A 72089-nucleotide genomic window follows, 5' to 3' on the forward strand; every position below is an offset into this window, starting at 1 on the left:
ATTCAATTATCTTCCTATTCTTCCTCTAGAAAATGCTATTACAAAATAATATGTAAAGAGTAATCAAAGAGGTTTTAGCCAGAAATAATGAAGGGAAATTATGTAAGACAGAGGGATGTTAGTTAATTAGTAAAATTATTATGGGTTTGTTTTGTTTAGTTTAATTTTGTGTCATGTGTGGTATAGGGGAAGGGGAAAAAAAAAACCTTTTTCCTTCACCCTCCCAGGTTCTGCATCTGAGGCCCTGGGGAATAAACTGACAAAAGACAGATTAACAGGGGAAAATAAGTAGAGTTTATTAACAAAAGTAATGCGCAGACACACAGAAGAAACTAAGTAATGAGTAACTCAAAGGGGTAGTTAGAATGCGGGGCTTATATACTATCTTACTAAAGAATAATAAATTTGTATAGAAATGGCAAGACAAAAGAAAAGGGATTTGGCATTTAGGGACAGCAAACAGGGAAGGTAAATATACGGGGGAAATGAATCGAAGATAAGGGTCGTTTTAGTGGTTTGTTATAAAGATTCCTCCCTATCTCTGGGCTGATAAGCGTCTCTAATGATTAAGAGTCCTTTTGCCCTTCCTGGTGTGATATGATAGTGAGGAAGACAGATCTTTTTTCTTTTTTGGCTGCGTCACATACCACAGGTGATCTTAGTTCCTCCACCTGCAGTGGAAGGGAGGCATCTTAACCACTGGACTGCCACAGAAGTCCTGACAAGAGCTTTTTTGCATCTGCTGTTCCCTACTGTCTTCAGCTTACAACAACAAACCTTATGCCAAAGCAGTATATTTGAAGGGTGGCATATTTTAAAAACTGATGATTTCTTGTAGGTTTTTTTTTCCATTCCAAGTAAGTATTCAGGTTTGTGCCTAATTTTGTATTCATTTATATTTACCAGGCCTTAGGGACTAAAATTCCAAATGGCACAACTCCTGGATACATCCTTAAATCTCAGAACTAAATACAATGCCCTCATAATTAGCCTGGCAAGGCTTGCATGACAGGCCTGCTCTCCTCTCCAACATTCCCCACTACTCGCGTCCTACTCAAACCGATGTCTCCAGGTTGTTTCTGAGTCAGACGCAGAACATTCCCACCACAGGACTTCTGCACTCACGGTTTCCTCTGTCTAAAATGCTCTTCCCCCAGATATCATTATGACATTCTCTTACTTTCCTAAGATCTGTGTTAAAGCATTGCCTTAACAGAACAGACTTCCCTGATTACCTTTGTAAAATAGCACTGCCCTCCAGCACCCATCATTTTCTATCATCTTTCCTTGCCTTATTTTCCTCCTTAACAATTAGCACCATTTAAAGCTCTAAACTGGAGAGGGAAATGACAAACCACTCTAGTATCCTTGCCTGGGGAATCTCATGTGCAGAGGAGCCTGGAGGCTGCAGTCCGTGGGGTCGCAAAGAGTCAGACATGACTGAGCAACTCAACAACGACAAAAACTCTAAATAGGTGGGGATATTTTTTAATCAATTTCCCCAAGTAGAGTGTAAGCCTCAAGGAGGCAGAGACTCCTGTTCTTTGTTGTATCTCCAGCACCTAGAGAAATTTATGGCTCATAATTGGGTCTTTCAAATTATTTGTTAAATGAATGAACAAAAGAATAAATGAGTGAGTAAAATTATGAATACCTGAATTTAAAAGGATTAATAAGTGTAAGACTAAGTTATGTGCGTGTGTGCATGCTAAGTCGCTTCAGTTGCGTCCTCCTCTTTGCGACCCTATGGACTGTAGCCTGCCAGGCTCCTCTGTCCATGGGATTCTCCAGCTAAGAATATTGGAGTGGGTTGCCATTCCCTTCTCCAGGGGATCTTCCCGACTCAGGGATCAAACCCAGGTCTCCTGCATTGCAGATAGATTCTTTACCATCTGAGCCACCACGGAAGCCCACATAGTTGCAAATAAAAGGCCAAAGTAAAGAACTTTTTCAAGTGTTACTAAGGAAAAATAATTAAACTGCATGGACAGAGTTATGACTCTTTCTGAGAAGGTAAACCAGGCAAGCAATATTTTTTCCAAATAGCACCTGTTGGAGGCCCACTCCTACTGATTAATAACATTCCTTTCACAGTATCTTATACAAACTGTCTTTTCAAAATGTTTTTAAAACTGTGACTTATTTCTCATAAAATTAAACATAAGACCTCACATCCTACAAGCTGGAAGAAGTTCAGAGATTACTGGGCCTGGTGGTTCCCAAGCCAGCTGTGTATTAGGATGACCTTGGGAGTATGTTTTAAAAGAGAGAGAGAGATTTCCAAGCCCAAAAGCTAGTATATCAATCTGGCTGTGGAGTGTGCTAAGCTACATTTTTTTAAAACAGGCTCTCCTCCAACTGTTATCCAGACTTCTTGACTCAGTATTTGGAAACTACTGAATTTGTTTGCTCCTCTTGTTTACTGTATCTCACCAAGTGTATGTAAACCTTGAATAGGAAATACAAAAAAAAAAATTCAAAATGTGGTTCTCAATCTGACTAAACAAGTAGAGTCACCCGGAAAGCTTTCATCCCATGGGCTAGGCTCTCCCCAAGGCTTACTGTATCCAGATCTCTGGGTGAGAACTATGGTGTTGCTGTTTTAAAAGCTTCACAGTGAGTCTAATGCGTAGCCAAGGATGAGGAGCCCTAATCTAGAAGAAAATAATTTCAAAAAACAGAGAAACTATTCTTATTTTCTTCTTAGGCACTTTCTACTTCCTGAGTTTGCAAATCATACTGCCAAAAATCAATTTGGAAACATTCCATTCAACTGATGTTTTTATAGTTGAGGATCTTGAAGTCCAGAAACTTGCCCAAAGTCAAATCATTAGTTAGAAGCTGATTTAGAACCTGAATCCAGGTATCTCTTTTGAAAGCTGGTGTCATTTTTACTACAACAAAATTTTCTGGTCCAATGTACTTCATTCTGTAAACAAGCCTACAATGACCTGATGAAATCTTATTCAATCTCCTAGTCTTACTAGGGCTTTATTTCTGCAGTGAATCACAGACAGGAACCAGTTACAGATCAGATTAAATGGCAGGCTAGCTAAGCAGTTCCAAGATATCAATCTCTAACAGTATTTTCCAAACTTGGCTGGTCAAAAAATTCATGTGAGGAAACTGTTAATAATACAACCTCCCAAGGCTCTACACTGAAGAGTGTGACTCAGTAACTCAGCACAAGACATCAGAATATATAAATTTAACAAGGGTTGCAGCTCATTCATATTCTATGCAAGTTTGGAAGACTATGCTAAAATATTATAGGAATAAATGATATTTTTATCTCACTTAATTCTGATTATCTCATATGACTCTTTAAATGAGGAGTCAGAAAACTTTTTCCATAATGGGTCAGTTAGAAATAGTTTAGATTTTGCAAGCCATGTGGTCTTATTTGCAACTATTCAACTTGCTCTTATAATATGAATGCAGCCATAGATGATATAAACGAATGGGAGTGGCTACATTCCAATACAACTAATTACAAAAACATGGTTTTTGTCTTTTTCTCTGGTTCTTTTCTCTATAAGATATGGGGAGCTGGATTTGACCCATACACTATAATTTGGTAACCTTCTGGATTAGATAACTACCAAAACGTAAGTTTATAATTGTATCATTTAGAATTCGTGCCTACGAGGGTTTATCTCATATAACAAATTTTGACCCAAGTGTTTAGTAATATTAGTTTAGCAATTTAATAATATCTTTGAAGTGCCAGCATCTACCTCCAGAAACCTCTAGAAAACATCTCCTTATGTATCACTGGTAGATTTGGATTGCATACCTATATAAGGTCTTTGACTAAACTCACTATCTCTGAAACCAAGGGAATTCTACCTAAAACGTGTGTGTTGGGTGGAAAGAGAGGGTACAGAGACCTATTAACAAGGAATAAAGCTGGCTAAGTAGTGCTTTTTGGTAGTCACTAATAGTGCTCACCACTGTCCACCCCTTTGGCAATCTAATTTCCACATACATATCCTTTTCCCAACACAAACAGTTCATAGAGGTGTATTCACATCCCTATAAGATATTCTTTAATCACTATTTTTAATACCAATAGCTGAGATGGGCATTCAAGAGAAAGTTCTTTTCTAATGTTAGCAACCTCCACATGTTTGTACAAGTTCAGACACCTCAGGATTGCCTTGTAGGTTCAACAATTATATGCAGTTGTTGGTGGGGCTTACTTTATCTTTAACAATAAAGTCCCTCTAAAAAACTTAGTAGATTCAGTCTGCTTACTTCTGGTCAATTCCTTGCCTTAGTAACCACAGCTAAATATTTTTGTCTAGATATAGACTTTAAGGCTAAGAACTCCCGTTTCCCTGCTGCTTGATCCTGTACTCTTTCAAATCTTCCTGCATTTAACACACAGAGTCAGTTCTTTGTGGTAAGAAGCTCCAGTTTTATTAGTCTTAAAGGTGCCACTTTCTCACCTGTTTGTATTAACTGTTTTAACTTGGGGTACAGAAGACACCATCTATAACCCTGCAAGGCTATAGATTATGAGACTCTGTTCAGTTAGATTGGCAATCATAGTCAGAGTACCTTTGTTTGCAAAGTCATTCCTTCTTTGCTCTCTGCTTCAAGATTAGCTATTTAGCTTAAGTTTGCCTCTCCTAATAGGACTTCCTTGCTAACAGAACCCCATCCAGTATCTGAACCCAATTCACCCTCTACATTGTTCCTCATGTATCTCCAGGGAAACTGGAGAGATCCTTGCAGCATAGTTAGAAAAATCATAGATTAAAAACACACAACCATTTACAAGTAAATTACCTGAAATTAGACCCCATGTAATTTACTTATTTTGACTGGCAACTGGGTAGTATGAGGGACAGCTAGGAGGGTTTTGTCAATGTCATCTCAGGTCCAACACTCCTTATCGTTTGCCCAAGTGACATGGAAATAAGAGTGACCAGTACTTGAGAAAACCAATCAATATATTTAGCATAAATTTAAGAAAATCTGCAGTAAAATACTTCAGTTGTTTTTCTTTTTCAAAGCAAGTGAAGATAAATCTGAGAAGAAAAAAATAAGTCCAAACTTTCCCTGATGGCCACATTTACTTTTTTATGCTGTTGAATAATACATGTGTATTTATACATGTGTGTATATTTGCAAATTCTTTTTGGAAAGAGGTGAGAAACAGCGTAGAAAAGGAGGGGTTCTGGTTCATGATGGTGACATAAAGGGTTCTGAATTCAACTCCTCCCACAAACACACCAGATCCACAGATATATACGGAACAGGGTCCTATGGCGGGAGGGGTTGGGGCGGGGGGTGGGAAACCTGAAAGCTGGCTGAACAACTCCTACACGTCAGGCCACTCAGAGAAAGCCCACATTAAAAGGGTAGGAGAGGCTGAGACATAACCCCACACTGGGAACAGCAACCCACATAGCGTGAGAACTCAAACCGGAGCTTCTCCCTGAAGAGCAAGGGGCTGGATCAGCCACAAAGGGCATTTTAAGACCTGCAGCTGAGAGACATGCCTCCCAAATGCCTAGTGTTGAAAATCAACAGGGCTCTGTGCCCAGGAGACCCACGGCTAAGGGGATCTGAGAATGGGCTCCTGCTTGGACTCACCTGCCCAGGGCCCAGCACGGAAGCAGCGGATCCAGGGCCACCCAGAAGGTGTAAAAGAAACTCATTTGCTTTGTGCTTGTCCTAGAGCTTCAGCCTGAGGGGCAGACAGCAGATCTGACACACACCCTGGGGTCCTGCAGCTCACCCTCCAGTTCGGAGACACAGGCGCCATCTTTACGCTCTGCACGCCGCGCTCCATGCCAGGTTCTGTGGGGGAGGGGCGGGAGGAGCTTTTTCACGTGGCAGGTGCACCAATCTCTGCAGCTGCTGCCCAGAGAACAGCCCGCTGATCACCTGTGTCTGGAAGCTGAGGGGGCTGAAGGGGCTGACAGGCTTATGCTTGGGTCTCACAGGACTGTATAGAGTTGCTCACTTTATTTTTTTTTTTAATTTTATTTTATTTTTAAACTTTACAAAATTGTATTAGTTTTGCCAAATATCGAAATGAATCCGCCACAGTTATACATGTGTTCCCCATCCTGAACCCTCCTCCCTCCTCCCTCCCCATACCATCCCTCTGGGTCGTCCCAGTGCACCAGCCCCAAGCATCCAGTATGGTGCATCGAACCTGGACTGGCAACTCGTTTCATACATGATATTATACATGTTTCAATGCCATTCTCCCAAATCTCCCCACCCTCTCCCTCTCCAACAGAGTCCATAAGATGTTCTATACATCAGTGTCTCTCTTGCTGTCTCGTACACAGGGTTATTGTTACCATCTTTCTAAATTCCAAGCTGTTGGCTGAGGAGCCAGCTTCCAGTCAGCCCAAATCTAGAACACTACTCCTTTGGGACATTGTCAGGTCTTGCTCCCCCTCACCCCTCAACTCCGGGGACCGTTAAAAGGAAAATAGGTTGCTTGGGCACTCACAAGTGTTTCAAAGACAACCGAAAGCTGAGGCAGGGTTAAGCGATAAATTTAAATTCCTACACAAAGCCACTCCTTCAAGACTGGGAGAGGTAAGTGACTTTTCCCTCCTGCGTAGAAGCCAATACAGAGAGTCAAGCAAAAATAAAGAAACAGAGAAGGGGGGAGGCAAGACAATGCAATGGCAAGATGGAAAAAGAAAAGCTATGTGTGATAGAACAGATCAAGGTCCAAGGGTCAAAACGGATAGATTCAGCCACTCAGTATCTATTTATTAAATAATAATTTTATTCTGGGCTTTCCTGGTGGCCCAGATGGTAATGAATCTGCCTACAATGCAGAAAAAAGATTCGACCCCTAAGTCAGGAAGATCTCCTGGAGAAGAGAATAGCAACCCACTCCAGTATTCTTGCGGGGAGAATCCCATGGACAGAGGAGCCTTGTGGGCTGTGGTCCAAAAGGTCGCAAAGAGTTGAACATGATGGAAGTGACTTAGCATACCGGCACATACCCTAATCTTGAGTTTACTACTAATCCCTTTAAATTCAGGTATCCATAATTCTACTTGTTGGGACCTCATGCCAGGTGCTAGAAGTACAAAGATGGAAGTGCTGCCCTGGTTGTGCCTACAAGATGATGGAGACTGGGCTGTGGTGTTGCAGAATTTCAGAAAATGCCCTCTCAAGGCATACAGTAAGGTGGTCTTGGGTGGGCACACTAGACTTGAAAAATGAAATAAGTCCTGTATGAGTCAAACTCTGGGAGCAAAAAGGCAGTTATTAAGATGGTCTAGATGAATTAGGGAAAGACTTATATAGAAGGTGATAGCTGAGCTAACTTCAGAAAATGAGTGGAGGATTGCCAGGCAGAGAAAGGAGAAGGGTCTGCCAAGCACTGGATAAGATAAACATGTGTCAGAAATATAACACTTTTCTGACACCTAAAATCTCTGTGTTCCATAGGATACCTGTATTAAAAACAAACAACCTAGTGTGTAAGGAACTTTTAAAGTCACACAGTTCGTGAAAACTCATTTGAATCAAGACTTAAAATGTTCTGCTTTTTTCTTTCTGTAATAAGACCAACCAACTTGGGAGCCCTCTCTGAATTACCTGCCCCTCTCAACATTCAGAAACATCAAATTCTGTATGAAAACACTAGACCTTTTCAGTCCCTCCATTGTACCCAACTTTTCTTCCCTTCTTAACAGTACAAAGAAGGCAGAAGAAGTCACTAGGACAAGTCAACAATTCTGCAGCATTTGATGCAGGTTGTAGTGACTCCACGAGGTAAGAAACATTTAGATAATAATTACTCTGACCTACTCAATGGTAGGACATGAAATGCAGAGCGCTTGTTCTACAAAAAGGTCATCTGGTTTACAAGCAACCTTAGGATCCAGAATTTGCTGTTCTGCCTTCCCTAATAGGAACACTGGACAGAAGAAAAGTCACCTCTTATTTTAACTGCTCAGCATGAAAAGTAATTTGCCTTTAAGACCAAAACAACTGTAAAGACTCAATTTACATTTAAACCTAAGAAGAAAAAAACAAATGGAAGGCTCTAGATTCTGATGTTTTAACCCTTCTTCAGCTATTCAAACAACTGAAAAGGTTGTTTCCAAGGGGCAGCATTTTCTTAACTCCCATGATTTATTATCTGGAACAGATAATAAATAAAATCAGATTTATTATCTGATAAATAAGCCAAATATGCTCAAAACATCCATTTTATCATTTAAATCTCTTTAAATACATTTTAAGAAGTATATGAGATTTCCCATGAGAAATATATCATTGTTGCTAAATCTATGGTCTCTGAAATCAGACCTCCTTCGTTTAACTTCTAGCTTCACCCCACCTCCCAGTATAACTTTGGCAAATCACTCTGTCTCTCTAAACCAAAGTCTACTCAACTGCAGAATGAGGCTAATGAAACAGCAGCTTCATGTAGCTGTTGTGAGGATTAAAGGAAATGATCTGTGCAAACAACCTACCATACCTTACTCAATAAATCCAGTATTTCTCCTCATTTCATTCCTAGTATTTTCCCTTTAAATTGATGATGGAAATAGAGATTTATGAGAATGCTTGGGTTTGTTTTGTTTTGGGGTGTTTTTTGTTTGTTTGTTGGGTTTTGGGTTTTGATTTTTTACTGAGGTATAGTTGACTTGAAATATTATATTAGTTTCAGGTGTATATCATAGTGATCCAAAATTTTTCTAGATTATATTCCACTTAAAATCATTAGAGAGTGCTTGGGTTTTAATGCACTTGCACTCTGGATTTCTTTTGGGCTGCCCATATTAATAGCTAGAATACATCTTCCTTCTTTTACTTCTCATGTTAGAAAGCCTTAAGCAATGAATTGCAGTAGGGACAGCAAGCATAAAGTGAATGTATACAAGAATATTTGAGAGAAGGAATAAAAAAAGGAAATGAAGATCGAAGGGATTTACAAAATCATTTAAAAGTGGCAATTGTATTTAGGACAATCTTTCAGTAGAAGGAAGAATCAGTTGGCCAGTACAGCCCCAGATCTTAGTCTCCTTGCCTCTCCACAGATTTTAAGTACACTGAAATCACAAATTGATGTGTATTGAAGTCCCCTTTATTGAATCAGAATCAGGTCCTGAAGCTTATCATCAGTGACAAGGACCTGAGTTCACTTGGATCTCCACAAGGCCACCTAACTCACCTTGGCAGACAAGATGAGTCTAGGCAGGGAATAGCTGCATTAAGGGTTTTTTGTTGTTATTTTGTTTTGTTTTAAAGGGGAGGTATTAGTTTTGAGGGGAGCGGAGAAGTAAATAGAAATTTAAACTCCTATTTCCAAGCCTCAGTTAATGGTAAACACTTGGCTCCTGCTCACTGTCCTTGATTTCAACTTCTTTTCTTTTCCAGTAAGAAAAGTTTCCCCTGATGCAGAAATGACTTATGACATAGAAAAAAATGCTTGATTAGTAACCAATCTATCTGTCTCCAGCTGTGTAGCAGACTCATCTTAAAAACGTTTGGAAGGTTCTACTTGAAGCTGTGGGTTCATTTCAAAGGAATCCAAAAAGCGGGGGTGGAGGAGTGGGATATAATACAGGAAAATCTCTTCCCTTTGTCTTCTGTACTCTTCTAGAAGGAGAGCACAAAAAGAAAATACGCAAGTAAAGGAGGTTCAAATATAGTAAGAATCAGTTTCTAAACGATAGTGAGAGGTCAGTGATTTGAGAGTCAAGAAACTCATGTCTAATGTTTACTTCAGCTGTGACTCATTATGAAATGTTGGCGAGGGTCACAGAAACCTCCGGCTCTTAGTTTCCCCATCCATAAAATGAAGACTTGAATAACTGGCCAACCCACATTACATCTGATATATTTTCAGAGACTAAGAATGACAGTCATGAGCATGTATTAATACAAAGACAGGAGATCCCCTTCTGAGAAAGACTAGACTAGCAAAACATAAAATTCACATTTGGATGCTAATTGGATGTCCCAGATAAAAGTAATTGAGTAAAAATTAGTGGGAAGAAAAATCTGTGGTTTGGTGATAAAGAGAGAAGATTTCTATAAGAAGAGATAGACAAAATCATAGAGATTCCATGTCTCTCATTTACTTGGAAGAATTAAAATGCTTCCCCTTCATCCTATAAGGGAAATCCTTGAGAAGTTTGTGGACTGTCACCATCTGTTCAGCAAAACATGTATCAACATAATATTTTCCACATGTTACATTGTTTTTTTAAAATTTTGAAAACAGAAATTAATCTTTTCCTAGCCAAATGTTTTACTATAACCATTGTCAAGGAAAATTAAATAGAAGCTCTCTGTTTTGATCCCTGTCTTCTCCCTACCCACACCCACCAGCAAATCAATTCTATGCATTTTCTATGGCAATGTATGGCTTAAAGCTACAAAGAAGCTCATAATTAGACTTGTTTCCAAAACATAACAATTCTATATTTCCTAAGTCTGTAGACTGCTCTGAAGCCTATCTTTCATGTAGCTGTAAAGGCCAAGCTCTCCATTTTCCTTCTCAGAACCCCATAGTGACATCCATCAATGAATTGACCAAGACCAAGTTTACCATCACCACCTGAGTATCCACTCTTGGCTGTACCACAGCAGCCAACCACCCCAGTCCCCTACCACCGCCCCTCCGACTGGTGCACTCAGGACCAGGCCTGGGAGTCAATACAGTCAGCCAGCTGGTGCTGACCAAGGCCCAGCTCCATGCCCAGCACCAGGCAAGGGACAAAAGGACATGGATGAACAATGCTGGACATACTTTCTATCCACAAACTTGTTGGGAAGAAGAGAGAACTAGTAGAAGATAAGACAATAAAAAACATCCTGTGTGACATGGTAAAAATGATGACAACAATGATGATGGTGATGACATAAGGATCGGGCAGGATCTCCAAGTTAACTACTTTTTTCATCTGTGACCTCTCTTCTAAGTTTCTTGACATTGGTTGGCTAGAGGAAAATGAACTTTTAATCTGGTTTAACATCTATTCTGCTCTAGTAAGTTTGGTAGTCCCTTTAGGTAAGATTCAGTTGTGTATGCTCATTTTCCAAAATGTTAAAATCTTAGAAAACATTTGTCCTGTCCATTTAGCTGGTTTTGTGTAGCTCTGAGCAAATCTTGTTCCATCTATGACATTTGATGATATTACTGTCTCCCTAAAAAGTAGATTTATTTCTACCTAGCAGCAATTCCCATAAAGATAATAAACAGTGATGTGCTTATGAAAGACATGTAGAACAGGCATTATTGCTTTTAAACAAGTAAACTGAGACCCAAAAAGTTTAACAATACTTCAGAATAATTGATACGGGCTGAGTGTGTCCCCCCAAAATTCATATGTTAAAGTCCCAACTCCAAGAAGCTCAGAATGTGACTGTATTTGGAGAGTGTCTTTAAAGAGGTGATCAAGATGAGATTATTCAGATGGACTCTCACCACTGTCAATGTGTCCTTCTAAGAAAAGAATATTTGAAGGATATATTGAACATTGACCAGCACAAAGGGAGGACCATGTTAAGACACAGGGATAAGGCAGGCCATTCCACAAGATAAGAACAGAAACCTCAGAAGAAACCGACTGTGGTGACACCTTTATCTCAGATGTCTGATCTCCGAAATTGTGTTTAAGCCACTTAGTCTGTGGCCCTTTGTCATGGCAGCCCTGGCAAACTAATACAATAAGCAGCCTCTAAAAACAGCTCTCTTTGAACAGCACAACAAAAAGATAGTTTTTTCAGTCTGTTTTTCACTGGTATTAGCTCTTTTACATACTTCAATAGTGTCTGGCACAATAGATTTTAAATAACGTTTGTTAGATTGATGAGTGAACATTATCCTTTTAGCTAATTCAAGATGTAATTTTACCAACCAAAATAGAAAATTAAACTGAAAAAGTAACTTCCTAATCTTAAAATTTTCTACATATATATGCTAGGTAATTTCTAATGATTGTTTAAAAAGATTCTTTTAAGGTCAAGATAGTAACAAGCTCAGTTCAGTTCAGTTCAGTCGCTCAGTCGTGTCCAACTCTTTGCGACCCCACGAATCGCATTATTTCCGTAAATGTTAATGAGTTACTTTCTTGGGGTAAAAGCCTCAAATTATGGAGAAGTAACTGATAAAAGTCTTTTATTTGAATTTTCATGTATGTTTCTATAGTCAGAGTCCTCATCAGATTCAATGCCTTGTTACCTTTTCTTTCTATCATCTCACTGATCTCTTCCAAATCCTGGTGAAGTTGTCAGTACAATTTGTAGTGAGAAAGTAAACCGGCAAGCCAAGTCATCAATACTGCACAGCAGGTTTATAGGGAAGGCAGTTAAACCAGATGAAAACAGTGAAACATACGTACTTGGTAGAATAAGAGGAGAGAAGGAAGGGGAAGGAACTGAGGAGGAACACAGTCTTTTCCTCCATCTCCACCCATGAGTTTGATCATGTATATCTGAAAAGCAAGTGACAGTTGCTCAGCCATGTCTGACTCTTCACGACCCCGTGGATTGTAGCCTGCCAGGCTCCTCTGTCCACGGAGTTCTCCAGGCAAGAATACTGGGGTGGGTTGCCATTCCCTTCTCTAGGGGATCTTCTCGACCCAGGGATCCAACCCAGGTCTCTTGTATTGCATGTGCAATTTAGACTCAAAAGGATTTGGTTCCAGAAGTATCTCCAGGATCTAATTGCAAGTCCTTGACCTCTATGCTGGAGAAGGCGATGGCACCCCACTCCAGTACTCTTGCCTGGAAAATCCCATGGATGGAGGAGCCTGGTGGGCTGCAGTCCATGGGGTCGAGAAGAGTCGGACACGACTGAGCAACTTCACTTTCACTTTTCACTTTCACGCATTGGAGCAGGAAATGGCAACCCACTCCAGTGTTCTTGCCTGGAGAATCCCAGGGACGGGGGAGCCTGGTGGGCCACTGTCTATGGGGTCGCACAGAGTCGGACACGACTGAATCGACTTAGCAGCAGCAGCAGCAACGGACCTCTATGCAAGCAGCCCCATTCATTCATTCATTCCGTAACTACTCATTGAACATCTACTATGTGTAAGACACACTATTAGGCTTTCATGTACACTGTCTTGTAGTGAACAAAACACCAAAACATCCCTGCCATCACAGGGCTTACATTCCAGGGGTGAAGACAAAAAAATAAAAATGATAAATATTTGGCAAAACTAATACAATTATGTAAAGTTTAAAAATAAAATTTTAAAAAAATGATAAATAAGTAAAACATGTAACATGCTAGAGAGTATTAGGTGCTAAAGAAAAAAATAAAAGTGGGATGAAGGGTAAAATGTGATGCTGGATTGAAATATTAAGTTAGACAGGATAGGTCTCATGAAGATGTGTTAGGAGACTGACTGCACCAGTAAACACTGAAATACTTTCTTACCTTCTCAAACAGTATCCTGAATTTAGATTCAAACAGCCTGACTTCCACTCACAGCTTTGCTCTCTCTTTATGTATGAAATCTGAGCAAATTTCCCAAGTTTTCTGGATCTCAATTACTTTATCCGTAAAATGAAAATTACCTTACAGAATTGTTGTTGTTTAGTCACTAAGTCATGTCTGACTCCTTGTAACCCCATGGACTGCAACATGCCAGGCTCCTCTGTCCTCCACATCTCCCAGAGTTTGCTCAAATTCATGTCTGTTGAGTTGGTGATGCTATATGTAATTCAACTTGTAGAATTATAAGGAGTTAATGTAATATATATTTCATTAGGTACAAATGTAAATACAGATATAGATTTATACCTTTCAAGTCCTTAAAACAGTGCCTGACATATAAAAACTCAGTGAATAGTAGGTTTTGTAATTGCGTTTTTATTAGTGGTCTTCCTATGACTTGATTTCAACATTGTAAAAACAAGACTAGATACAGACCACCTCACTGAATTGTTGTGGAAATCAGATGAAAGAAGACATAGAAGGAGCTCTCGTAACCTGGATCACATGAGTTTGTGCTCAGTTGGCTTCTGTCATGTCCAGCTCTTTGTGACCCTATGGACTGTAACCCACCAGGCTCCCCTGTCCATGGGATTCTCCAGGCAAGAATACTGGAGTGAGTTTCCGTGCCCTCCTCCGGGGGATCTTCCCAACCCAGGGATTAAACCCACATCTCTGGTATCTCCTGCATTGCAGGTGGATTCTTTACCCACTGAGCCACCTGGGAAGCTTCAATCCGGATCACTACTGCTGCTGCTGCATCGCTTCAGTCATGTCCGACTCTGTGCGACCCCATAGACAGCAGCCAACCAGGCTTCCTGTCCCTGGGATTCTCCAGGCAAGAACACTGGAATGGGTTGCCATTTCCTTCTCCAATGCATGAAAGTGAAAAGTGAAAGTGAAGTCGCTCAGTCGTGTCCGACCCTAGCGACCCCATGAACTGCAGCCCACCAGGCTCCTCCGTCCATGGGATTCTCCAGGCAAAAGTACTGGAGTGGGGTGCCATTGCCTTCTCCGATCTGGATCACAGTGAGTGCTAAATACATTCCTCTTACTCTTGTTATGGTTGTAACCAGGTAAAAGTTTTATTTTTGTAACAATTGCAACAGCTTTTCTCTCAGAAAAATAGCCTTTGGGAATAGAAAGTGAGATCCTAGGGGCATGGATATGTGTCTACAATAATTAAAGCTAAAAAGAAAGGAGAGCTAGTTAAGCTGCTCTGCACTTGAAAACGAGACAGTGGGGGTGAGGAGCAAAAGGGGAGGAAGGAGGGAGGATCCAAGGAGTTGTTCTGAGGCTAGGGATTTTACCAGGTACGGGCACTGGACGTGATCTTTAAGGAGGCAGTGGTGCAGAAACATGTTGCTCATAGGGATGCATGAGATTCAACTAGAAACTGTTCTGTTGCAACATGAACCCTTCTTCAGCCTGTTCATGCCACCAAATCTGTAATAAAACCAATTATACTCACAAGTGCTTTATATGAATAAGTAAGTCTCTTGTACAAATTGGGAAGGGTTTGGTGAGCCAGAAGTGATCATGAAAATATAAGTGCTGCAAGAATTCGGAGTAATCTTAGAGAGAAATTTGCACTTCTATAGGGAATGGATGAGGCCTTTAAGACAATCCTACCTAGTTCTCCGACATCTGGATGATAGTATTAATGATAATGACCATGGCATTAGAATGTGTGGTGGGGGGAGGGGAGGGTGTTGATGGTGGAGGGAAGTGGTCATTATAGGAACCTTACACAATGGTGCGTGCTAAGTTGCTTCACTCATGTCTGACTCTTTGTGACCCTATAGACTGTAGCTCTCCAGGCTCCTCTGTCCATGGCATTCTCCAGGCAAGAATACTAGGGTGGGTTGGATGTCCTCCTCCAGAGGATCTTCCAGACCCAGGGATGGAACCGGTGTCTCTTGTGTCTCTTCCATTGACAGGTGGGTTCTTTACCATTAGTGCCACCTGGGAAGCCCTACACAATGGTGGAAGCTAAACAGTCTCTGTTCGGAGAAGGCAATGGCACCCCACTCCAGTTCTCTTGCCTGGAAAATCCCATGGACAGAGGAGCCTGGTAGGCTGCAGTCCATGGGGTCGCTAAGAGTCGGGCACAACTGAGCAACTTCACTTTCACTTTTCACTTTCCTGCATTGGAGAAGGAAATGGCAACCCACTCCAGTGTTCTTGTCTGGAGAATCCCAGGGACAGAGGAGCCTAGTGGGCTGCCATCTATGGGGTCGCACAGAGTCAGACACGACTGAAACAACTTTGCAGTAGCAGCAGCCAACAGTCTCTGTTAGTCTTTTTTTTTCCTAAGGCTGGAGCTTGAAGTCCATAGGGCAGGTCATCAGAATAAGCAGGTAATATATAATGTTGGGGTAAGCAAGTACAATTTGGGACCCACAGGGCCAGGACAGACTGGAACCATTGTCAGTGATAGCTGTCTCAGACTCTGATGATGTGGACCTTCTGCCTGAAGAATCCAGGGCCCTTTGTCACAGAACTAAAAAAACATGTGTCCCAAGAGACAGAGAACTTTACAGAGGATCTCCAGGAAGGTGGCTGCTGCCTGGTGCCAATCAGGTAAGCCAACAGATAGCAACAATGCCTGCCAATGTGAGTTACCAGAGTGCCTGCTATGACCTTCTGTTTCACTTTCAACCTCCAAACCTATTGCAAACATGTCTTTTGTGGCTCATCCCAAACAAACACATTCAGAGAAGGGATTTCTCAGAAACATAATTCAACCTGCATGCCTACATGCCAAGTTGCTTCAGTTGTATCTGACTCTCTGCAACCCTATGGACTATAACCCACCAGGCTCCTCTGTCCATGGGATTTCTCAGGCAAGAATCCTGGAGTGGGTTGCCATTTCCTTCTCCAGGGGATCTTTCTGACCCAGGGATCGAGCCAGCATCTGTTATGTCTCCGATAATGGCAGGCAGGTTCTTTACCACTAGCACCACGTGGGAAGCCCCAGTTCAACCTACTGACATGTTAATGTATGACAGAGCCGCAACACTAATAATTCTCACTACAATCCATCTCCATTTTCAACTGTGAAAGATGAGGTTTGGGTGAGGGTCCCTGAGTTGCCTGAAGTCACAGAACTAGTAAATGGCAGAGCCAAAATTCCAAATGCCTCTAATTGCTAATTAGACATATTAAGTAATTATGGTCCAAATGGAAATAGTGATTTCATAGGCATCCCAAAAGGAAGTCTCCAGTATTGTACATTTTTATGATAATAATCCCTTATAACTGTAAAGCACTGTACTTTTCAATATGGTCTCTTACAAACTTTTCCTCTGGATCCTCAGAATACCACTGTGAAAAAGGTATATATTTATCACCTACATTATACTGATGAGCAGATTAATTCTTATTTAGACATTCCCTAAACCATACAGCCAGTGGCAGAGCCAACTCTGGAATCCAAGTCTCCTGACTTAACCTATTATTCCAGAGCCCTCATCATGTCAAAGTAGCTGACCAGAGTTGACAAATGACACAAGAAGGAAAGGAAAAGATGATAAAAGACCATAAACAGTAGTAGACCTTGTGGCAATTCTGTTAAAATTTTTTAAAAACTTGGCCACGGAGCTGTTCCTTATCTAGCAAAAAATTTACCCACTTCCTCCTTACCCTCATCTCTGTTCCAGTAATAGTAAGAACCAAACAACTGCCCATGACCTGACGTGGGTTGCAATGTTCCAGCACTAGGTTCTGAGTCTCTCTGGGTTCTCAGGGTAGGAGGTGGGCACACAGTCCATCCAGTTTAGGGAGAATCAATGGTGTCATCTGTGAAAGGAGTAAAACTCCCTTCTGTATATTACTAAAAACAAAACAAAACAAAAACCTGTAGTTCTTTCTTGTCCAGACTTCAAAAGAAGTTCAACTGTGGTTATATGTTGTAGCTAGATTTTATTCATTCCTTCTACAAACATGTGTGGAATTTCTATCATAGGTAAACCAGAAGGTAAGGAACTCCGCATACATAACATGAATCAAACATAGATTCCACCCTGAAGGAACTTACAGGAAATAAATGGGAAGACAGAAAATAAATGGGGAGACATGGGCATGAATCTGTGTACCACTGAAATAATATAAGAAAAACTGTAGATCAACTGCATTGGGAGTTCAGTTAGAGAAACTCCTGGTTGGGGATAAAAAGGGAGACTTTGTGGGGTTTGAACTTGAAGATAGTTTCTGAAGAAAGCAGCTTTAAAAATGTGGAGTCTTTTAGATTGGCATGTGAGGATAAGTGAGAAACACAGTTAGAAGAGAGGGAAATAAAGTTAGAAGGGTAAGTTGGAGCCAGATTGTGGTGGGCCTTGAAAATCTAGATAAGGAATTTGGAAGTTAAGTGTGAGAGTTGAAGTTCTCAAAGAGTTCTGAGAAAACTTGAAACACTTAGGTGAACTCTAGTTTGCAAAGTTTGAGGAAAAGCAAATCTCAACTTATTTACATTCAACCATTTTCTGTTCTACTGAAGGGTCATGGAATAAATAAAGATGATTAATTCTTTTTAATCTAAAGTAATGTATTAACTCTGGCAATGATCCCTTCTGACTAGTCCCTTACCCTCAATGATGAATGTCTGGCTTTGGATAGAGATGTCAGGAGAGGCAAAGGAAGGGGAAATGTCCTGTTGGTGACTATATCCAATCCTCAGTTTAACTTGCTCAAACCCCAGGATAATACTGCTTTGTATTCAATTACTGTTTTCTATAAGCTGATGGCCCTTCACTGGAAGAGGAATCCTTAGTCCATCTGTAAGTTCTAGTACAGGGAAAATAAAAACAGGCAAATTAGTACCTAATTTTCTGATGGAAAGAATCCATTATAAGGATGGTTGCCTCTGGAAGTATCTCAGCAGGAGTCCCATCAAGGCTTTTCATTCCAGTGACTAGGAAAATGAATAAACTTAGGCGAGACAGCTCATGAAATTATCCATCCCTGCATCATCCAGCAGTCATATGATAATGTCCCAAGCTATGGTGACTGTATAATACTCATGTGAAACTTCATTCTCATAGGGGAGAAGAAATCAAGTCATTATACTGTCACTGTTTCCTAAGAAATATTTCACAGCCTGAGACTATGAAAGAATAGGGGAAACTTTAAAAATTGTTCCTTAAATTTTTGTACACATTTGTACACATTTGTACACATTTTTATGTGTACAAATATATAAGCACATTAAACATATTAACATTATTTAATATCATTTTATTATGTTTAATTAAAATAGCAAATGTTCTTCTTGAAAAGTGAAAATTACCCATTCCCAATAACATGTTCCACAGACTAAAGGTCACATATTCAGTTATCCTAACTGCCCATTTTTTTAGAAAATATAGTTTACAACAGTCAGTTACAATATAAATTATGATAATGATATACACATTTTTCACACATTTAGTTATAAATTTTGGCTAAAACTACTTTATAAATACCACTGTCTTTGATGGGCATAAAAAGGCAAAGAACTCCAAGTACTGGTAGCCTGGAAAATTCCCCAAGTGAGGAAGGAAGGCAAGGAGAACAAGCAGAGGTGAGAACTCTGGACCAGCCCAGCCAGCAACCAGGGAATACTAGAGGGTTCCACCCACCCCACTCCTCACCACCGTTACCCCCTCTCAATTTACCTTTCAAGTTTTTGTTTAGTCTTTTATTATTATTCTCCTAATATGAATACTATTCTCTCTAATGAATCCTTCCTAGCATACGAGTAAAACTAACAATTCAGAGAACAATCAAATGAAAACACAAGTCGCCCTCTAGCAAAACTGTTGAAAACACATTCCTTTAAGGTTAAAATTAAACAGTCTCCTCTGATTTTTTTTTTCCCCTTGACAGCAAACCCTGGGTAGGTCTCATGCCTTCTCACACCTTCCCCGACCACCCTGCACATTTATACCAGCTCAGAGACCTCCAAGAGGCAGGTAGCAAGGCGAATTAAAAAGGAGCAAATGATCCACAGATCTAGTGCTTTGTTTCCAGGAGCAAGTGGTGTCCACTTCCAGAATCTCTGAGGCTAGAATGATAGGGGAACTGTGTGGTCCAGAAGAAATTACGTGTGGACCTGAATGTCTTGGCATTATTAAATTTCCCTACTGGGCCAACATACTGCCTCCTGGCAGTGTACCAAAATTTGCCTAACCTCATCCACATTTAAAAGTCTATGGAAAAACAGGAAGACCTTTCAGGGGCAAATTCATTCATGTTTGGATTCAGGCAGACTGAGGAACCTTTAATAGCACTGTCATTATCCTGCAGGGCACACCACAGAACAACCAGCGAGCTCTCCCTCAATGGACATAAAATTTCCTCTGGAATTTACAGAGCAGAAACCTTAAACACACATCGCCATAAGAACCAGATTACATAATGTCTCCATCACCCTCCTGACAGCTACAATTATGAGTCAATCCCTGGTTTAAATATGAAACCGGAAGCTCCGTGTTTCCCCTCTGACTATGTGGCAGGCTAAGTGGAGCTCTCCGGGCCTGTCAGTTTGGAGATCTGAGCTGCTCCCACAGTCACTAATTTAGCATGAGACCAAATGATTGGGGTAATTAAAAGCAGCACTGCAGAGACCCACTCCAGGTCCAGATGTTCTCCTTGTTTAACCATTGCCCACATAAGGAACAGAAATAGTGCCCACCCCCCTCTTTAATTTTTCCTTTTTTTTTTTTATCCTCCCCAGCTAATTTCCGGCTTCTGATCTTTCAATCCCACAAAATAAAATAAAAATAAAAGCCCCATTACCAAAAGATGACATGTTATTGAACACACGCCTGTAAGTTGTAATGTGACCTGTAGTCTCTTCTTTGTACTTCTTGAAGCCTTCCAGCGCAGAAGACTTAAGTTGCCCTGGCAACCTCACAGGACCAACAACTCTAGAGAGCCCCACCTAGCTGCAAGAACGTGAATTTGAGTCAACACAGGCATTCTGGCACTTAGTGGCCCAGAGACTAGCAAATAACACTGCTTTTTGTTTTATTTTAGGAGCCAAAAACTGGCTGAATGAGGCATCACCTCCCCTTTTATTGCCAAAAACAGGACATATAAATGTCTCCACCCAAACTTCTAGAATGCATTGGCTAAGATGGCCACGGATCATCTGGTAAATAAAGGAGAGGTCTTTTCTTCATTTTTTTGGCTACTGGACAAATAACAAGACAGAAAAAAAAGGAAGTTGAGCTAATAAGTTAAATCTTTCAAAAAGGGAACGGCAGTAGGTAATATAGCTAGTCCAGTCTTGCAAATTAGGTGAACTAGCTTTCTTTTCATATGTCCTTTGGGATCCAGGATCTGGTCATCTTCTAAACTGCAGGCTTCCCTGGCATTAAAATACCAGAGATTGTAACGACTCTCTTGCAAATCAAGAGAATAGAGATGCAATTATAATTCCCCAGTTTCTGACCATAGACAAGCCACTTTTACCTCTGTGAAGTAATGCGTTGATCTGCAGTGGGGAATGATAGCTTTTGCTTTCTTCTTTTTGGGTTCTTATCTCTGCAAACTTCAACCTCACCAACTACTTCTAGGCATGTGCAGTTCTAGTTTTTAAAATAGAAGGTATTACCAAATCCTGAGGACATCCAAAAAAATAGGTATATAGTCCTTTAAAAGCTAAATACATCTAAATGCCTGAGACATGATTGTTTACATGGTATTTTTGACTCCATATCAGTGTTATAAGAACCTTCCATTCTGGCCTTCACCGATCCATTTGGATCATTAATTATTTGGGAGAGTCAAGTAGGTTGATCCAAGTCATTCCCTATTAATGACCCAATCTGAAATAAGCATAAAACTGCTCTGAAAGAAATACTGTAAATCGGAAGGAAACAAATACTCAATAATTTGGAGACAATTCAGGAGTTCTGTAAAGTGAGGGACACTGCTACTGATGCTGTATATAACTTTTGTTCTATCAGATAATCATTTTATATGTGGGGTCTGATGTGGGTTGTGCTGACTCATTGAAAAAGATCCTGATGCTGGGAAAGAGTGAAAGCAAAAGGAGAATGGGGTGGGAGAGGATGAGATGCTTGGATAGCATCACTGACTCAATTGACATGAATTTGAGCAAACTGCGGGAGATAGTAGAGGACAGAGGAGCCTGGCATGCTACAGTCCATGGGGTCACCGAGTGGGACACAACTTAGTGACTGAACAACAACAGTGCCCACCTGGCTAAATAGACAGGAAGGAACAATTTGAAGAGTTTCAACTCTCAGGGATGATATCCACATCAAGACAAAAATGCAACTCAGAATAACAGCCAACCAGGGCCACATGATAAGAAATAAAGTTGAGGACAATTGTATGTTGGGCATACTGTACCCTGACACAAACATCTTTAAACTGGACTTTATATTTCTCAATACCTAACTCTGTGTGTGTGTGTGTGTGTGTGTGTGTGTGTGTTTAGGAAGTTGAGGGCAACATCCATTTGTTTATGTCAACGTCGCTTCAGAGGTGTTTCCTGCAGATACCTGGAGATGTATTTGAAATAGGATGTTCTCCACTGTCTCATTTATGAGCGTCCTCATTTTGGTGACAAAACTTTACTGGGTTTTATTGAATGGTGAAAAAGTCAGGTATTCAAGCCCTCAGAGGAAAACACTCAAGTTACAGGTCTAAACAAAGCCCCAAATAACAAGAATCATGGAGCTATATTTAGATCAATATATAAGAAACATGATACTCATCATACATAGCCAGTGTGTCTTACTGTCCCACATCCATGGGATGTTCAAAGAATGAATGAAGAATCAGCTATGCACACTCCTTGCAAATATAAAATGTGATTCAAGCTTGCCAGTACTAACCATCCACTGGGGGAAAAAGAATGCCTCCTCCACCTCAGTGCCCGGCTCTGCTTGGGTCACTTCAGGAAACACTTCAGGAAAATGTTTTCCTGCTCCTTCTTTCAAACTTCTACCTAGCCAAGGGTCCCCAATACCCACCAAACTTCTATTTCTTGTTTACATTGTAAGTGACAGAAAATGGCATCAAGTTAGTATTAATTCTTTATATTCCATGTATGTGTTGCCCACTCATGTTGGTCAGGCAATGCTCTGGGGACAGGGGATGCCAGAATAAAAGACAGGTTCCTGTTCTCAAGAAGGATATTCTTAGTGGAAACTGACATTAGACTATTAGCCCTAGTTTTAATTGGTGCAAAGTCAACAAAAAACTCTGTGATCCTTTTACATTGACGTTTACTGCAGATTCAGGCCCATACATCTTAAGCAAGTGCTCACCTCCAATTTAGAAAGAATTCTGCCAGCACCCAGAGCTTTATGGTATCAGTTATCTGGCCTTTTGTTATTCATTTTAATAGATGAAAAATATTAAACTCAGGCTACCTGGGTTTTCCCGGGGCCACACAGTTGTCTCAATGGAGGAAAACAGGGAAATCTTAGAGAATAATCATAGCACTAAAATAGCAGTCGCATCCAAGAACGTCAACGTTTTCAGGTTACATAGTTTTACATCTACATTTTACATTTTACTGTAACCAATTCTGGACCTGCGACATAGCCCACTCCACCTCTGAGAAAATGGAAAACCGGGAGCAATGACCTCAAAAACAACTTCCTCCTTCAAACGCAATTTCTTGTCCGCCTAAACCTTTACAGCAGGGCAGGTGGTGTGAGTTTTACCAAAGAGTCTTTCAAAGCAGGAACTCTGGCCTGCAGGTCAGCCTGGATGTTGTTCAAATTGGGTTCCACCCACGGTGAAAACCAATCTGTTTATGGGTGCTTCTTTACGATGTTACAGAATGTCTGCGAGAGACGGGGCTCCAGTTCCCGCCTGCTCTCTAAGTCGCCCGCCCCACAAAGGTGCACACACTAACACGCTCGAGACAGAAAAAAAGCTGGATGGGCCTTCCCTCCTCCCAAGCCTGCAATGAAATGCGCTTTAATTGCATCAAAGGGCTCTTCTCAATGGGGTTTCAGAGCCGCGAGAGCAGCGTTCCCAGCGAGGGCTCCTTTCCGGCTTTGCCAGCATTCCTCTGCTCGGCGAAGGGAAGGGGACGGGGCTCCTTCGGGAGGCCCGCAGGCTTATTTCCATTCCGCTCGCATACAGCCTCCGTTGTGCGATCTGGGCCTGCCGAGGGCAGCTTTGGCTGCCCGCGAACAAAGCCCCATTCATCGCCAGGGCCGGCTTCCTCCCGGCCGCGCGGCCGCAGATGGGCTGCGCCAGCACGCCATCCAGAGACCCGGGCGCGCGGCCCGGTTGGGCGCGCACAGGCCCGGATTCAGGAGGCCGGCTCTCGCCAGGGCCACCCCGGCTTCTATTTCGGCAGACTCTGCAGTGAGGATCTGCCGAACCCCGTTTCCACTTCAGGGCGGGGGATCTGCGGACACTGAGTCTTTTCAGCGTGGAAATTCTCAGTTTACTCACGGCTGGTTCAGAACCGAGCTGTCAGTTGCCACGGCCCTCCCCGCCCCCACTCCCCCCACCCCCGGCTCCGCCACCCCTGCCCCTCGGGATGGTACGGCCCAAAGTTCCCCGAGTTGTGAGAGGACTTTGTTTCTCGTCCGCGGCCTCTGAAATCCCGACGAAAGGGTCACTTCCTGACTTTTGTGTCTCTTCAATCCAGCGCCTGGAACGTTCTTACCCTCTTGTTGTGACTAGAAGTACATCATTGCAGGCCTTCGTTCACTTTTTTTCAGAACTTAAACATTCCTCTAGGCTGAAGTTTGGAACTGGGGCTTCACAACAAAGACCACTGTTTTTCCTCCTCCGTCTCACCCCTGGAAAAAAGGAAAACAGAAAAGAAAACGCACTTGTTCACTACCCCTGTTTACAGCTGCGAAGCACATTTCCTCTGTCCCACACATTAGACCAGCAACAGGTTAATGCCACGGAGAGCTCTACCGTCAACTAAAAGGGTTACAAGCCTCTTTTCCCTTTAATTCCCAGGGTGTGGTGGGGGAGGGCGATGGGGGAGCTGGGGCTTGATTCCTAGTCCACAATCTAAAGCACAAACAGGCTCCAGATCCACATTCCTATGGAGTAGATGAAACGGGATGGCAGAATCAAAGAACACCAGGTATAGGAAGACTTATCAACTCTAATCCATTCATCTCCCAGATAAAAGGCAGATAAGATCTGGGAGGGGAAATGAAGCGCCCACACTCAAAAGGAAGCTGGTTCATTTTAGTAAAAATTGCCCTCAACCAAACTTGCAAAATAACCCTAAAAATAATTTTCAACAAGAAAATTTCCAAGAAAGATTATTGTTCAAAAAGATGTATTTGATGTCTTTTTTTCCCTCTGTATCAGAAAAGGCCTCCCCTCGTGTTGGTGGAGGAAAGGTGAGAACCTGGGATTGAAATGAGGTTCAGAAGAGAATCTTCACGTATTTTCAGAAAGAATGCTCCCTGTTTTTTTTTTCTTCCTGCATTTTGGATACTGCTGACCTCCCTCAATAAAGTAAAATATTGCATCCTTGATGTGGTTAAAAAAACACAACAAAATAAAAACTGGTTACTCACCACTTTAAGACTTATTCTCTTGCTGGAAAAAAACCTTCAGCATGTTCAAATGGTGATAGGGTTACTTTGCAGTGGTGGTTTGTGAAGGTACAAAGGAATCAGGATACGAGAGAGAGAGAAACACGCTTGTGGTGTTCCAGGCACTGTTCTAAGCACTTGACATACATTACCTCATTTGATCCTCACAGTAACCTCTGAGGTTTGCTATTAACCTTACTTGAATTTTACAGAAAAAGAAATCAAGGCTGAGAGAGTAACTTTAACAAGATCTCAAGGATGTTAAGTGTCCAAGCAGGGCAGTCTGTCACCTGAGCCTGATCTCTTGCACGCCAGGCTTTACTTAAACTTTATGCACAAACATGCAAGAATACACCCTAAAAAGGTACAAAGATCTGGAGTTCGGAGCCTCAGAAACTCTAGCCAGACGTAGGTCTTTGTGTTTTTCAAAGAGGTGACGCTACAGGCCTGAAGACTATAAGAGGAAGAAGCTGTTTCATCCAGTCCCACCTGGAAAGAAACCATTTGAGGATTTCCTAATGTCACACTGAAACTACCCTTTCAGAATACAAAATAGTGGAAGCTAATTGTCACTGCCTATTCTGAGCAGCCTTGATATTTTATCTTTTAAGCAATATTCTGTAAACTTACAAGAGTGTCTCAGTGTGCTGAGTCAAACAAAACTTGGGCTCAAGTCCAGATCTGCTATTTCCAAGAGATGAGACTTTGGAAAATTTATCATACCGTAAACCTCAGTTTCCTCATCTATAAATTGAGAAAATAAGAATAGCTGTCTCATTGGGCTGTTCTGAGAATTAAATGAGATTTTCCATGTAAATGTTCACAATAGTCTTCTTCCTACATTCAGCATTTGTATGAATCCCTGTAGACTAGCTTATGCTGTGGTTTAAAAAATCTTTATTCTAACAGCATAGATTTATTTCTCACCCACTCTGTATGTCCATCCCAAGTTAGCTGGAAACTCTGTTCCATTTCTCTTACTGGTGAACTATCTGACATCTCAAACAAACCTTGCTAATTGTCATGGCACAGGGACAAGAGAGCATTGGAAAGTAATTATTCTAGTAAGAAAATGCTCAGTCTGGAAGTAACACGCATCACTTTCTCTTGTAACTCATCAACCAGAACTAATACACTTCCTTCCATCTCACAACCCAACTACTAAAAGGCCAGGAAGTACAAGCCTACCATGTGTCTAGAATAGGGGAGGAGAGGGACTGAAAATACACAGTGACCAGAATTAATGACTTCACCACACTCAGTAAGCAACTATTCTTCTTTCTTGTTGTTTAGCTGTGTGTTTGTGACCCCATGAATTGTAGCCCACCAGGTCTCTCTGTCCATGGGCTTTCCCAGGAAAGAATACTGGTGTGGGTTGCTATTTCCTTCTCCAGGGTATCTTCCTGACCCAGGGACGAAACCTGTGTCTCCTGCATTGGCAGGCAGATTCTTTACCACTGAGCCATCAGGGAAGCCCATTCTTCTTCCTTAGGATATCAAGTGCTAGTTCTAATTTCCAAATATATAGGTAGTCTCTGCTTTTTTAAAAAATGATTTTTATTGGTGTATAGTTGATTTACAATGTTGGTTTAGTTTCTACTGTATAGCAAAATGAATCAGTCATACATATACATATATCCATATACATAGCTTATAATTATCCATATACATAGATTCTTTGTTATACATATACACAGATTATACATATACAGAGTTATATGTAGATTCTTTTCTCATACAGATGAGTTATACATATACATAGATTCTTTTCTCGTATAGGTCATTACAGAGAATTGAGTAGAGTTCCCTGTGCGATATAGTAGATTCTTATTAGTTATCTATTTTATGTATAGTGTGTATGTGTCAATCCCAATCTCCTAATTTATCTCTCCCCCTCCCTTTCATCCTTGGTAACCATAAATTCTCTGTGACTGTATTTCTGTTTTGTAAATAAGTTCATTTATAACCTTTTTTTAGATTCCCCATATAATCAATATCACATACTTGTCTTTCTCTTTCTGACTTACTTCACTCAGTATGACAATCTCTAGGTCCATCCATGTCAGTGCAAATGCCAGTATTCATTCTTTTTTATGACTGAGAGTCTCTGTATTAAAGAGACTTTCAAGCTGCTTTAATGCAGAAGGCTCTGTAATCTCAGGAGTCATGTTTTGAGAAGATTCAACAGTAGCTTCTGGTTGCACCAAGGTATAGAGGTGTTCTGCTTCTTAGGAGCTCCATAAAAGAAAACACACACACACACACACTTAAAATACTTTACTTTGGCCTACCCTACTTGGAGTTCATTGTGGGAGGGAGCAGAAAACACGCAAATAAGGGCAAACACAAGTTTTAACCACAAAACTAAGAGAGGGTCTAGGAAAGATGTTTCAGTGACAGGGAGCACCAATGATATTTTCTCTCCCACATCAGACTGGCCCAGCTGTGTCTTGTGGAAATGATTCTTAACTTTGCCTCAACATTTCCCCAAGTCATTTCAAATGAACTTGCCTTTGTTTTCTGAACAATGCAAGCCTCATCTGGAGTTCATTTAACACATGCCTTGCTGATTGACTTACACAGAAATGTTCATCTACTTCTCTCTTTTTTGCCTTCTGCATATAGTCAGTCAGGCTTCCCAGTGGCTTAGTGGTAAAGAATCCGCCTGCCAAAGCAGGAGACACAGGTTCGATCCCTGGATTGGGAAGATTACCTGGAGGAGGAAATGGCAGCCCACTCCAGTATTCTTGCCTGAAAAATTCCATGGACAGAGGACCCTGGTGGGCTAAAGTCTATGGGGTTGCAAGAGTCAGACACGACTGAGTATGTCTACATATGCATGTACTCATATATTCAGTTTCAGATCATCCTGTTATATTCTTATTTGGTCATTCCTCTACTGTTGGGCATTTTAGATTGTTACTGATTTTTAGTGTTATAAATATAAAAAGTAACACTAAAATGAATATTATGATACATAAAATTTTATCTGCATATATAATTCTCTTGAGGCTGGAATAACTAGGTAAAATTATACAAATTTGGACGGAGGAGCCTGGAGGGCTACAGTCCATGGGGTCGCAAGAGTCGGACACGATTTAGAGACTAAACCACCACCACCATGCAAATTTTGCTGCAGGAAAGCAATCTGATCCAAGTGTGTGCACTGTCGCTCAGTCGTGTCCATCTCTTTGCAACTCCATGCTCTTCTGTCTATGGAATTTTCCAGGCAAGAATACTGGGGTGGGTTGCCATTTCCTCCTCCAGGGGATCTTCCAGACCCTGTGTCTCCTGCTTTGAATCTGTGTCTCCTCCTGCTTTGGCAGGCAGATTCTTTACCACTGAGCCACCTGGGAAGCCCAGTCTGATCCATGTAGGTAGCCTTTACCTCTACTGATAGAAACACAGAACATAGAGAATAGTTGCTGTAGGAAGCTGTGTCCTTACCTACTGCATCATGGGAACTTCCTGGCCCACCAGCCTCAGGGATGACAATGGGACCAAATTCTTCACTGTAATGTATAAAGTGGCTTGGTCTAAAATAATGATTTATAGGATCATGTTGAACAGAGAATACTTATGAGTCATGAAGTGAAAAAAGCAGACACTAATTACAACGGTATTTTTTTAAATGATTGTGAAAAGAATTATTGAGGACCATTTATACATAAGAAGTTTTCATATAAGACATTAGGAATGATTTTTTCCCTTTAATCTTCCAGAATTTTAGATGACAGTTATATTGATTTATAATAATTTTAAAAACTTAAGTAGAGCAAGGGACACATCTGATGGGAATGCTAACTAGGAAAGCCGTGCAGCAGCTGCTCTTTTAGCATTCCCAGCCATTGTTGCACTGGAACCAGCCCCACTTGCCTGGAAATGGAGGCCGCATTTGGGTTCCCCAGGGTTTTCTTGTAGCTGCTTCCTCCCCCTCAAAAGGGGGGAAACACCCGGGTGGCTAAGCAAACAATGCAATGTGTATTACCACCAGACCTGACTGGGAGGCCTCCTGAAGGCCTGAGACTTCAGAGAGAGGGGGGCTGAACTTGCAGGGGGGTTTTAGAGCAAGAAACCATTTAAAAGAAACAGGAAATGAGCCCCTCAAACCCAAACCATGTGGGAAGACAGGCCACATCATTTAAACAAACCAACAATACAAGTCTGTATGAATGCCCTGCTACTCCCACATTCCTGAAAATCATTTGCAGTCCAGTAGGGAAAATCTATTTATTTAGCAAACATTTCTTAAACACCTCTGTGGGTCAGGCACCGAGATCATCTTAAGGTTTCAACTTAAATGTCTTGGCCCTCCAGGGACATACATTCTACGGAAAGAGACATGCAAATAACTCATCAGTCTGGAAGTAGGATAGATTTAATATAAGAGGCAACACATGCCTCTGTGTTAATTAATAGAAAAGGCACCTGAAAGGGTGCACTACATTTGGGAATTGCAGAAAAAATTCCCAGGCTAAGGAGTGAGAGATAGAGGTAAGAATGAAGTGCAGATATAAGATGGTATGGACTGAATAAAGCCTTGTCTCTCCAGAAGCTTAGCCAACAGGAAAAGAGAAAAACAGGATAGTAGCTTAAATTGGAATTCAAGATCAAGGGAGTGTAATTTCCCAGATGGGAGAGGCCTAAACATGTTTAGAGATTGAAAGGAAGAATTCCACGTAGAGGAAGAAATTGAAGATACAAGATAGACAGGGGAGATGGGAGGTGAGGGCATTTGGTATCTATTTCCCTACTACTATCTCTTCCTCTTGGAATTTTTACCACATCAACAACAAGTTGTCAAACATTCCTCCCTGTTTAAAGAGCTCCTATTTTCTAGCTCTTCTTGCCTGTTTTCAGCAGGACGTTAGACCTAAGATTCTATCTTATGTAAATCCAGCAATTTTAAAATAACAATGATCTTTTACAATTTATAGATTTTGTCTACTCTAAAAGGCATCAGATTTATAGTTATCTGATACTTCCCTTTGCCTTCTCTTCCTTCCTCCAGATCTTATCTAAACATAACCTCAATGTTTCAGGGGCCAAGAAACAAAGATGCACTGCAAAATCACTGCGTTGAGAGAAACCCATTGATCATAGGTTAGAAGAAGAAAAAAGGAAAGCAGTTATCTTAGGGAATATTACATTTTTCTTTTCTTTTTGAAGTGTTTTAGTTTTGAGTTACATTTCCTTTTAATCCACTTTGTTTATTCTTTTAAAACCCATTGGTTTATTATAACTATACATCTGGTGACCAAACATGAGTAATATAAAAAGAATGAAAAAAATTAGTTGATAGAAATAATACTTTTTATATTAATTAGCTACCTGTCTTTTTCTTCAGTTAGTCTCACTCATGCTAATTTCCTAAAAATAGATCTTTGAGTAGAAAAGACGATAATGTAATGAAACAATCCTTTGCAAGAAATTTTTCAATTTTTCTTTTCAAATATGAAAATTTCTACTGAATTCTAGTGGGCAAAGGAAATTATAGGTTACAGGATCTAAGAAACTTAAATAGCAAATCTCCATCTTTTAGAGATAGTGGTAGTCTAAAAACCAACACGTCTTGTTGCTGTGAGCAGTAGATAACCCTTTAGTGCTAACATGTAAGATATTTATTATTTCACTTTCACTCAAAACCAGCACCCAAACTAGCATTGATAAACCAAGGGGCCAGGAAGTCTGATGTGGAAGCAGAGCTGCTGAAAATACCAATATGTCTTTATTTATACCATAATGGTGTTTCTGAAGGGTAAATGGAAAATAGATATTTTCCTTTTAATCACATTATTGCTTTAGTCATCTCTTATTAGATTGATCTTCAGTTGACAGTCTCTTAATAATTTTCTCTACCCAGCTTCCTCTTTCATCATTTAGCAAGAAATTGTCAGTAAACAAATGTATAGTGTCAGAGAGGGACAAGAAGAGGACAGTGTTTTTACAGAAACTCTGCAGGGAGTTATTTTGCAAAGCAAGAATGACCTCATTAGGTGAATAATCATCCCATTGTTTACTATTTTGTAAAACTGGTTCTCCTATATTGTATTTGTTGTTTTTTTTTTTTTTAACAAAACATTCCTAAATAGAAGTCTACCAGAGTAACCTTCAGCTTTGCCATTTCTAAAAACATAAAATCCAAAATGCAAAGTATCACAATAGTATAGTGTAAAAGATTTGGTCAAAAATACTCAAATTACTTGTAAGAAAAAAAAAGGAGATATTTCTCTATTCATCAAATTTCATATATTTACAAAAGTTCACTTCTTGACCTTTTTCTCTTTCAATTCTCAAACTTTGCAAGAGTTTATTTATTTTTTGGATTGTTAAGGTCTCCAGGTATATTTTCAGAAGAACACATTATGTTATTATTTAAGGATTAATAGAAGTTTTAGGAGACCGTTATCTAGAACAAACTTAAGAAAAAGAGCTCTTCGTATACCAATATGTATCAAATGCAATCTATCAAATGCAGTGAGAACCATTTAGGCAGGTATCAGGATTCCCACTGGGAAATAAATATAGAATTATGAGCATGCTGCAGAATGCTAAGTGATTAATCACTCCAAATAAATGATATTTCATGAAGTTGAATACATAAGGCTTCTAGGAGGCTTCTTTTTTTTTTTTTCCCCCCTAGGAAGCTTCTAATAAACATTTACTAAACATCTATTTTGTACAAGGCACTGCACTAGATATCACATAGGATTCAAAGACAAAGAAGACACAAATTGATTGTGTTTTCTAATTATTCTTTCACCCAGAGCCTGGGTTTTGTTTTTTTTAAAAGGTGTGCATAAGAACAAAAAGACCTCCTTTTCAGAAAAAGGAAAAAGAAAGGAGCTAATAGGGACACGTCTACTTTGCCAAGTGTCATGTCAACAAAAGCATTACTTTTGAATAGCTTGGTGAACAAGGACTTTTCAAGAGATAAAAACAAAACTTGAAAAGATTGAATGGTTGTTCCTACTGGTCAATCCAGGCATATTATAATCCAAAGGAAGGAATGATGAGAAGTCTAGCTGTCAAGATAGTGACATCTTTAAGCCCCTGACACTGAGTAAAAATATGAACAGTAATTCAATTCCAGTTGGTTCTGCTTATCTCAGAATTCTACTCCAAAGCTATTCTGAGAAACTGAAAGGTAACCATCCATTGGTAGTTTTGTAAACTCACCAAGGAAAGAAACCACACCCTGGGGTCCTTTGGTGCCACTGGACTAACAGGAATCTCTAGGTTAGGGCTCCACTTTGTTGCCGGAATTTTGAGTTGAATTGATATTGAGACTTGGGTTTCCCTGAGTTAAACTCTAGTAGACAATGGCAACCCACTCCAGTACTTCTGCCTGGAAAATCCCATGGATGGAGGCGCCTGGTAGGCTGCAGTCCATGGGGTCACTAAGAGTCGGACACGACTGAGTGACTTCACTTTCACTTTTCACTTTCATGCATTGGAGAAGGAAATGGCAACCCATTCCAGTGTTCTTGCCTGGAGAATCCCAGGGACGGCGGAGCCTGGTGGGCTGCCGTCTATGGGGTTGCACAGAGTCGGACACGACTGAAGTGACTTAGCAGCAGCAGTAGCAGCAGCAGACTTGGAGCCTGGGAACTCTAATTACAGTAGTTTTTATTGAAGTACAAATACGGTGGAGTTTTTAAACTTCCGATATTTAAGTGTTAATTCACATGTCTAGAACATGGAAGCCCTCTCTAAAGAAAAAACCCCACATAGCTCAGAAAAGGTATTTTACTCTATGAAAGTGCTCAGCTCACCTGTTCCATTGAGGACAAATCAACATTATAAAGTCAGCAGGATTGACAGTAAGGACTATTTATTTTGAATGAACAGAATAGAAGGCAGGAATCAGTTATTTTACCATCTGGAAGTAACTTCTGGTCTAGAGCAGGGATCAGTACCCTGAAGTCCCTGGGCCAAATCAAGCTTCCCACCTGCTTTTGTAAATAAAGTTTTATTGGAACTCAGCCACACTCATTCATTTAGGTACTATCTCTGGCTGCTTTTGTGCTATGATGAGTTGAGTAGTTACAACAGAGACCATAGGCTTCAAAAAGTTAAAATATTTACTGTCTGGTCCTTTGCAGAAAAGATTTTCTGACCTTAGTCTAAAGGAGTGTGAAGGCTTATATCTATTTCAAATATTACATAAACAATTATACAATATTTTAAACCCTTGCCTCAAAGAGTATCTGTACCTTTACCTAAAAGAAGAACAATGTAAAATTTAGTCCAATAAACAGTTCTTTCTTAAACTTTTTAATTGTCTATTCATGTCAGCTGTAGTAAAAACTGGTAACTCCTTTTCTAATACACTCCCCAAACTCCTCCAAACCCTTAAAAAGCATGGTTAGCCTTCCCATACCACTCTAGAATTTGAAGAGCTTGATCCACTACTTTATATACATGTTTTGGTCAAAGTGGTTTCTTCCCACTCTGTGTTCAGTTCTATTTTCAACATTTATCCTTCTGTATGAGGTTTTTCCCTCTGAACAATAGATAATATCTCAGCCCACTTAGCTATTATTTCTATCCTTGGATTCCTTTCAGTATATTTGGGTTTGGTTTTTTCCCAGTGTGTCTCTGAAAATGTGCATGTCTATATTTATTCTGCACATGACTGTTTCAGTGTGTTTCATTTTACTTCCTTCCTTAATAAACTATTTTGTTAACAGTATTTATTTTTTCCTCCCATCCTTTATCCTGTTGTGGTTATTTTTAAGGTGCTACTGATTCCCTGACACCCAAACTGCAAGGTAGAGTATGTCAGATGTACTTCTCACCAGGCTTAGCAAAAGGGCACATGAATCTTTGCTTTTCTTAAGATATTTTCCCTGAAAAATCTGCCTTCTTATGAAAGGTCCTTTCTTACTAGATTCAAGTTACATGTTTTACTGAACATCTAATTAGGTTATTTTTCTTGTATTTTTTTGGAAATATTTATGACATCTGTTGTTACACCAAAAAAAAAAAAAAAATTCCAAGGGATGTAAAAGAGTTACATGTTATCATGTGCCATTATATGCAAACTGAAATGAAACAATCATCTTTTCTTTAAGACGGAAAATATTGGCCAGACAATGTTTATTTAATGTGCATTCACAAACAGCTGAACAATTATGACAAGAGAATGTTTATTATTTGATGTCAACCTGTTCCGAGGTTGTCATCACTAATGACAGATCACAAGGTTCCATAATCAAAGCCGTGCTTTTCAATATTTTTATTCTGATTTAAATAAAATCACCAGATACTTGCAATTATACTGATGGCAAGTTGGAAGGAATACCTACTAGGGAGACAAGTACTATGCAGAAATAAACAAGGTGAAATGAACAATGATAAATATAAAATTCTACCTTTTAAGTTTTACATAATCACTTGTTTAGTATCCTACTAGGAATTTATGTTGGTGCGGTAACTCATGCCAACATGTGTCACAATAATGCAACTCTTTAAGCCAACATTTTAATTTGGCTTATTTAAAAAATTTTAAAAATGAATCTTGTGTTCACAATATTCTGACATTCCTAATAATATTAGTTGTATGCTGTGATAGAGCAATTCACAAGTGTTCTTCTCTCTCTCTCTCTCTCTCTCTCTCTGCTTCTTCTGTCTCTCTTTGTGGACAAGTGGAAGAAATGCATTTTTCTGTCCTTTGGAGTTCAGTCCTGGTCATATGATTTGCTTTGGCAAAAGAAAAAAATAAGTAAGCAGAAATAAAATATGTCCCTATGTCCCTTACTTATGCCAAGAGGGCAAGCCTCAGATAGAAGATCTAGTATGAATTTTGTCAAATGTTCGTTTCCTTCTGCCACTATGACCAGCCACCTGTGCGTAGTGGTTGACCTATCTGACTGGGAGCCAGGGCAAAGATGACAGTGACAACATGGAGCTCCCAGCCAATCCAAAATGGCCATGTGGAATGAGCCACTGAGATTTCAGCATTGTTGGTTAATAATCATATCATAGCCTATTTTCTATTAGCATGTTTGAAACCACTTCTGGAATATTATGTTCCCATGCTTTAAATCCAGAGGCTGATGACAAAAATGATAAAGAAAAAAGACTCTCTTGTGGAAGAAAAATTGGCTTATTAAAAAACACTCCTAAAAAGCAAATATAAGTGAAACTTTGAGTTTATTCAATGGAGTAGATTTGTAACAAAAAAAGGCTCTCCAAAAAAGGAAAGGACTGGCTTATCAAGTGGAGTTAACGGTGCTAAACAACAGAAGTGCTTAAAGAGTAACTAAATGGCTGGAGACTTATAGAAAAAAACAGAAAGCTTTAGCTTAGAGATGAATTCTAAAGTTCCTAGATTTTCTGAGATTATAAAACTGAAACAGATCTAACAGTACTCGTCACATTTCCAAGACTAAAAAAAACTCATTCCCTACAGCCTTTTAATATATTGGATGGAAATAAGTACATATATGATTATTTCTTCTTAATAATCATTGCCAATGGCTCTCCCAGTGGCTTTCAGAAACCTTGCCTTTCCCACACTAAGAAAAGTCCCCAAATAATAGCTTTTAAGCACTGGATGGTTTTTATTGATTTATAGCTCCTTACTGAGAGATAGTTTTACAAAGATTTCTATCACCTCCATGGTTTTAGGAATGATAGCTTTGGTTTTACCCCTGACAGATCCTATAATTTGAAATTAAATACTATACTTATTTGCTAAAGTCTCTTAGGTAATGAAGTTTCTTATTTCGAAGGTTAGTAATAGTCTTAGAAAAAACTTGCTTGCCTCCTGATAAGGAAGCCTAGGGAATGCCCCCACATAGACCTTGAAACATCCTCCTGGTTTTCAAAATGAAAATTCTCCTGCTGATAGAATATCAACCTACCTCCTCCAGTATTTCAGAAATATGAACAATCCCAGCTTCTTTACATCCGCTAACATTTTGATAGCAAAAAAGTGTTGGAAGACTGCATGATTTCTAGATTACAATTTATGTTACTAATATTAAGTGTATCGAAAGCATTAAGACAGAAATATTTAATGTTTTGCTAAATCTGTCACCTGCACTGGCATAATTCCATTTACTTTACAATATCCTACTCACTTTTGGTATTTCACAGGGCTCCATAACTACTAAAACAATAAAAGAAAAATACTGTGAAATTATAATAGAAGACTAAACTCTTTGTACTCTTTGCTATATCCTGGTGTCATCTGTAAGATAAATTGTCCAAACTCTATATATCAATTTCCTCTACATATGAAAATATCTCAAGTATCAAAGATTGACAATCTTTTTTTCTAGCAAGCAAAAGCCCCACAAGAAGTCCAGTGGATGATATGTCTATTTAAGGAAGCAGGCAGAGATAGATCTTGGATGTGGCCAGATTGACAAAGGTCATCACCAAAGCAATACAGGCCAATGGTTAAGAACTAGACTATAATCAGATTGACCTGTGTTTGCATCTGTGCTCCCTCATCACCAGTTATGTCAGTTTAGGCAAGTCATTTAACCTCTCTAAATGTCAGGTTCCTTATCTATAAGGCAGAGATGATAATAAGGCAGTGAATTATCCTGTGAGTGAAATAAGACAATGCACTAATCATCTCGGTGTCTCATAATAACTATATCAATTACTTATTGTATAGCAAGTCACTCCAAGACTTATTGGATTAAAGTTCCTTGGTTTACTCATGATTCTGTGGATAGGCAGTTTGGACTGAGCTCATCAGGGTATTTTTTTTTTCTTTCCATAGTGCAATGGCTGGACTCATTCATGCATTTATAATCAATTGACTTCTTGGCTGGGGCTGGCTGGTCTTGGATGGCCTCACTCACATGTCTAGAGACTTAGGTGGGATAATTGGAAAGACAGAATGTCTGGGATGGTCCCTTTGCAAATGCCATCTCCCTCCATATGGTATTGCATCCTAAAGGAGATGAGGGTGGGCTTTTTCACCAGCAGCAGTTTTCCAAGAGGCTAAGGCTCAGTGTGTAAGAGCTTTATCAACCCTCTTCTTTCACCATGTTTACTGATGTCCTATTGGGCAAAACAAGTAATAATAATCAACTCCAGAGTCATTATAGGTGTCCACTATATAAGTTGTAGATACCAAGATTCACAGCTCACTGGGGGCCATTCCTTTTTTAATGCTTTAATAAATTAGTAAACTACTTTAAGTTAGTAAATGACAGCTATCTTTATCATCATCATCACCATCACTGTATTCAGGATGTATGAGTTATCTTTGAAGGAACAAAATTTGAGATTTCCAAGTTCAGCAATTGGGCTGTCAGACATACAACCCAAAAGTGTTTATTGAGTGCATACATACATCTGGTTCTTTCCTTGAGGCTGAGGATATAGCAGTTACCAAGGCCCTGCCTTGAGGAACTTATGCCCACTAAAAGTGGGCAGAAAAGTAAACTTGAGAAAGAATGGTAAATATATGGAACGTTCAGGAAAATGGACAATATTAGAATATTAGGGCTTTCATACTAAACTTTTGGACCTACTGAGAAATGTCCCCTAGCAAATACTTCTTGAGGAAACTGCTAGTCTTAATTAGCCAGGATTAAAGGAGATAGAAGATTAGAAAATAGTACAGTACATGACAACTTGTGTGTATTCACTAAGCCCTGGCCACATCAGTGATCCATTTTACTCCTTTAGGGAAATTAATTCCTTTTAGCCTGGTATATGACTTCAACTTTAAATAGAGAATCTCATTCTTAGGCTAGATTAGGGTTAGAAAGGAATATCCATGCTCTGGTCTAGAGCAATAAAAGGTGATTAGCTCATTAAGCAATGGGATCAGATTCAGTATTCCTTGAAATGTTACCTAAGCAATGTCCTGAAATAGGATTAGAAGTCTACAGCCCTAAAATTCAGCTTGCCTTTAAACCATCACCATGGAGTAAATCAGTAGATTATCTTATTTAGAAGTAATCTGAGAATCTCTAGAAATTATAAGGATATTCAAGGACCAACTTGGCATTTAAAGGGATTAAATCTAGATATTTAATGAAGAGGCTGTAGCAGTGTGCCAAATATCAGGAGCCCCGGAGGAGAGCAGCAGGAGCCCAGGATTCATTGATTATGTATAGGACTCTGACCAGAAGTGCAGAGCCAAAAATTCCAACAAAAATTTACTATTAATATTAAAACCAAGAAATGTGGAATTAGACATGAAAAGGAAGGTCTAGCCTGTACATAAAGGAATGAGGTTGGAAGTTTACTGAAGTCATGAGCCTTAGACATTTCAGCTAACATTGATTGGGGACCTAGTATGTGTCCAGCACATAATCTTGGTCTAAATTCTAGGAGTATACAGAGGAATAGAATATAAATAGAACAGTCTTCAGGTGGACTGGCCAACCAAAGGAAATGATCAGAAGCAAAAGTTGGGTCAGAAATCAGAATACAGGAAGTGGTTGGTCTCATACCACAAAATGTGTTGTTTTGACATGGGATGGAGTCAGTTCCTCCGGCTAAGCCTTCCTTGACCACAGATAGTCATTTACTTCTTCCATTCCTACAGTTCTCTGTTCTTACCTTTAATGTAGAAGTCATCCTACCCCCATAAGTCAGGTTTTCCCTAGATAACACGCCCACCTGCTAGCACAAAGTCTGGCAAATAGCAGGCATCTAATAAGTGTATTGTAATTATATGCTCCATTAAATAAATAAATAAAAGAGTGAGGCAAACTGCTTTGTTTGAAACCTTTCTTTGTGGCTACAGATCTTGCTTCTGGATTAGAAAAGCCTCTGTTCAGAAACAGGCCTGTGTTGGAGTGAAACACACCATGCACTCACCTTACAATACTCTCTTTTCTTCTCTTCAGCTCATAACTTGATATAACACTGCAAAACTTCATGACTAATTTGATGACTGTGTGTGCACTCAGTTGCTTAGTTGTATCTGACTCTTTGTGACCCCATGGATTGTATCCCACCAGGCTCCTTTGTACATGGACTTTTCCAAGCAAGAATACTAGAGTGGGTTGCCATTTCCTCCTATAGGAGATCTTCCCAATTCAGGGATCAAACCCATGTCTCCTGTGTCTCCTGCATTGGCAAGTGGATTCTTTACCGCTGCGAAACCTGGAAAGCACTGCTTTGATGATTATTCCAATGTAAATAATTTTGATTATCAAGAAACCTATGGGAAATAAGTCTTTTAATTATAGTAAAAGTCCATTTGTTTACCAGATGCTTCTTAAAGACAAAAGTAAAAAAGCATAGTTAAGAGAAAATAAAAGTTAAAACATTTTAGGAAAATTAAAACACAGTGAGCCTCGTCTTTCTCTGTGAGGGTTTTCATATCCACTTCAAGGATGAGCTTAGATCTCAAGCACATATATACACACACATTGTGTTACTTTAGTCTCATTAACAGGTGCCTTTCAGTTACTTCCTTTTTCTAAATCAAGAAGTACTGAGTCAGTGATTTGGCTGGGGGGAAATCTCCAAGCAACGACTATTAATAATGAAGACTTACTAAAGTTGGCAAAATCTATTTCCTCTTTAGAAAACAGAGAGAGCAAGCTATCAAAAGTTAGAATTACTCATGGAGACAAAGAGATTAGGAAAAAACTACTTCTAGAAGTCTTGGTTTAGTTAAAATTTGGACCATATATTTTGGGACATGTACCAGAGTTCTTTATGTTGACTATTAACAGAGGCAGTTTCTATTTCAGGGTAAAAGCTAATGGTTTCCCAGGTGGCACTAGGGGTAAAGAACATAAGACACATGGGTTCGATCCCTGGGTTGGGAAAATTGGAGGAGGGCATGATAACCTATTCCAGTATTCTTGCCTCTATGTACAGAGGAGCCTAAGGAGCTACAATTCATGGGGTCACAAAGAATAAGACATAGACTGAAGTGACTTGGCATGCATGCTTGCAAGTATTTCTATTGCCCAAGTATTATGATAAGTTCTTGTATATAAGTTATTCTTCAACCCCTCATAACAACCCTGAAAGTAAAACTGAGAATGGAAATCTGATATTTCTGACTTAAAGGACATGCTCTTCTCTGCTAGTTTACAGTTACCTACTGAAAAAAAAATGCACAACCTAAGAGTTTAGAATTATATTGTATTTGACAGACTTTCTGAGGACTTCAAGCCGGGATGCAGTCTCTCAAGTATCTCTGAGAGACTGCTCCGAAGAAGAGGCAAGGGAAGAGGCAGGATATATAGGAGTTTTGCAACAAAGTCTTGGTAGTTAGAACATCAGAAGATTAAAGAAAAACAGATATCTCAAGGAATTTAGTGTTTTTATATGTATGGGGAGATATGAGTATGGGCTGATTGAAATCACTCCTTTGATACATATCCTAGCTATTTAGGGCCAGTATCCTGTTCTTTCCCATTCTGAGTTCCCTCAGGGTGCACTGTGGGGTAGCTGTCGTGGTTGATGGCTACAACATCCTTTTTTACTGATATGGCAGGCAACATTTTTCCTTCACACTATATTAGCTGATATCCCCAATTTCAGGATAAATGTAGTTGAAAAATGGATGGACTCTCTATTTGGAAGAACTTTACTCCACAAATTTCTCATTTCCCTTGTCAAGAGAAATTGACAGTTTCCCCAGATGTCCCAGCAATAGGATTCAAAGCTTGGGACTGAATATCAGACAAGCTATGACATATTTCCTCATTCTGTTTATAATTTAAGGGGGTTGGTTCATCTCTGAAAGACAAAGGCACTTAAACTATCTCACTGACAACCCAAGCATGTCAACCCACCACATTCACTTGAGACAAGTATGTGCAATGTCTCAGGGTGACTCAGTTAAGAGCAGTCTCCTTTAAAGCTATTAAGTGTGGTTTCTTTTTCAGTGAGGTCATCCTGTTTAATCCCTCTGGACTGAAAGAGCCTATAAAGCAGTCTCTCTAACAGCTTATCTCAGTCCATTTCTTGGTGGACTAGAGGGCTCAGCTACTTAAGAGTGCTCTTTTCAAGTGAGAAGAAAAAAGAGGTTGGTAGTGAAGAGGGGGATAAGTAAGAAAAAGGCTGGCAGTAAAATTCTAGTCACATGGAGAAACCATCCCATGGACTGCAAAAAGACACAGAAAGAGGTTGGGAGCTTGCACAAGGAGGAAGTTTGAAGAGTCCTCACCCACTTCCTCAGCATTCAGTAAATCTTCCCTTGTGGAACCAACTATATAAAAAGGAAAATGCATTCAGAGCATGTGTTCCTTTGTTCCACCATAGGAAAAATGAATAGCTGTAACTTCCTGCTGCAGTTTCATCTGTTCATAAAGCATCATAGTGATGCCTTCCTGGGAACATGCATAAAATAAGAAGGTACATTTTGTATGAAAGATTTCCCCATTGATAAACTTCTGAATCAGAATCTTTGGGTGGAGTGTAACAAAACCAAATATTGCCTATTAATGCATATGTGTGAAATCTAGAAAACTGGTACAGATGTACCTATTTGCAAAGCAGGAATAGCGATGCAGATGTAGAGACATCTGGACGAACATGTAGGTTCGTAGGTTCTATGAAGATGTAGAGACATGTAGGACGAACTGGGAGACTGACATTGACATATATATACTACCATGCGTAAAATAGATAGATGGTGGGAAGCTATTGTATAGCGCAGGGAGTTCATCTCAGTGCTCTCGCATAACCTAGAGGGGTGGTAGTGGTGGGGAGGGAGCTCAGAAAGGAGGGGAGATATGTATACATATAACTGATTTGTTGTACAGCAAAAATTAATACATTACAATGTGATTATACTCCAATAATAAAATTTTTTAAAGAGCCCTTGGGTGAAGTTGGGCTTCCCTGGTAGTTCAGTTGGTAAAGAATCCACCTGCAATGCAGGAGACCCTGGTTCAATTCCTGGGTCCAGAAGATCTGCTAGTGAAGGGATAAGCTACCCACTCCAGCATTCTGAGGCTTCCCTTGTAGCTCAGCTGATAAAGAATCTGTCTGCAATGCGGGAGACTGGGTTTGATCCCTGGGTTGGGAAGATCCCGTAGAGAAAGGAAAGGCTACCCTCTCCAGTATTCTGGCCTGGAGAATTCCATGGACTGTATAGTCCAAGGGGGTCGCAGAGAGTTAGACACGACTAAGCAACTTTCACTTTGAGTAAAGTTAGGGAATCCGTGGTTTATAAAATTTTCTCTCTCCCACACAACTCCAGCATGAAAATAATCAAAACCATATGAGCTTTCTTCAATCAGACTACAAGATGTTAAAAAGATAAAATAGATCTATATTTACTCAATGCTAAAGTGAAAAATAAGGTGCAGAATACTATGAAAGGCATGACATTTATATAGTAAAAAGTTATCTATCTACTTATCTATCCATCTCTTCTGCTCATAAATAGAAAATTTCTGAAGGAACTGTAAACAATAGTTATATCTAGGGATCAAGATACTTGAGGTGGGTGAAGGAGGGGAACATTTACTTTATACATTTATAGCCTTTTATACCTTTGTTTGGAGAAGACAATGGCAACCCACTCCAGTACTCTTGCCTGGAAAATCCCATGGATGGAGGAACCTGGTAGGCTGCAGTCCATGGGGTTGCTAAGAGTCGGACAGACTGAGTGACTTCACTTTCATTTTTCACTTTCATGCAGTGGAGAAGGAAATGAAAACCCACTCCAGTGTTCTTGCCTGGAGAATCCCAGGGACAGTGGAGCTGCCATCTATGGGGTCGCACAGAGTCGGACACGATTGAAGCGACTTAGCAGCAGCAGCATACTTTTGTTTACCATAAGCATTCCTTCTTTTTATGCTTTTGTATTTTTAAGAGTACACAGTCAATTCTGATGATCAACTGGAATGAAAAACCACTGTAGAGAAATGGTTGTTAGTTTTCATTATTTTAGTAGTCATTAAGTGACTATTTCAGAGAAGGCAACGGCACCCCACTGCAGTACTCTTGCCTGAAAAATCCCATGGACGGAGGAGCCTGGTGGGCTGCAGTCCATAGGGTCGCTAAGAGTCAGACACAACTGAGCAATTTAAACACTTGTCTATTGACTCTGGATTCTCTCAAGCTCATTGCTTTCTGAAGGTTCTTCTAAGTCTTGCTCCAGAAAATGCCTGTGTTTAAGATAGGAACATCCTTGGTTCTATCCTTGAAACACCAGTCTTTCAAGACCAGTCTGGAGCTTTGCATCACAAGATCTTCTCAAATCCATTGTACAGATAAGTCCAAGTTTCCGCATACTCAGATGCAGCAGCAGTGTGGCCAAATTCAGGAAGAAAACACTGAGAAATAGAATTTGGTTTACTTGGGTTACTGCTAAGTCACTTCAGTCGTGTCTGACCCTGTGCAATCCCATAGACGGCAGCCCACCAGGCTCCCCCATCCCTGGGATTCTCCAGGCAAGAACACTGGAGTGGGTTGCCATTTCCTTCTCCAATGCAGGAAAGTGAAAAGTGAAAGTGAAAGTGAAGTCGCTCAGTCGTGTCGGACTCCTAGCGACCCCATGGACTGCAGCCTACCAGGCTCCTCCATCCATGGGATTTTCCAGGCAAGAGTACTGGAGTGGGGTGCCATTGCCTTCTCTGTTACTTGGGTTAATTAATCAGCAAATATCAAAACCATTTGTCGGAGAGAATCTAGCTTGCTCTCTCTATAGAGATCAGCATGCCCTGTTAGTATCCAGGAAGGAACATAATTTTCAAGAGCAGAACAAACCTATGCCAGCACTCAAATAGGCTGTCCTTTCCATTCACCTAGAGGCAGGAAGAAAGCCAGGCAAAATTCTTAACCTACCCTAAATGAAACTTCAGATCTTACTGCTTTCCCTTTTCTAAACCTCTCCCATTCTTCTACTGCTGAGAGAAATCTGAGCCTCCAGGTCTCTTCCCTGCAGTCCTCAAAACTGACATCAGATGGTTCAGGAGCTTGCCTGCAGCACCCACCCATGGATGCCCACCATAAAGCATTTCAAAACTATTTCTTCAGAATTACTCCTTCCGGCATCAAAATTTTACCTTCTTCCTCCCTTCCCTATCCCAATGTCTAATCTCCTAATGTTCTAGTTTTCTGTAGCTATAACTGAAGAAAGTGATTCCAGAAAGTCATACCAAGGGTTACATCAGTACTTCTCAACACCCCCCAACACACCTGGGAATTAAGACATGAGATATAGTAAGGGACAAGAAGGACTACATCAGAATTTTAAGGAGGATGAAGAGCCCCGATAGTCCTTGAATGACTTCTTTTGAGAGTCACTGGCTTAGCTAGATATTAATTTCACAGTTAACTTCTCAGGGCTATTTATGTGTTAATGGAGCAATTCTTTAAACCAAAACTGAATCTCTAATTATGAAGCTACAGTTATGTTGCTGGTAGAGAAGATATTTTGGGATAAGGGAGACTTCTTGGGTTTTTCCTGAATATGTCATATCAACAGGTGTATATCTCACCTAGCCACTGGGCTTTCTCTCTTACTCAAAACTTGACTAAACCCTTGCTTTACTCTTTTTCAAGAGATTAGTGTGTTGTGCTTAGTCGCTCAGTCACGTCTGACTCTTTGTGACCCCTTGGACTACAGAGTCCATGGAATTCTCTAGACCAGAAAACTAGAGTGGGTAGCCTTTCCCTTCAGGGGATCTTCCCAACCCAGGGATGGAACCCAGGATTGCATCGCAGGCGGATTCTTTACCATCCAAGCCTTGAAATTCCACTTAGGCTAATTCTGCCAAAGTAAGGCAAGAGAGGAAAACTATGCATACTATCACATCTTTATTTTTAATGGTATTGACTCTTGAAACCCAGAGGAATGCTAGCTTCCATGAGCTCCTCTCCACAGACTGATATTTTAAGTATGGAATGCTTGGAACCAACAACCATCATTTTGCCCTTGTGGACAGGACATGGTTTACCTGACCTAGAATAGGCAGCTCTGTTTTTCTGATGGAAATCTTGAAAACCAACATGGAAAATATAATGAGGATAGCCTCATAAAACAAGGAAATATCCACCAGCAAATGTATTTTTAGAGCCCACAGTATCACAAAATACTTTGCTTCCATTTTGAATGGTCACTTTACTTTCCCTACAACACCCCAAAATTACTCATTTCTGGAACCCCCTGGACACCACTGAAAATAGTGAACTCCACTCTCAGTATTGGTCTACCCATCATCACCTAAACCAATCTCCAAATATCTTTGCTATCACAAAAATTCAAAATGACACCATTATTACAAAAGCAAATGCCACTCCTAAAAGTGGACTATAAAAGACACTACTAAACAAATGTTTGGGTTTAGCACAATTTGATTGGGATCATGTAGAATGGGACTAACTAATCTTAAGAGTGAAAAGGTAATAGTCTAAAAGCCAAATCAGATTTTTCATGAGATATACCACAGAAAAGCTGAATGTTGATGATTCTGATCATAAAACTTCCAGCCTGACATCAAGAAGGCAGATCTAATGCCCTTTTACCAAGAAAAGCTGTAGTAATTTATTAGAAGCCCAAATGTTGACCAAAGCCTCAGAGTGGCATTCCACTGAAATTTTGGCACTCAAAAACTGTAACCTTGAGCTGTCTAATAGGGATTTAACAAATACCTTAAAGCACAAATTTCTTTGGCTGCAAATAACAGAAGCCCATTTGAACCACTTTCACTAAAAGGGGAGAGGGAATTATTATAAGACTGTCTTATGGACCCCAGCGGAGGCAGAAAAGGCTTTTATAAGGACTAGGATCAGACACCAGGATACTTTCAGGAATTAAGGCAGTAATTTGGTTCCCTTTTCTCTCTCTATTTCTGCCTCCTCCTCTTAGTCCCTCCCCACCTCCTCCATCTTCCCTCTCTTTTCTCTTTCTCCCCATGGTTTCTCATCTCTGCCTTTCTGAGGCTTTGCCTCCATGTTACCTCGCAGCAGAAGCACTTTCTTTGCTTCTCCATGCACCAAAGACCATCTCTCAATCAGCAGATTCTGACCAAAACCTCAACTGCAAATCCTAGGAGACAACCAGATTGCTCCAACATGGGTGAACTTTCTCTGATTAAGTCAGTGGAAATACAAAGGAGCAGAGTTTTATAGTATAAATGTGGCTTCAAGCAGGTCTGCATCTTGTTTGGTTTTTTAGTTAGTGTTTGTGGACGCTGGAGTTTAGGATTCATGGGGTAAATTGGTTGCATATTGGTAGATTCATTCACTATTTCAAGCTATTTGGGTGCTAATTATGTGAGTCTCTAAAGGAATTGCAGTCGCAAAAGTGAGTTAATTTACCTGATATTCACCAAGAAAATTAGACTCCAAGGCATTCAAACACACTACTGCTAAATTGGGCATATGGCACCCCACTCCAGTACTCTTGCCTGGAAAATCCCAGGGACGGGGGAGCCTGGTAGGCTGCAGTCCATGGGGTCGCTAGGAGTCAGACACGACTAAGCGTCTTCACTTTCACTTTTCACTTTCCTGCATTGGAGAAGGAAATGGCAACCCACTCCAGTGTTCTTGCCTGGAGAATCCCAGGGACGGTGGAGCCTGGTGGGCTGCCGTCTCTGGGGTCGCACAGAGTCGAACACGACTGAAGCGACTTAGCAGCAGCAGCAGCAGCAGTGTCACTTAAATTCAAATGTGCATTCAAAATAATAACCACAGTGACGATGCACATGGCCCTATTAAGCTCTACTCTTGAGTTCATGCCAGAGTGATAGTGAAAGAGCATTAAACATAGAGAGCATCTTGAAGCCTGCTAACTCATTTCCTTTGATAGAGATCAATAAGCTTTTGACCATCAACACACTATCAAAAAGCAGATACTCAACAGACCTGCCACACCTTAGATTTCACATCCTTTCCCATTAGAACTGCTGAGTGTGGCCTTTATGCAAGGCCAGGTCAATCAGATGTAACAGATGTTTCTTGTCTTCTCTAGCACAAATTTCCACTCTAAAAGGAAAACAAGTTCCTATTTTAAAAGATTGATAATAAATCAGGGAAGTGTAGCATCCCCTGCGCCAATCATACTTTTTTTTCCCTTGTATATTCTACTTTGCAATTGAAGAATTTAGGATAATCAATTAGGGATTTTACCTCTAGTCCTCTAGTCAGTTGGGGAGTTTACAAATGGCCTCTCACTCAAGGGAACACTGTTAATACCCAAGAAAAAGATATCTGGTTATGTTTGATTGTAATGTGTATAGTGAATTAAGCACAAATGCCTGCCATGTAACTGGTGAACAATAAATTCAGGTTTCCCTTCTTTTCCTGAGTTGAATCAAATGTGCAAGAGAAAAGAGAGAGGCTGAAACTTGGAATTTTTAAAATTCCAAGTTTAACTATAATATTTAAATTTAATTGTAATTTTCTCCCCATGACCTCAAAGTGCTATCACATTTATCACTGATCTTTTACAATTACCATATGATGCAAATATTATTAACTCCATCCTTAATGAAAAAAATTAAGCATAGCAAGGACAAAGAAGCTTGTTCAAGTTTTTAACAACTCAATAACAGTGGAGAACTCAGAGGCTCTGACTCTGGTTTATTACCCAAGTTATTGATAAAATGCTTCATTAAGAATCCAATACCAACAAGCCCTGTGTGAAAAATGTTTTTCTTAAAGGACTAGATGTATATTCTTTATAAAGTAGGTCACCAATATCACACAATAAAAATAGCCAAATTGACTCTATTATATATATTTGTCTGTATATACATACATGAGCTTCCCTGTTGGCTCAGATGGTAAAGAATCCACCTGCAATGCAGGAGACACAGGAGATGTGGGTTCAATCCCTGGGTTGGGAAGATCCTCTGGAGGAGGGCATGGCAACTCCCTCTAATATTCTTGCCTGGAGAATCCCATGGACATAGGAGCCTAACAGGCTACAGTCCATAGGGTCCCAAAGAGTCAGATACAACTGAAACAACTGAACTCACACAGGCATGCATACACGTATATACTTAAACATACACATACACGCTACTTATGAAGTCCCAGAATTGCTTAAGAGAAGTTCCGAAAAATGTGAGATAATACATTTAAATGTGAAAAGTAGAAAAGATTCCACCACATATGTGCCATTCATATTGCACTCCCATCTCAAGACTGGAACCCTCTTGATCTACTCTAATGGAATATTTCAGCTTGAGCAGAAATAATGCAGTATTTTAATAGTTTGAAAGCTAGTAAAGCAACATCCATAGATGAAAAATTATTGTAGCTGTTAATTGTGTTTTGGGATCTTTTTGAGAACTTAGCAAGTCTTGAATAATAAGCAGGAGGCTAATTTTCACTCTGCTTGGTAACAATTATCCTTATACACATTCATTACGTGAAATCTGATGGACAGCAGCATTCAGCACTGTTATCACATTTCCCGGACGTGCTATTAACCCACACTCCTACCTACTGCCAAAGCCCAAATATGCAAAATGGTAAGGCTTTCAGTAAGAACCTTTCCATTCCATTGACTTCCCTCTTCTGTCCTTCCCTTGATGCAGTATGCCTCAGAGACCTGGGCGGCATTCTCAATCTGTGAGGAACTGGCTTATACTTCTGTACTTGGATTTGTCAAAACACACTGAGAGGAGAGGAGATTCATGGTTTGCCTTCAGCTGTCCATGGGAATAGCCCTCTGGCCTCTTTCCTACTTTATTATATACCTATTACCATGCCTCTTATTTTCTTTTTTTTAATTTTGATTTAAAATTAGAAGTTAAAATTCTATTTTATCAAAAATCATGTATGTGTATCAGGTCATAAAAAGGTCGAGTACAATTGTCATCCTGGGATGTTATATCACCATCATTCTGGAAATTCCCTTATTTTTCTTCTGTATTGAGTCCATTTTTCAGAATTCCATGTCTTTTTCTTTGTTGTTTTAGTCCCTCATTTTGATGGAACATGTCTTCCAGTAAATTTCTCAGAAAGGCTACTTGAGAGGTAAATGACATGCATGGCCATTAAATATCTTTGGTGGTTTGATTGTAGAAAGAAATCTAGTGTAGAAATCATTTTTATGCAAAAATTTTAAAGATTGCTCCATTGCTTTCTAGCTTCTGATGTTGCTATTGAGAAGGCTGATGTTATTCTAATTCACAATTATTTGTGAGGTTTTGTAGCAGGATGGTGGTGGTGGTGGGTTTTTTTTTTTTTTTTTTACCTTCACTGGAAATTCTAGATTTTTTCTTTAGCTGAAGTTTAGAAATGTAACAGGGATGAGGCTTGGTGTAGGGTTTTTTTACATTCACTGTTCTAGGCACTTGGTAGACTCTTTTAACCTAGAGATTTAGTCTTCAGTTCTGGACATTTCTTTTGTATTATTTCTTTGATAATTCCTTCATCTTCATTTTCTCCATTCTCTCTTTGTGAAATTTATTTTGGTTGAGGCTAAATCTCCTAGATGAATTTTCTGTTTGTCTTTTCCCTCTCATTTTTCATTTCTTCCTCTGGGAGATTTCTTTAGCTTTATTTTCCGATTTTTATTTCAAATATTTTTAGTTCTGCTCTCATATTTTTAATTTTCAAACAATTTTCCTTTTTCTTTGTATATTTTACAGTGCAGTTTATTCTTTTATCTTTCTGAGGAGATGCATTTAGGAACTTTTTTAAAAATTTTCTTCTACTGGGAAGAGCCTGCATTGCCTTTTTAAAAAAGTGTTTTTGGGGTTCAATTTCTTATTCCACATGAACAGGATCTGGGTATCCTTCACTCTCTGCTCATATTTAAGAAAGACACCTAAGAATTAATTAAAAGCATTTGGGGTAACTCATACATTTGGTGGGATCTCATAACTGGTGGGCCTTGCTATAGTATGATTAGGAATGGTTATCAAATATACCAAATGTCAAAGCCTGTAAGCCTTTTTTTCCTAGGTCAGATTTCCTGGAGAATAACCCCTCTATCTCCTGCCTGGCTGCTAGGACTCTGCATATCATGTTGGAACAGGAGGTTGGGGGAGGGTCACACTCCTCACAATGTAAATTGGCATAAATCTTCCCAATTTTAATACTGCTTCTCTTGCATATCCTCACATGTGCCTTGTGTTCCCTAACGCAAAGCCTTGCTGGTTAAACCTCTTTAGTTTTATTTGAGTCTTCTGCCAGAGGAGATGGAGTAGTCACAGTGGAACTGATTCAAGGAGTATCTGGGCATCTAATACTTCTCTTATAGACCCCAATTTTTATCTCCTTCCATATCCACTTCCAGAGTAGCTTGCCTCTAATTTCTGAGTTTTTCTCAAACTCATCAACATAAATCCACTTGTTTCCTTTTATCCTACCTCCTGCAGGCACTTAGTTTGGGGCCTCCCTTCCTTACTAAGTTATAACGTCTTCCAAAGTTTGATGACATTTCTTTGGCACTTTACATCTCTTTTCTCTGTCAGATCAATTTGAACCTTTGTCTTCTTTCCTGTCATTTTAGTGGAGTTAGAGGAGATAACTGGTGTATTCTACCTGACTACAGTTCCCTCATTCCTCTTTCCACCATGCTTGATTAATTTATTTGGCCAATGTTCTCTCAACACTAGTGTATACTCAGGAAAGTAAGAGATAGATACAAGATATTCTTATCTCTAATGGAACTATTACCCAAGTTAAAATACAGAACACAAATAGATGAGCAAATTCTAAAATAAATGAATACAAACCTTTAGAAATATGATAAAGTGCTAATTCAGTACTGTATGATTAACTGAAAGGAACTGATAAAGCTAATTGCTGCAGGCATTGAGAATTGAAAACAATCTTATTGGTCTAGAATTCAAGGAGAGGTTTACCAAGTAGAACTTAATGCCATAGAATTTGGAAAGCCACTGAGAATGAAGGAATTCCAAGTGAGAGAAACTGAGAAAGTATGGCAAATGGTGAATGCATTTGGCAAAAACAGGAGTTTACTATAAGGAAACTATAAATAGGTTATCATCAGTTACACATTTTAGGTGAAAAACTATTATCAATTAAACATTTTAGGTGAAAAAATATGATAAGAAAAATATGGATAACAATAATAATAATCCTTGAGACTCCAGGTTATGATCCTAGTTACACCTTAGACTTGATGTTTAGTGAGGGTTAATCACTATACTGCTTCACTTCCAAGTTCCCATCCATATACTGTGAATTATATCTATCAAAACTGTTCTTCTTTATGGTGGAACTTCTGGGCCCAACAATTAGCCTCCCCTAAAGGAATTAGCAGTTGAAGGAGCAGATTCTGCAACATATGCTTTCTGAACACTTTGTAGAGAAGAAGCCAAGATGTGCTAGGCTAAACGTTTTTAAAAGGGGGAGAGTGAGTGGGTGCATTACAGATATCAAGGAAGTGGTCATGAACTTTTAAAAAGAGAAAAGGTGAATGTGGGATAAAAGATTCTCTGGAACAACAAATATGCTGAAGATGGTAGTTGCATAAGAGTTCAGAAAGTAACTTAACAAAGAGGTAGTTCACATTATTCAAAAGAGGAGGAAGATGGGAGAGGGAACATTTAAACTAGAACATTGCACTTATAAGAAACTCAAGTGCAATTGATTTATGTTTGCAGAATTGTATATGACTAATTGGGAAATAGATGGGGAAACAGTGGAAACAGTGTCAGACTTTATTTTGGGGGCTCCAAAATCACTGCAGATGGTGACTGCAGCCATGAAATTAAAAGATGCTTACTCCTTAGATGGAAAGTTATGACCAACCTAGATAGCATATTCAAAAGCAGAGACATTACTTTGCCAACAAAGGTCTGTCTAGTCAAGGCTTATGGTTTTTCCAGGGTCATGTATGGATGTGAGAGTTGGACTGTGAAGAAGGCTGAGAGCTGAAGAGTTGATGCTTTTGAACTGTGGTGTTGGAGAAGACTCTTGAGAGTCCCTCAGACTGCAAGGAGATCCAACCAGTCCATTCTAAAAGGGATCAGTCCTGGGTGTTCTTTGGAAGGACTGATGCTAAAGCTGAAACTCCAGTACTTTGGCCACCTCATGCGAAGAGTTGACTCATTGGAAAAGACTCTGATGCTGGGAGGGATAGGGGGCAGGAGGAGAAGGGGATGACAGAGGATGAGATGGCTTGATGGCATCACCGACTCGATGGACGTGAGTTTGAGTGAACTCTGGAAGGTGGTGATGGACAGGGAGGCCTGGCATGCTGCGATTCATGGGGTTGCCAAGAGTCGGACACGACTGAGTGACTGAACTGAACTGAACTGAATTGGTAGCAGGAAAAATTGTAAATATCTGAGTCTTATAAATACATGGCAGGCAAATATCTTCCATGATGAACTAAAATCTTGATGATTAAGCTGAGCACTAACAAATTTTCTCCTTATATTTTTTCTTTATTCTTCTCCCTCTCTCACAACTGGTGTATCCCCCCTTCCCACCCAGTACTCAAACAGGATCCTGCAGTGTTCACAGTTTAATATTCTTTCTTCCATTTTCGTCTTTTTCTTGTTTGTTTTGTTTTGAAAAGTACCAAGAAATCCTTTGTATCAACTCTCTTGACAACTGTCTAAATGGGTAGATACCTGTCTTTTCTCTGGAAATGCTGACAGTAACCCAGTGTTTTCCTAGTGACCTTTCAAGGAAGCTGTCTTTTTCAAAGGTAAAAAGGAATCCTAATCTGGGAGGGGATCTAGGGCTATGATCCTCACCAGATTCTTGCTCTAGGAGCAAAGCTCCACTGCTGACAGTAACAGATACAATTTCCCGAAGTGAGGCTCTATACCATGCAATAGCCAGAGTCACTCCAGGAAAGCCAAATTTGCAGTTACTTCCCTCACATCCTAAGAAATATTGTGTTTCTAAGTTACATATTTATTCACGGAAAAAGCCAATAGTCTATAATCACTGTCAGTTCATTTTTCTTATGTGTCCTTATACTGGATACCTTCTGTCTGTCTCTCCAGGTCCTCTCTCCATTTTTCTCCATTCTGCTCTGTCTTGCTCAGCTGGCCCACAAAAACCACGTCATCAAGACTCCCATGACCTCTGGTTTCTTGTTGGGTTTGGCCAAAGAGAGCCTTGGCAGGAGATAAAAGGGTGGGATGAGCATGAGATTAGGGTGTGTATTCCTCTCAGAGGCAGCTTTGGTTGGACATGTCCTTTCAGCTGGCTCAGTGTGCTTTTCTAGGTGATCTTATCCACCCATCTTTTCTTTCTGGTCAGTAACTGTTCCCTTCCCTCATCTTTTCAGATCTAAGTGTAGTAACACTTCATCCACTGCTACTGGCCTCAAATTGCTGCACTATGTCTTGTGGTTTCCCTACACTCTATCCTCACCCTTAACACGTACCTTTATAAACAGTCTCCTTGTAAATAAACCCTCCTGGAATCATCCTGATTTGGCTACTCCACCTGTTTCCTGCTAGGAACTGAAAGAGGTAATCACTCAAGAAATAAGTCATTTTTTAAGAAAGATTTTATCGAAAAAAGTCTATACCTGAAAAGAGGTGAAACTAATTCAGCAAGTGAAGACATTCCAGCTTTGAAGCCATAGATAGTTTGGTTCAAGTTCCAAACCATCCTTTTATAAACTGTGTGTCCTTGAACCAGGTACTCAAACTTTCACAGCAGTTGTTTAATCTTTAAATGAACACAGCCATAGTACCTATATCACAGAATTGACAAAGATTAAATGAAGCAATTTTAAATGAGACTTTAAAGGTTCAGAGACAGCAAGTTCTTTATTCTTACTAGCTAATACAAACAATCATAAAATAATATAATATTTATTAGTTAATAACTCTTCTTCTGAAAGAGGCTAAATTCACAAGAGGAACTTGAATTAAATTTTAAGGATTGGGTAACTGAAATATATGTTTCTATGCTCAGATAGGACTTACTCAAGATGTGTTTCTTCACATAGGATTATTGCTTTCAATCTCCCATCAGTGTTCTAACTTCAGACTTCTAAAAGGAAAGTTACCTTGAGATTTTTGCAGAGAATCGGGATCAGAAGTCACTTCATTTGTTGCTAGATATAATAACTACTTTGTCCAGAAATTTTCCTTAGAACGGTCATATACAGGTAGCATTGCATATACCTGAAACTTCTGTCAAAAGCAAAAGAAGCCTCACCATTCCCCTATCAGCAGCATGAATTAATCACTTGCTTTAATTAGGAGTCACATTCTAGAGGTTTCTATAATTGGAGAGTTAATTGAATGAGCTATTGCAAGGTAAAGTAATTTCTACTTCCTTGAACTTAACTGTGGTGAATGGAATTTTTTTCAGGAAACCAATTATCCTAAGCATTTCCACACAATCTACTTTTGGTCCTGTTTGCTCCATTCCTGCAGGAGTTTGAAATGAGAAAGATGCTGACAGTACATGCATAAGGCAGATGTACATTTTTTGTACAGAGTTTACATATATTAATAGGCTTTAATTGATCTATGAACAAAGTCAATTGCCATCTCTTGATTATTTATGTAAATTAAAGGACAACTTAATTTCTACCATATGAGCCTTCTGGCAGCAAAGGTTACTGAAGGTTTCAGTCCTTCTCTTTTCAAGGGTTTGGGGAAGAAAGACAACCTACTCTCTGCCAATAGTTAGCTATACTTCATAGAAGGCCGTTATTTTGGATCCTATAATAATCTAATCAAGAAAACCATGGATCTGATGTAACTTCCCCTACTCAGCTCCACCACCTCTCCTAGAAAAGACCATAAACAATCTGCAAACAAAAGAAATAAAACTGTATAGAATTTCACCACCAGGCACAGTCCCAAACCAAAACATGCAATTTTAAGAATCTTGACATCGTGACCAAAATAGACAAAGAAGATGTGGTTAGCTTAGTTGACCATGGATTACGGGTATAAAATGGAATCAGGATAAGTTAACCCCTGTACCCAGAATCAAGGAATGAGGTGCTTCAGCAGTCAAGAAAGAGATTGTGATTCTTTACCAATACTGATATGTACATATTTGAAAACAAACATATATATTGAACACTATAATTAGGTTGCTCTTTTCTAGGACCCTTTCAATAGTTCATCTCCAACATGAGAATTAATAGGAGAAAAAAGAAAGTTTTTCATTTATCTCATATATAGCCCTTATCAAGAATGGTTTTCCACAATAAGAGTAGGTAGGCTGTAAGGTTTTTTGCCTGGGTTTCCCAACTCAAGAAAGACATAGTGTAGCTCTATTTATTCTTGTATTCTACTCTGAGAATAGGTAGAGAGGGAAGACCATGCCATACCACCAGCATTAACTCGAATCGTATTTCTGCTTCTAACTCACTTCTATTGGGTGGGTAGGGAGAGGGGAGCAAATATCATCTCTGAGTTTAAAGTTCAAGTGAGATCATTCAGTGCAATGAGATAATATATATACATGAATTTTAGAAATTCTAAAGTGCTCTACAAATGAGGGTTAAATGAAAACCTTAGTTATGATAAGTACAAGCCAATGCAATTATCCATTTTACATAACAAAAATGTTTTATGTAAAAATGTTAAAATGCAGCTTGTAAACATTTTTTTTCTGAATCACTTTCATGAAAGAAAAAAAGAAGTGTTTATCAACAGCTTAAAAAATAAAATTAAGGGTGATAAATCCATAAGGGGTAACTAAGAAAAATTGTGCTATAAGGTTATATACTTTAAAAAAAATAAACATTTTTTATCTGACTGCAAGAGTAGCACATGATTATTGGAGGACAATTGGAAATTATCTTTTCTTATTATTAACACTTTTTAGTATTATGGTCCCTTTTATCCCCTAGTGAGTTCAGTTCAGTCCTCAGTCGTGTCTGACTCTTTGCTACCCCATGGACTGCAGCACACCAGGCCTCCCTGTCCATCACCAACTCCCGGAGTTCACTCAAACTCACGTCCATCGAGTCGGTGATGCCATCCAGCCATCTCATCCTCTGTCATCCTCTTCTCCTCCTGCCTTAAATCTTTCCCAGCATCAGGGTTTTTTCCAAGGAGTCAGTTCTTCACATCATGTGGCCAAAGTATTGGAGCTTCAGCGTCAGTCGTTCCAGTGAATATTCAGGACTGATTTCCTTTAGGATTGACTGGTTTGATCTCCTTGTAATCCAAGGGACTCTCAAGAGTCTTCTCCAACATCACAGTTCAAAAGCATCAATTCTTTGATGCTCAGTTTTCTTTATGGTCTAAGTCTCACATCCATACATGACTACTGGAAAAACCATAGCCTTGACTAGAAGGACCTTTGTGGCAAAGTAATGTCTCTGCTTTTTAATATGCTGTCTAGATTGGTCATAGCTTTTCTTCAAAGGAGCAAATGTCTTTTAATTTCATGGCTGCAGTCACCATCTGCAGTTATTTTGGAGCCCAAGAAAATAAAGTCTGTCACTGTTTCCATTGTCTCCACATCTATTTCCCCAGTCAAATGTATGTATATATTACTTCTTATAAAATTTTTCTCCCTTACCAAAGGTGGGACTATGGGCAATCAAACCCTCTTGGTGCTACCTGTCTGTGCCATAGTTAAAGTGAGCGTACTGGACTCAGTGGGCCAGGTCTAATCCTCTCTGGTAGTTGTTTTGTTTTGTTTTCATACTCTGTTTTGATAAAGCAGAGAAAGGGGTTAAGAGTTGTGGGAGGCAGAGTTTTAGTTAGCCCTTAAGATTTCTAGCCCCTCATATAAACACATCTTCTCCCAGGTATCCTATCAAATACTAATCCAGGGGCTGCTAAGAAGAAATTTGCAGATGTAATAAAGGTCACAAATTTATGACCCAGCAATTCCACTTCTAGGTATTTACCTGAAGACAAGATTAAACTAAAAAAGACATCTATATGCAAATGTTTATTGCAACATTTTTTACGATAGCCAAGATATAGAAACAACCCTAGTGTCCATCAATGTATGAATGGATAAAGAAGAAGTATATGTATGTATACATACGCACACATGTACACACAGCAAAATATTACTCAGCCATAAAAAAAGAATGAAATTATGTCATTTGTGGCAACATTGATGGCCTTCAAAGGCATTATGCTTTTGATGAGAAAAAATCAGATGAGAAAGACAAATATCATATTACCTCTCTTAAAGCCTTAAAGATAAAGGCTTTTATAGATAAATAAAACAGATTGGTGATTGCCAAAGGTAGGGGGCAGGTGTGGGAGAAATGGGTGAAGGAGGTCAAAATATTGAAAAAAAGTATGGTGCATTACTAACAACAACAACAAAAATCCAGTAATCTTTTAAAAAATACTTGCAAGGAATAAGTTCAAAAGGGCTTGTTTTTTATAAATTTCATGAACAGCCTATAATCTTCGTATGGATATTTTATTTATATATATATAGAGAGAGAGAGAGAGAGAGAGAGAGATTATCCTTAGTGCTGCTGCTGCTAAGTCACTTCAGTCGTGTCTGACTCTGTGTGACCCAATGGACGGCAGCCCACCAGGCTCCCCGTCCCTCGGATTCTCCAGGCAAGAACACTGGAGTGGGTTGCCATTTCCTTCTCCAATGCATGAAAGTGAAAAGTGAAAGTGAAGACGCTCAGTAGTGTCTGACTCTTTGTGACCCCATGGACTGCAGCTTACCAGGCTCCTCTGTCCATGGGATTTTCCAGGCAAGAGTACTGGAGTGGGGTGCCATTGCCTTCTCCGATTATCCTTAGTAGGCCTCATCTAATCCGGCGAACCCATAAAAGGGACAGGGTTCTCCCCAAAGAAAAAGATTTGAAGCACTAGAAACCTCTATGAATTAAGACTAGCACCTGGCTGACAGTCAACAAGTCAACAGGGATCTCATTCTACAGCTGCAAGGAACAGGATTCAGTCAGCAACCTAAATGAGCTCAGAAGAAAACCCTTCTTCAGAGCCTCCTGAAGAGAACACAATCCAGCCAACACCTTGATTCAACCCTCTAAAACCCCAACAAAGAAGCCAGTCATTCTGTGCTTGGACTTCTGACCTACAGAATTGTGAGTTAATAAGTGGATATCACTACAGATGGTGACTGCAGCCATGAAATTAAAAGACACTTACTCCTTGGACGTAGAGATATTACTTTGCCAACAAAGGTCCTTCTAGTCAAGGCTATGGTTTTTCCTGTGGTCATGTATGGATGTGAGAGTTGGACTGTGAAGAAGGCTGAGTGCCGAAGAATTGATGCTTTTGAACTGTGGTGTTGGAGAAGACTCTTGAGAGTCCCTTGGACTGCAAGGAGATCCAACCAGTCCATTCTGAAGGAGATCAGCCCTGGGATTTCTTTGGAAGGAATGATGCTAAAGCTGAAACTCCAGTACTTTGGCCACCTCATGTAAAGAATTGACTCATTGGAAAAGACTGATGCTGGGAGGGACTGGGGGCAAGAGGAGAAGGGGATGACAGAGGATGAGATGGCTGGATGGCATCACTGACTTGATGGACGTGAGTCTTAGTGAACTCCGGGAGTTGGTGATGGACAGGGAGACCTGTCGTGCTGAGATTCATGGGGTCGCAGAGTCGGACACGACTGAGCAACTGATCTGATCTGATTGTTTTTAGCTGTGACGTTTGTGGTAATTTGTTGTGTAGCAATAGAAAATGAATGTGAATGTTCTGTTTCTGACGTCTCCAGTTTACTTGGATTAGGGGAAGCAGCTCTTCCTTCTCTTCGGCTGCTGTAGTTTTCTGTTGCATAACTGCGCCACCATTTGTTTATCCATTCAGCTGTTGAGGAACATTTGGGTTGTTTCCAGTCTGGGTCTATTCTGAATAATGTTGCTATGAACATTGTGTACAAATCTTTTGGGGACATCTGGTGCTACACAGAAAACACACGAAACATATAGGGAACCATTAACTCAGGGACATTTCAGTTGAACATCTTCTGACCTGTTACTCCCTCTCTCTGAGTTCTGATCCTTGAGAATCAAGCACCCTGAGTCTCATGGAGCCGCCAAGTGGCCTGGCTGAGTGCCCCCCTGCCTACTTCCCCACCTTCCAGGGGATGCTCCATAATGCCCACTTTGAACTTTACTTTTTGGCAGTCCTATTGAAAAAAAAAAAAACAACTAAAGATATCTAGAGACCACAGTAACTTACATTCAAACTAGTTAGCCTCTAAAAAGGAAACAAATAAACAGAACAGAAACCACCTGATCTCCACATCATGCTCCTCACCATCGATGTTAATTACAGGACAAATGCGTTCATTGCTGTTAGCAATGCTTTCGAAACTTCCCACCAGTTTTCACTGTATTTGCCCAGCCCTAAAGAAACATCAGAAAAGTATTTCAGAGTCACAAACACCGTATTTCTTATTTACTGACAGAAGACGGTAACAGTTTTTTAATACAAAAGTTGAGAAGAACAAGTTTAACCACTTACTGAGAAATTCAGAGTCAAGAGTGGAGTAATATTTCAGGTGTTAGGAATTCTCATTAAGTACACTCCACATTAACAGGTAGTCTTTTTCACTTGAAATAAACCTGGAACCAGAGACACTAGAAATGCATTCAATCGCAATGAATACAATACTTACCTCAAACTTTTGCTTAAGCAAATTCAAGCTTTTGCTTTAACTTTTCATGCTTTTGTAGGGGGGAGGAATTAAGTTGATCATTTAATTGAATGTGATTTGTGTTTGTGAATGTGAAGAGCCACAGGAGAAATCATGGGAAAGTGGAGGAGATACTGACTGGGATAACTGCCCTGAGATGCCTAATTTCAAATTTACATTCCCTCAAAATCCTGTCTCTGTTGATAAAAGGTTATCTAGTTTCGAATATAAACAGGCTTTGGCAATGCTAACTTCAAGGATGATCATCAGTCATGTAAGCTAGTGCCTTGAGATAACCAGAATTGAGGAAAGAGAAGTTATTTATAGAAACTGGCACAATGAAATGTACAATTTATTTGAGAATAGAGAGAAAGTTCTCCAAACAGATAGAACTGCCCTATGCAAGAGTAACATGCTAAAAGAAGTCCTAGAGAAGATAAAATTGTCTGTTTAGAGTTCAGCTAATTGTTGAACAAGTGGTTTTGACTTAAAATGATATCCATTTGACCTCCTCCCTGATCCTTGAAATCTTGGCTGTGATGTCCTATCTTCTATCTGAAGTCAACAAGCATGATTCAATTCAGTTCAGTTGCTCAGTCGTGTCTGACTCTTTGTGACTGCATGGACTGCAGCATGCCAGTCCATCCTCCCTGTCCATCACCAATCCCGGAGTTCACTCAAACTCATGTCCATTGAGTCAGTGATGCCATCCAACCATCTCATCCTCTGTCGTCCCCTTCTCCTCCCGCCTTCAATCTTTCCCAGCATCAGGGTGTTTTCAAATGAGTCAGCTCTTCGCATCAGGTGGCCAAAGTATTGGGGTTTCAGCTTCAACATTAGTCCTTCCAATGAACACCCAGGACTAATCTCCTTTAGGATGGACTGGCTGGATCTCCTTGCAGCCCAAGGGACTCTCAAGAGTCTTCTCCAACATCACAGTTCAGAAGCATCAATTCTTCAGTGCTCAGGTTTCTTTATAGTCCAGCTCTCACATCCATACGACTACTGGAAAAACCATAGCTTTGACTAGACGGACCTTTGTTGGTAAAGTAATGTCTCTGCTTTTAAATATGCTGTCTAGGTTGGTCATAACTTCTCTTCCAAGGAGCAAGCATCTTTTAATTTCATGGCTGCAGTCACCATCTGCAGTGATTTTGGAGCCCAAGAAAATAAAGTCTGTCACTGTTTCCATTGTTTCCCCATTTATTGGCCATGAAGTGATTGCTACCTCTCAAAATGCCCACCTCATTCTAGGCTGCCTTAATGAGCCAGCTCATGCCCCTTTATATACTCATCGCCCTGAGGGTATTCTCACCCTATAGGATACCTGACATTTTCCCATTTATCCAGTACTGGTTCTTTACCCTGAACCTCTGAACCACTTCCCACTCTCAACCCCTTGAGCGGTGGCACCAGGGTTCTTGGCAGGAGAACAGCTTTTAGTGAGGGGCCCGTGACTCCTTCAGCCCCTCTGATAAATCTAAAGTTAGTCTCAATCTGGAACTTCCATATTGATGGTTAATCTGATCAAAATCTAAACAAAAGCCCCAGGGAGTGACTGGTTTCCACTTGGGGGTGATTCTATCTCATGTTCCTTTGAGCTTTCTCTCCCCCATATTGCTTATAATGGTTTTAGTACACAGGTGCTGTGAGTTATGGGTTGTAGAGACTTTATAGCCCAAGGGGCCAATGCTATAGTTTTGACATTGTCCTTTATTTGTGGTAGCACTGTCTTGCAAGTGACTTTAGGAAATGGTTCTCTTTGGCCTGCAGAGTTGGGGAGGGCCAGTGCATTTAATAATACCTGGGATTCCCAAGGTACCAACCCCTACACTCCACTGGAGCAGGCAACTGCCTTGGGCATGGAGTTCTTATAAATTTCCCACTAGAGCCAATACCAATCTGCCTGGATTGAGCCTCACAGAGGGAGGTCAGTAACTTGTAGCACCTGGCTGGGATGAAAGGATTCTGGGTGGGTGGGTGTACATGTATATGCACATGCACCTCGGGGAAAGCAGCAGCTTCTCACAAGTAAAAGTTTCTCCCACAAAGTGAGATCTTGAAACAATTTTTCTTAATCTTTCTTCTCTTTTTGCCAGGGTTTGGTAGTTTTCTAAAGGAAAGGTCCTGCTGAGAGAGTGATATATCATAATGGAAAGGGCAAGTCTCATTTCTGATATCCCTCTGTCCCCAACTAACTTTGTGACCTTGAGCTAACAGCTTAATCTCTTCATTAGTGAAATGGGAAATTCCCTCAGGATTTTTAGCTCTATGAGTTGTCTACCTCCCATATAGGCCTAAATATATGACGAACTTAAGAACACGCTCTTCTGGCCATTTTTAGGGCGGTGGACAAATAAGTCAATGTCTTCTCAAAATCTTTTGTTGACTACTTAGTAAAGTGTATATATTTAAAATCATATTTATAAAATAATGCATTGATTTTTAATGTTAATATTTGTCCACCGTCACTTCATAAAACAATTATTCCTCACTAGTGTTGTTTTGTGGCTAATTCAACAGTTTTCTAGACACAGAATTGTCAGTTCCCTCTAAGTTGCTGACACTTTTTGAATCCATATACAATGCTGTCACCAGAAAAGATAATACTAAGTCACCCATGTACATAGCACTTGGTGATTTTTTTAAATTCCTATAAATGCATATGTATAGTCTTCATAAAGTACATTCACCAAATTCATTATTTTTATGTGTTCTCTAAAAGGTCTATTTAAAAACACATCTAACACTTGCATTTCAGGGCTAATAACTTTAAGAATTGTTACTAGATCTGTAATAAATTTCTTTTCCTCTCTTTCTTTAACCAGTTCTGGTAGACAACCTCCACAAGCCTCGGAAACAAACATTAACTTGGATCATTTCACCCTGATGCGTCTTCCCTTCACAGTAGTTTGTGGTTCCAAATTCAAATGTTGAGGGAGTACCAGAAAATGGCTTCATAGGATGTGTATTGAAGATGACTTCCTTTTTTCTGGGAAATAATTTTGGAGACAAAAACTTACCTTTTATGTGGCTAAATGGGCCAATATAAAGCCATTAGTTCAAATTAATTCCAGAGTTTTAGCTTAGGTTTTTTATTTATTCATTTAACTTTGGAGCCCAAGATCACAGCACTCTTAAGTAGATTTTCTTTAAAATTACATTACTATTATTCTCTTTTTAAAGGAAGGATCAGAATTTAATATATATGCTTAACCAACCAGTCTCACTCTGAACCATCAGAAAACTAAAAGGAAGCCCTTTCAAAAATAACCACTCGACTAGTTTATCACATGCAGCCCAATATGGATCAAGATAATAGAAAAAGAGAAGTTCACACATAGCACTTTATGCTTTTTCAGTTTTTCTTCGAATTCAAATTTCCAACAACCTGGACCTTGTCTTTCTCTTGTGACTTTGCCGTTTATGGAAGGGTGTGGAAATGCTGGTGCCTGTCTGTGACCATTGCTGGTAGCTGCTACTTTCAATTTGCTCTCCCTGTCACACGAGAAAGTATTGCTACTCCTGAGCAGCCCTCCCCAAGATACTAGGGCATGCCTGCCAGGAGCTGACTATGAAAACTTTGTTTTTTTGATCAGGCAGGAAATGAAAAGAAACCTGTCCTTCCGTTTGGCTCAAAATAAGAAAGAGTGTATATAGAAGAGTCCCAGGGGGAAAAAAGGCAAGAAAAATAAACTCAGCTTTCCACCACCAACACCCTTTTTTGCCCTCAATAGAAACCTACAGGCAAGCTGTCTCAGTGGATAGTAAATATTCAGAATTCTGTGAGAGAAGTGTTGCATGATTAAAGCAAAAACAAAACAACAACAAAACACAGGAGCAAAGCCATTGTGATCTCTCTTGAACTCTGCAACAGGCAAAGTTATTGTTTCTTATGGGCTTGTTGGCCAAACCTCTCCTTCACCTACCTCAGCCAGTGTGGACGGGAAGAAGAGACCTTGGCTTCAACATAAATCAGTCAGTTCTAAAGAGACTGACAATCACCTTATTAGAGCCTAACTTATTTTCATGCCAATGGAAAGCTCAGTCTAAGGGAAGTGTATCCTCAGGCAGCCAAGCACTGGGGTTCCTTCTTCTCAAGCCTCAGGAGTCCCAAGGGAAATCCCACTGATGAATGCCCTGCCCCCATCTGAGACTGGCTGCTGGATTTCAATAGGCCTCTGTTCCCTATTTCAGATGGGAAAAAAGGAAAAGTTTCCTAGTATCCTTATTAGGAGAATTTTCAATAGAGTTGTTTAAGGAGAGGGTTAATACTGATTTGGTGTTCAAGATGGCCAACTCCACCTCCATATGAAAATCTGAAAATAATTCTGATAAAAAGAGCAGCTCTGCTTGTGAGCAAACCAGATGGCTATCCACCCCTTCATCAAGTCTGTTAGTTTTCACGTCGCTGCCTTGGAAGTTTCTCCCCAGGAAAACACATGGACATGAGACTTTTTGACTGAGTTAGGAATCTGTTTTAAAACAAGGTCCATCCACAACTAACCCCTGGGTCTGCCCAACATAATTGCCTGTTTCATTTTCTTCAGGATATTTTTTCTAGCAGATTGACTACCCTTCTGGATAACTAAATATATCACTTATGGTCAACAAAGTGAAAATATTGAGGCTTCTTTGTGGAGAATTCAGACCAAAACTTGGTGTTTGCCTGAATTCTCTGGATCTGCGCAGTATGCTGCAGCTGGGCGTGCTCTGGGGGGTTGAAGCACACATAATTGGAAAATGTCTCAGATTCTACTTGAAGGTTTATTTATGGAGCTGCTCATTAAAGCATAAGTAGAAAGAACCTCATGGGCCACTTACCAAGGGAAGCTTCTTGTTTCATCGGGAAGTGGGGATTGAACATTTTATAATCCTTCGCAATCCCACTTCCTCTAACTAGTTGTCATGTCCCAGACAGATATGATAATCAAAGTCCAACCTTGGAACTGACAGAGTTGGTGCTACGGTGGGTGTCTATTGCCCAACATACTGTGTTGAGTGCACTAATAAAATGTTTAGCATCTTGGCAAATGTAGAATTACTGACAATAGCTACAACTGACCAAAATAAACATTAGTATGGAATAAACTATTCTTTATATGGGCGTGGAATTCTCAGCATGGGGTGAAGAGCCCATGAATAGACTTCAGAGTGATCCTCCTAAGAATTCTGTGGGAATAAAGTTGGCATCTGTATATGTATCTTTTATTCATATTCTCAAAAGGACACCCAATAAAAGCTGTAAAGCAGAAGCCATTAGTCTAGATTTATAAGCACTGTACATTAAAGTAACATGCTATACCCACATAACTTGGTCTTAACCAGTTTAAACTTTGAAATAAATTTACCCTCTCTCCAGTTTTCCCAGGTGGCTCTAGTGATAAAGAACCTGCCTGCCAATACAGGAGACATAAGAGACATGGGTTCGATCCCTAGGTCGAGAAGATCCTCTGGAGTAGGAAATAGCAGTCCACCCCAGTATTCTTGCCTGGAGAACCCCATGGTGGAGAAGCCTTGCTGGCTGGCATGGGGTTGCAAAGAGTCAGACACAGCTGAAGGAGCCTAGCACTGGTACCCTCTCTCCAGATCCTGATTCTACCACATGCTTAAAACCATGTACTAGAGTTCAAGTATTTTAGCTTTCCACTGTGTGAGATCTTGATAAGCAGACTTCCTTCTCTAAATCTTTTTTAAAAGCTTTCTTTAATAGTATGATATATATTAACTCTAATGAGAATAAAAGACATCTTGTGAAACAACTTTGAAAAGAAATGGAAACCAGTGATATTGTTTGATACCCTTCTCACTAATTCTAATTTAACGTTAATCATCACTATGAACTATAATCTGGCTCATAAAGGTCTAGGTTTGTTTAGCATCAAAGTACACTCAAATTTTATAGTATATGTGAAAACAAAGTTTTAAAAAAAAACAAAAAACGTTAGTTACATATTCTACCTGCTGCTGCTAGTTATAATACTGCTAGTTATAATGTATACTGCTAGTTATAACCTGCTAGTTATAATCAAAGAGACCCACTCTATAGTTAAGATTTTTTTTAACTCTGGATTTAAATGAAACATCAGTATTTTATCATTTATCACTTGGTCATTGCTTAATTCAATTTTAACTTCTCTTGGGTGAACTCCGGGAGTTGATGATGGACAGGGAGGCCTGGCGTGCTGTGGTTCATGGGGTTGCAAAGAGTTGGACACGACTGAGCGACTGAACTGAACTGAACTGATCTCAGCGTACTGATGTACCAAAATTTTCACCGAAGTCTCTCAATATTTTAGTTTTCAAGAACAGCTTGAGATACAATTTGCATACCATGAAATTCACCAGAGTGTACAATTCAGTGGGTTTTTTTTTTTAGTATATTCACAAGGTTATGCAACCATTACAACTATATAACTTTAGAACATTTTCACCACCTCAAAAAGAAACCTCATATCCATTAACAGTTGCTCCCTACCCACCCCGCTCCTCCAGTCCCTGGCAACCACTAATCTACTTTCTGTTTCTATTGATTTGCCTATTCTGAACATTTTATGTAAGTGGAATCGTACAATATGTGGCTTTTGGTATCTGGCTTTTTTTTTTTTTTTTACTAGCATAATATTTTCAAAGTTCATCAAAGCATCTATCAGTACTTCATTCTTAGAGACTGGCGTTTCAATATTTTAAATGAGTTGTGTTGGGGGTTTGGGCTTTTACTAAGTATTTATCGGAGAAGGCAATGGCACCCCACTCCAGTACTCTTGCCTGGAAAAATCCCATGGACGGAGGAGCCTGGTGTGCTGCAGTCCATGGGGTCGCTAGGAGTCGGACACGGCTGAGCGACTTCACTTTCACTTTTCACTTTCATGCATTGGAGAAGGAAATGGCAACCCACTCCAGTGTTCTTGCCTGGAGAATCCCAGGGACTGGGGAGCACGGTGGGCTGCCGTCTATGGGGTCGCCCAGAGTCGGACACGACTGAAGTGACTTAGCAGCAGCAGCAGCAGCAAGTATTTATAGTATTGAGGTGATGTCTGTCAGATGTAATTTTGTTGAACCGGTCCTGTGACACAGTGACTAGCAAGGTATAGGGGGAAGAGGTATAGGCCTGGTGCCTCACCAATCCTAGATGGGCCCAGAAAGAGCACTGGGCTGTGGGATCCCCTCACAAGCTGGCAGAGAGCTGAAGCCAGTCAGGTGAGAATAGTCACTGGGTGGGGGGTAGTTTAGGGCATTGAGACATGGATCTTGGTCCTACCAAGTGTCTTGTTTCCTTCAAGTATGCTGCCCCGAATTCTAGGTGTTCAAATACGTTCAGGAGACACAAAACATTGAGAACCTCAATTTTATTTACCCTGGTTTTCTCTGTTTGGCTAGATGGAAATTGCCATCAATGTACATAGAATCCTTTTGGGAGTAAAAACAAAATGTTCTTGATTTGGCTTAATTAAGGATTGCTTATATTTTAGCAGAAGGTCACGCTTTGCTTGGTCATGACCACAGGTGATCCAGTTGTTGTAGCTTTTGCTCTCTTTCTCCACAGGCAGAGAAGGGACGTAGTGCTATGATGCTGTGGTGCTATGATGCTACTGAAACCATAAATGGACTGCCCTCCTTTCTCCCTATCATACAGAGAATCTTTTCCAGTTAGTTCTGTTTAAGCACCATACCAACCCCCTCCTCTTCTTATAATGCATCTACCAGTAATGAGAGTTTCAACTGATTTACCTGGAGCCAGGTGTGATTTTGACTACAATTACAGGAGTCTTGCATATTTTAAGCACAATCTTAGGGTAATGCTTGCCATATGATCCATCAGATCACAGAGAAAGCTTGTTAAAAATGTAGATTTCCGAGCTTCTGTGGTGGTCAGGTGGTTAAGAATCCACCTTGCACAGCAAGGGACATTGTTTTGATCCCTGGTCCAGGAAGATCCCTTATGCTGCATGGCAACTATGCCCACAGGCTGCAGCGATTAAAGCCCACACACTGTAGAGCCTGTGCTCCTCATCAAGAGAAGCAACCACCGTGAGAAGCTTGCACACCGCAACTAGCAAGTAGCCCCCACTCTCTGAAACTAGAGAAAGCTCGCGTGCAGCAACAATGACCCAACACAGCCAAAAATAAATAAATTGATTATTTTTTTTAAAGTAACGCCGATTTCCTTAGTTTAATTCTGGAGTGGAATACAGAAATTTGTGTTCTAAGTAAGCACAATTGTCCTATGTAAATGCAGGAGATCCATTAAAAGAATCTAAGAAATATTGCCTTACTGTCTTGTTTATAAACTACCTCAGACACAATTTTCCAGTGTCTCTTTTGAATGTTTTATGTATTCCATAAAATAATAAAGCTGGTGAGGAAGACACAAATTTTAATTTTGTTATTGCATCTCAGTATGCAGATGCCAATTTTTATCCTTTGCTTTCTCCACCCACCATGTGAAATAATGGTTATGTTGCTGCTGCTTGACAGGAAGATGGTGACTTATAGAGAAGACCCTAGAGACAAAAAGCTAGTTCAAGGGCAGGAAAAGAAGGAAAGGCAATTTAGTGTGCTTGTACTTTGAGAAAATTGACTGGTGCACTGAGGAAGTGCTCTCTGGTGTTTCTATTTTGAGGAAATAAATGTTATTTGTAGCAGGGAAATGCTTTTAGAGAGTAGGGACTGTTTGTGCAATAAGGACTATTTCCTTTTAAACTTTTACAGAAAACAGTTTCAGGGCATGGACTTGGAGTGTGAAATGTGTGTGTCTGGAAAATTCAACACCAATATTCCTTTTCCTAACTTTGCTAGAAAGTAATTTTGCTGAACAGGTCCTGTGACACAGTGACTAGCAAGGTACAGGAGTAAGAAGTATGGGTCTGGTGCCTCACCAATCCTAGATGGGCCCAGAAAAAGCACTGAGCCATGGGATCCCCTGGCCCAGGAGATCTTCTGCCTTTGACTCCTTCTTCAATTCTTCAAATCAAATATACTGTCTTGCCCATTGAAGAATTTTGAACAACATACCCACTATGGAACTCACATCAGGTTTCAGCAATGGGTTTAGGGCAGCTGGTGATAGCAACTGGACATCATCTTACATGTTCATATATCACTGTTAATTTTGTTTAAGGCTGAGGGAACGCATATAACTGTCAATGGACATTTCCTACCTGAGACTAAAGCATTCCTTTTTCATCAAAAGGCTATTCACCCGTATGTAATAATCATTCATTGTCAAAGGTTTTTCAGAAAATTTCTCTCCCAGAAGTTTTCTCTGATTAAGGGAAAGCAGTAAGATTTCCACATCTCACTTCGGGATCTATTCCTGAGTACCTAGCATTAATTTCTATCTGCTGCCAAAATTCTAACTCCTAACTGAATTTATGGAATATATGAGTGCACAAGGCAAAAGGCTTGGAGACAGTATGTAAATAAGAGGCAGAAATATATCTAAGGCTAGAGACTTGACTCAGAGAAGGCGATGGCATCCCACTCCAGTACTCTTGCCTGGAAGATCCCACTGACGGAGGAGCCTGGTAGGCTACAGTCCATGAGGTTGCTAAGAGTCAGACACGACTGAGCGACTTCACTTTCAGTTTTCACTTTCATGCATTGGAGAAGGAAATGGCAACCTACTCCAGTGTTCTTGCCTGGAGAATCCCAGGGACAGGGGAGCCTGGTGGGCTGCCGTCTATGGGGTCGCACAGAGTCGGACACAACTGAAGCGACTTAGCAGCAGCAGCAGCAGCAGCAGACTTGACTAAACGTGGCTCAGCAAGTCCAGAAGAAAGCATAAATCTAAGGTCAGCTTTAGCAGAGAAACAAGAACTAAGCAAAGAAGCAAAAACGAGATTCTGTAAATAGATGGGAAAGCAAAAAGCTAACAAGAGCACAAGACGGAAGTTCGGTACTAGGGAACCGCTCAGGTTAAGTAGTTGATAATCAGATCTGCCTGCCCAGAAAGCTAAGGCAGCCCAGTGCCGAAATAAAGGGGGAGCATCAGATGCAAAAAAAAAAAAAAAGTCCATTCTGAACAATAAGGAGCTGTCCTGGTTCAAAGTGTCTTAGCCATTTTCTGTCAAGACTGAACCCAGCATGTAGCCTGGGAAATTAACAGAAAGGAAGACAAATGATTGGGAAATAAGAACAGATCATATCCTTAAAGTTAGTATTGATAAATTCAAATATGGATGAGAGGGTGAAAAGTGATGTGGAAATGGAAAACAAAAATTATAAAAGACTCCAGCCGGGCATCATGTTCTCAGGGAATCCATTCTGGAATTCCCTGCCTGGGTTGAGGGCCCCTCCTGCTGCTCTCAGAGCCTCCCCACCCCCCGCCTTTTTTTTTAACCCATTCTGATATCTGCCACACCTTATGAAGATTATTCATCTCCCTTTACAGGCTGCAACCACCTTAAAGTTGAATCTTAGGCTTGATTATTTTTGTGTACCCTATGCATAGCGGTTTTGCAGTAAAGGTTTATCAAATGTCAATAATTACCTTTGCCTTATCACACTACAAGTTCCTTTTAGACAAGAAATACACCTTTATGACACTTCATAGTCACTGTATTTATCTGATAAAGAAGATGAACATTTCATCCATGGGCCCTTACTCTCTTAAAACTTATTCAAGGAAATTTCCTGGCAGTCCAGTGGTTAGGACTCTGAGCTTCCACTGCAGGGGGCACTGAGTCAATCCCTAGTTGGGGAACTAAGATTCTGTATTCTGTGCAACACAGTCAAAAAATAAAATAAAAAGGCCACCCCAAAACCCACTGGGTCATTTGGGCTTTTTAAAAATTGTAATATATATATATGGAATTTAGAAAGATGGTAACAATAACCCTGTGTACGAGACAGCAAAAGAGACACTGATGTATAGATCAGTCTTGTGGACTCTGTGGGAGAGGGAGAGGGTGGGGAGATTTGGGAGAATGGCATTGAAACATGTATAATATCATGTATGAAACAAGTCACCAGTCCAGGTTCAATGCACGATACTGGATGCTTGGGGCTGGTGCACTGGGATGACCCAGAGGGATGGTATGGGGAGGGAGGAAGGAGGAGGGTTCAGGATGGGGAACACAGGTATACCTGTGGCGGATTCATTTCGATATTTGGCAAAACTAATACAATATTGTAAAGTTTAAAAATAAAATAAAATTTAAAACTTTTGAATTAAAAAAAAACAATAAGAAAAAAATTGTAATAAAACTCATTCTAGTAATATTTCATAGATAGGTACCCTATAGTCACACCGAAGAACCCTTCCTACTCCTACAAGAAGTATATTCCTCTTACTAATTACTTTATAGAAAGTAAGAGGTAGTTTCATGTAGTGTTTAAGAACACAGGCTCCATAGACCGACTGCCAGAGTTGGATACCAGCTCGTCCACTTATTTTCTGGTGACCTAGGACAAATTATATAACCTTTCTGTGCCTCAATTTTGCCATCTGTAAAATGAGGATAAAGGTCATTGTAAGGATTAACTATATCACTGATAATTTTTTAAGTACTTAAAATAGTGCCTGGCAAGTAGTAGTCAGTATAGATTATATAAAAATTAACTACTGTCATACTTTGCCAGATACTACTGATTACTTTGATCAATAATTAGAATACCCACAATGTATTTGGGACCTTCCTCAAAAACATTACTGCTCTCTTTATTTCATATTTTCCCCTAGTTCTTGGTAAAAGATATTTTTCTGTAAAAACAGAAAATATGCTAAAATGGAGAAGATAATAAGTTATTGCTTCACTTATAAAAATAAGCTATAACTTTCTGAATCTATCAAATTCAGAGAATTTACCTGATGGATCTATGATGGGGTACTGAGGAAAGTGTGTCTCGTTTGTCTTAATCATTTCCTAAGAAGTTACTAAACCTGAGGTCATTATTTTTTATACAGGAAGAGAATCTCTTATACTTCTGGAAAATTTCAAAACTTTGCCAACATATTTTTTGATCACCCTTACTTCCTGTGGTGGGGTTCACAAACCACACCAACTTTCATAACTGCTGAGATTTACAGAATGAAGCCTCATTTGATAATCTTGCAAAAACTGATAGTACTTTTCTTCCTTTTCTAAATCACATATGACTGCTTTTCAGTTCAGTTCAGTTCAGTCGCTCAGTCGTGTCCTACTCTTTGAGACCCCATGAACTGCAGCACGCCAGGCCTCCCTGTCCATCACAAACTCCTGGAGTTCACTCAAACTCACGTCCATCGAGTCGGCGATGTCATCCAGCCATCTCATCCTCTGTCATCCCCTTCTCCTCCTGCCCCCAATCCCTCCCAGCATCAGAGTCTTTTCCAATGAGTCAACTCTTCACATGAGGTGGCCAAAATACTGGAGATTCAGCTTCAGCATCATTCCTTCCAAAGAACACCCAGGACTGATCTCCTTTAAAATGGACTAGTTGGATCTCCTTGCAGTCGTTAAAAAAAAAAAAAAAATTCCAACCAGCCCCAAATCAGCTCCAAGCAGGTATATATGCCATTTCCCAGCTCCATCGCCAAGGTAGCCTGGGATATCCCTCTCCCTCATCATCTCCCTTACGTCTCCCCTAAGTTAATCCAACCTGGAATCTGTTTTATAGAGAAAGAGAGTTAATCTCTGGCCTCCAGGATTCCCTGGCTAGTGTCTCTAGTATTTAAATAA

This window comes from Bos javanicus, chromosome 10 (assembly GCF_032452875.1).
Source record: "Bos javanicus breed banteng chromosome 10, ARS-OSU_banteng_1.0, whole genome shotgun sequence".
Lineage (NCBI taxonomy): Eukaryota > Metazoa > Chordata > Mammalia > Artiodactyla > Bovidae > Bos > Bos javanicus.